Raw genomic sequence first — 72089 nt, 5'->3', positions numbered from 1 at the left:
CTTTGTCCACCTTAACTTTCCCTGATTGAATATCAAGTGTTAGATTCTCCAATTCGGCTAGTGTTAGGCATTTGTTGGCATCTTTATCAGTCTCTAGGAATAATCTGAAAAAGAATAATCAGTCTTATTAGCTTCATTGCATTTGAAGGGAGCCTTGGCGTAACTGATAAAGTTACTGCCATGTGACCAAGAGGTCACGGGTTCGAGCCGTGGAAACAACCTCTTGCAGAAATACAGCGTAAGACTGCGTACAATAGGCCCTTGTGGTCCGGCCCTTCCGATCCTCGGACCCCGCGCATAGCGGGAGCTTGGTACACCGGGCTACCCTTTTTAGTCTTATTAGCTTCATTGCAAAGAGACATCTTTAATTTTTTTTTTTTCTTTCAAGGATCTATCATTACCTTTTGATGACATCAATATCAGGTTGCCCTTCTTCATTAATGAGCTTCCCTCTTGCATGCTTCTGTACATGATGCAGAAATCCTGCTAGCAAATTCTCATATTTGGAATATTCTAAACTTCTTTCTTGCATCCAAGGATCAAAAATCTGGGGAAAAAACACAAATTAAGAGCAATACAAGAATCCTGATTAGGTCTTCAAGACTTCAACTAGGATATATGCATGAGTATGAAATTCGTTCAATACGACATGTGAACAAAGGTGGATCCAGCATTTTGCAATAGGTGTGACCTAATCTCCAACTCGAACCATATATGTAGTTTCCGGTGAAAAAAATAAACTAGTGTACATAATGACATAACTTCCGATCTAAACCTACTAACTCTAAATCCAGTATCCAACTCTGCATATGAAACGTTTTTTCTCAAAAAGATGCCATTGTTTTCAAAGTTTTACAATATGTTTTTATATTCTACGTAATTAATGTAAGTATCAACAGATGATAGAATATTAGTACCAATTAGCAGAAAATTTTGATTACCTGATAAAGAAAGTATGACAGCAAAAGCATGACTGATACCAAAAGCGTGATGAAAATTAGAATACGCCTCGCAAAGAATGAGTTGAAAGCAGTGACTGGCTGAACTAGTGCAAATGGGATCAAGGAAAGGAGCATGATTCCAGCTGTTTTACTTGTTTTTGGGTCAATTGTAACCCCAGTTTCTGTAAAGTATAAATTTCAGCATAGACTCCAATAAAAATTTCTCACATACGATCGAATTCAGTAACTTAAATTCAAGAAAGAAATACCACTTAGGCCCTTGAAACTTTTGGAAGGTGAAGAAGATTCTGCAGCTGATTTTTCTGTCATGTCTTTAGTGCCAAATATCACACATATTCCCCACATTAAAGTAAGATTGAAGACTGTGGCTCCAACTGTAGTGCTAATTCCTGAAGATATTTGATTCTGAGCTTTCTCTTTACTTGCTGAAACTCCAGATGCTACAAAAAGAAAGTACCATTTGGATCAGTCCATTTTGTTCAGGTATGTTGCTTTCTATTTCCATTTCCATGTAAACGATTCTCCAACTGATGTTTTTTCAGTTTTGGATGTGAAGGCTTGCTTTTTCTTAACCTTCTTCTTTAGCACTGGCTTACTCACAGAAGCTGGTCTAACATAGCACTCTTAGTTAGACTAGTACTAGTTAGGAGGACTTATCCAAAAGACTGTCGAATATTCTTTATCTTGCAAACAACTCGATTTTGTTGATTCACTGACTATTTGTCCTTAAACTGAATTAATGTTCAACGACTTTAACAGCTTTTCCTGTCTTTGAAGGAGAGGGAACTAACCAACTCTACCGAGGATACCTATGTGTCTTAAGTAGCTGATTGGATCTATGTTTATTCTGATAGGAAATAAGATATTCAAAAATAATAAGTGTATTGTACATGATCTCTATTCATCTATTGCATGCAGATTGAGAAAGCAAGCTAAACTTTGTGCTAAACTTGGTACTATAGGACCTATGAAACTAGACAACTGAACCAAAATTCAAACTCCAGGTTTGTTAATATCTTAAAGCAGTTAAATTAAAGGGAGACAGAAAGGTTGAAAGTTACCAATGACCATTACAATCCTGGGAAAAGTCTTCAAGATTTGAAAAATAGTGGCACCAAAAATGCCAGTGCGAAGAATATTGAAGAGTGCCTTGCTTCCTCTTGAGACCAGTCTTTCTCCTGTAATCAGTAAGTACTGGTATACTACTATCAAGAAAATGTAACCTCCTATGCTGTTTGCACATGGAAAAATACCATACAACTGCTGACATATTTTGCCTGAAGAAAGCAAGTGTTGTCCATATTCTTGATTGTTAAGTCGATCATCAATTCCATCTGAGATCAATTGGTTGGAAGAATTTATCCTTAGAAGTCTTCCTTGGACCTTTCCAAGTAGAAAAATAATTGTGATAAAGCATAATGAAAGGCTTGGCATGATCAAAGTTATATATCTACTAGTATATGAGTTCTGAGGATTGAATTCCAAATTAAGACAAGGCTACTTTTATTGATGAAGCTTATCAAATAAAGACAAGGGCACTTTTAATAGTGAAAGTTTGCACAAAAGATTAGTGAGAGTTCTGAAATAACCCCACATCAGAAAGCTAACCAGATGGAACGGTCATCTATCATGCACAACATGAAGTAAAGGCTACTTATTAATTAAGAAAGAACTTTCTCTTGTTTTTAGTTCAGGAAATAGTTTCTTTAATCCTTCTTTAACAAGATTGGCATTTATTTGAAGCTGGCATTGGTATGAATCTTATTCTGATGTTTGATAAAAACATGTGTTATGGAATCCTATTCTTCAACATTTGGAATTTAAACACCATAAAATGAAGTTGAAGGTTGTGGCTAAAATAATTTTGCATTAGATTCCATATAGATATCACTAGAATGACTTTAGGATGCTAACGTCATGGAATTCACATCATCAGTATTTAGGAACTCAAAATTTCTAGGGAATAATTTCTATTGAAGTGATCTAGATAATTTACTAGAGACTTCCCTTTGTCATCTCTTCACAAAGTTGACTGAGTGGCCATTATCTTTTTGTCAAGCTATGAAACACATAGTTATAAATTAAAAATAAGAAAACTGACTACAATTAGGTAAACACACTGCTTTTGTATTTTCGTTTAATCTTTTTTTTTTCTTTTTAATAAAAAACTTACCAAGTACGTTTAGCCGTTTAGGAATAGAGAAAAGTTGCACTTTTTATACTCTTAATAAATGCTAGTTCATGAAACTGCAATTGGAATTCTCACACTCCCGCAAAAAAAAAAAAGACAAACTAATTAATTATGAATATGTTTATTTCTTTCTTTAAACAGCAAAGAATTCATCTTGACCTTATGAAAATACCCCAAATTCCCTTCAGAAAAGATAAGATGATCAACTTACGATGGGTTTGGGGGCAGGATCTCCGTGAAGGGGTTCAAGAAGAAGGGGTTCAAGAAAAAAAAGATCATAACTAGTGGGAATTGAACATATGACCTTTCAAAGATTTTGAACCTCCTTGATCACTAAGCTACACTTTTGGGCTATGTCAAAGAAGTTCAAAATTTAATATATAGCGGTAAAAAATAGATTTTATCTTATATATACAGTGTAATTTTTCGATTCCGCCCCTAAATCTGTCCATGGGTTTGAGTTATGGAATGTTATTCGTGAAAACATGGAATACCAACGGCATAAGATAAAGTTGAAAGGACATACAATTTTTTTGCATGAGATTGACATTCTTATTTGTTATGATAAAGACACTCGAATTTGACTCCATTAAGAACCTTCGTTGAGAACTTGTTCGAATACACTTACCCTTTGCCTATCGGGAAATATAGTCTATCTGAATTGTACAAGTTTCATATCCAAAATGTTATTTTTAAATTTAATAATTAATTCTGTGCTTTAAGACCTCGAAAAGCACTATTTATCATTCCTCGATTTGCGTGCGCACCTTACAATTTTCCGAAAAGTTTTCGTGTAAAAAATGGAATAAAATATGAAATAGAGCTTTAAAACTCAACTGAGTTGACTTTGGTCAACCTGTCCACAATGACCCAAACTGCGTCAAATTTTCTCTGCGTCTGTGGGAGTCAACAACAAAATCCATAGTGATACGCTCCCACTTCCACTCAGAAATTTCTAACTTCTGAAGCAAACCACTAGATCTCTGATGCTTGTACTTAACTTGCTGACAATTCAGACACCGAGCTACATATGCAACTATATCCTTTTTTATTCTCCTCCAACAATAATGTTGTCGCAAATCTTGATATATTTTGGCGGTACCTGGATGAATAGAATACCTGGAACTGTGTGCCTCTTCAAGAATTAATTCACGAATCCCGTCAACATTAGGCACACAAATACGACCCTGCATTCGTAGAACTCCATCTTCCCCCACAGCAACCTGTTTGGCATCATCGTGCCGCACTGTGTTCTTAAGGACTAGTAAATGAGGATCATCATACTGTCTCTTTCTGATGCGCTCATATAAAGAAGACCGAGCGACTGTGCAAGCTAGAACCCGACTGGGTTCTGAAACATCTAACCTCACGAACTGATTAGCCAAAGTATGAACATCTGCAGCTAATGGCCTCTCACCAACTGGAATATATGCAAGACTGCCCATACTCACAGCCTTTTTACTCAAAGCATCGGCCACCACATTGGCCTTTCCGGGGTGATACAAAATGGTGATATCATAATCTTTCAACAACTCCAACAATCTTCTTTACCTCAAATTAAGATCTTTTTGTTTGAACAGATACTGAAGGCTACGATGATCAGTAAATACCTTACACGAGACACAGTAGAGGTAATGCCTCCAAATCTTCAGCGCATGAACAATGACTGCCAGTTCTAAGTCATGAACAAGGTAATTCTTCTCGTGAACTTTCAACTGTCGTGACGCATATGCAATCACCTTGCCATCTTGCATTAATACTGCACCAAGCCCAATGTGAAATGCGTCACAATATACCGTATACGATCCTAAACCTGTGAGTAATACTAACACTGGCGTCGTAGTCAAAGTAGTCTTGAGCTTCTGAAAGCTCAACTCACACTCGTCTAATCATCTGAATGGGACACCCTTTTGGGTCAGTCTGGTCAATGGGCTTGCTATAGATGAAAACCCTTCCACGAACTGACGATAATAACCTGCCAAACCTAGGAAACTCTAGATTTCTGTAATTGAAGTAGGTCTAGGCCAATTCTGAACAGCCTCAATCTTCTTAGGATCCACCTTTATGCCTTCTGCCGATACAACATGCCCCAAAAAGGCAACTGAGCCTAACCAAAACTCATATTTTGAAAATTTGGTATATAACTGATTATTCTTCAAAGTATGAAGTACACTCCGAAGATGCTGCTCATGCTCCTCTCGATTGCTAGAGTAAATCAAGATATCATCAATGAATACAACCACAAAAGAATCCAAATAGGGCTTGAACACCCGATTCATCAAATCCATAAATGTTGTTGGGGCATTTGTCAACCCAAATGACATCACTAGGAATTCGTAATGCCCATACCGAGTCCGAAAAGCTGTCTTAGGGACATCAGATAACCTGATCTTCAACTGATGGTAACCAGACCTCAAATCGATCTTCGAAAATACCTTGGCACCCTGAAGCTGATAAATACGTCATCAATTCTTGGCAGTGGATATTTGTTTTTGATAGTGGCCTTATTCAACTGCCGATAATCTATACACATCCGTATAGAACCATCTTTCTTCTTTACAAATAATACTGGTGCACCCCAGGGTGAAACACTAGGTCTAATGAATCTCTGATCAAGCAAGCCTTGTAACTGCTCCTTCAATTCTTTCAATTCCGGCGGGGCCATACATTATAGTGGAATAGAAATGGGCTGAGTGCCCGGAGCCAAATCAATACAGAAGTCAATATCTCTGTCGGGTGGCATCCCCGGCAAATCTGCAGGAAATACTTCTAGAAATTCACGAACAACTGGTGCTGAGTCCATATAAGGAACATCTATACTGGGATCGCGAATATAAGCCAAATATGCTAGACACCCTTTCTCTACTATACGCCGAGCTTTCATATAAGAAATAACCCTGCTGAAAGAATGATCAGGAGTTCATTTCCACTCTAACCGAGGTAACCCCGGCATGGCTAGGGTCACTATCTTGGCATGACAATCCAATATAGCATGATAAGAGGACAGTCAATCCATACCCAAGATGACATCAAAATCTATCATATCAAGAAGTAGAAGATCCACACTAGTCTTAAGACTACCAATAGTAATCACACACGAACAATAGACATGATCTACTATGACAGCGTCTCCCACCGGTGTAGATACACATACAGAAGCACTCAGAGAATCACAAGACACAACCAAATATGAAGCAAAATAGGAAGACACATAGGAATAAGTAGATCCTGGGTCAAACAGAACTGAAGCATCTCTATGGAAAATTGGTATAATACCTGTGATCACAGCATCAGATGACTCGACCTCGGGCCTAGCTGAAAAAGCATAAAATCGGGGCTGAGCCCCACCACTCTGAACTGCTTCCCTGGGACGGCCTCTAACTGGCTGGCCTCCATCTCTAATGGTCTGACCTCCACCTCTAATGGCCTGACCTCCACCTCTAATAGCCTGACCTCCACCTCTAATAGCCTGACCTCCACCTCTAGCTACATGACCCCTACCTCTAGCTGGCTGAGCAGGCGGCGAAGCAACCGGTGCCGGTATGATGGCACGAGAATCCTGCCGATATCTGTTACTCGCCAACCTAGGGAAATACCTCCTGATATGACCAATGTTCCCACACTCATAGCACCTATCCTGATGTCGTGGCTGCTGAAACCAACCCGAACGGGCCAGATAACCATTGTAGTAACTCTGGAGTGGTGGTGCACTGATAGTAGCTGAATGTGCACTAAATGTTGGCTGCACATAGTAAGGCATAATAGGACCGTGACTCCCTGAAGTACTGTGGGATGCATGAAGTGCTGAATGAAACGGTCTGGGAGGATGACCCCTACCAAAATTGCCCCTGCCTCCAGACGAGGCACCATTAAAACCACCGAACTGACGAGGCCTCTTATCATACCTCTTCCCTCTCTCTTGTGCAAGAACCATCTCGATCCTCCTCGCGACATTAGCAGCCGCCTGAAAAGAAATCTCACTTCCTGTCTCCTTAGCCATATGAAGCCTGATAGGGTGAGTGAGTCCCTCAATAAACCTCCTCACTCTCTCTCCCTCAGTAGGTAGTAAAATGAGAGCATAACGGGCCAAATCCACAAAACGGGACTCATACTGAGTAACAGTCATACTGCCCTGCTTTAGACGTTCAAATTTCTTGTGAAAATCCTCTTTCAGTGTGATAGGAAGGAACTTCTCCAGAAATAGTTGAGAGAACTGCTCCCAGGTAAGCGCAGGCAATCCAACTGGTCTGGTTAATGTATAATCTCTCCACCACCTCTTGGCGGAACCCGTCATCTGAAATACAGTAAAATCAACTCTATTAGTCTCAACTATACCCATGTTCCGCAGCACCTCATGGCAACGGTCAAGATAATCATGTGGGTCCTCAGGAGGTGTACCACTGAAGTGAACTGGAAAGAGCTTAGTAAACTTATCCAGTCTTAATAAGGCCTCAAAAGACATGGCGGGCCTATCACCGGTCTGTGCTGCAATAACTGACTGAACTACCCCAACTGGCGGGGCTGCTGGAGCCTGATTCTGGGGAGCCATCTGCTCTGGAGTGGGAGTAGTGGGAGTTTGTGCTCCTCCCCCAGCCTGTGAGACGGCTGGTGCCACTGAAAATGTACCATTCTGGGTCACGCCCTCCATAAGACTTACCAAACGGACTAGAGCGTCCTGAAGCACTAGAGTAGCTATGAATCCTTCCGGAACCTGAACTGGAACCTCCTCCTGAAGATCCACCTGAGGTTCTACAACAGGTGCAACTGCTCGAGCTCCGGACTGAGCTCTACATCTGCCTCTGCCTCGGCCTCTAACACGACATCGGCTTCGACCTCTACCCCTGGCCATAGTTGCCACCGAGGGCACTGGTCCCTGTCCATCGGTAGATGTATTACGTGTTCTCACCATCTGTGAGAGAATAAGAGTAGAATGGTTCAATCATCGATGATAAAATAAATTCGAACGACAGAGTAAGAAAAAAGTGATATTGTTCTTAAACTTCATAGCCTCTAAGAGATAAAGTACAGACGTCTCTGTACCGATCCTTCAGACTCTACTAAACTTGCTAGTGACTCGTGAGACCTATGTAACCTAGTGCTCTGATACCAACTATCACGACCCGAAATTCCCACCTTCGGACCGTGATGGCGCCTAACATTTCACTGGCTAGGCAAGCCAACGTTAGAATAATATTATCCATTTTAAAACAATTTTAAATTTATTAATAACAAAGAAACAAATGCGAAAGCAAGTCTAAAATGTAATGAATAATCCATAAAAATAATAGTGTCTAAATATCATCCCAGAATTGGTGTCCCAAATGCATGAGCTTCTAGAATAAAACAAATAAAGGTCTGAATAAAATAAAGCTGTCGAAAAATAAATACACACCTGAAATAAGATAGACGGGGACTTCAGAACTGCGGACGGTGTGCAGTTATACCTCAAGTCTCCTATGAGTAGCTGAAATCCGAGCAAGTCTATGGTACGCCGTTGGGGCCAACTCCGAAATCTGCACAAGAAGTATAGAGTATAGTATCAGTACAACCGACCCTATATACTAGTAAGTGCTGAGCCTAACCTCGACGAAGTAGTGATGAGGCTAAGGCAAGTCACTCACTTTAACCTGTACGCAATAATAGTAACAACAACGGTATTGAAAATAAATCAGGTAACTCATTTTTAATAGTTGAAACCAACTCAGCAGTCATAGCCAATTATAATTTTAACAAATTTCTGTTGCAGCGTGCAACCTGTTCCCACAATATATTCATTTTCAACCCTCTAATATATATATTTTAATCAAGTATATATATAGAATTTTAAATAAGTTTGTTGCGGCGTACAACCCGATCCCCCAATATGAACTTTTAATAAGTCTGTTGCGGCGTATAACCCGATCCCCCAATATAGACTTTTTAATAAGTCTGTTGCGGCGTGCAACCCAATCCCCCAATATATTCATTTCAATCAATTATGTGGCGGCGTGCAACCCGCTCCTCTAATATATCTATTTACCAATTCTTATAGAAGAAATTTCCCCAATAAATGCAACAATTAATATAAGATTTTTAAGACAACAAGCATGCAATAATTATGATTTAATTATTATGAAACAAATAATGACAAATATCAATTTATTATGAAAATCAGGAAGAAAATAGGCAGTTTACTATTTAATATGCTAAATATCAAGTAGCAATTAATGCACATAAATCAAATCAGCATGTAGCAATTATTGCAGGAATTCAAGAATTAATATTTGACAAAGAATAGGAGAGAAACAATTATCATAACAATTAATCCGTGTATTAAAATAAATTTAGGATTTTTAAATAATTATGCAAATAATTAATTTGACGACGTATAGACACTCGTCACCTCTCCTATACGTCGTTCACATGCATTTCACATAGCAAATAATTTAAGGGATCTATTCTCTCAAGTCAAGATTAACCACGACACTTACCTCGCTTTGCAAATTCCAATAAATTATTCGACCACAGCTTTTCCTTTTGAATTTGTCTACAAAAGTGTCAAATCTATTCACAATCAATTCGATATACGCAATACGAATCATAGGAATTAATTCCATATGAATTTACTAATTTTCCGGATAAATATTCGAAATTCGTTTAAATATTCGACAATAGGACCCACGTCTCAAATCCCAAAAAAACTCGCAAAATTCGAACACATGTTCCGCTACGAGTTCAACCATACAAAAATTATCTAATTTCGAGGTCAAATGTACCTTCAAATCTTAAATTTTCGTTTTTGGAAGATGTTATAAAAATCTAATTTTTCTTCCATAAATTCACGGATTCATAATGTAAATGAATATGGAATCATGAAATATAATCAATATAGGATAAAGAACACTTACCCCAATATTTTTCTGTGAAAATCGCCCAAGAATCGCCTTACCCGAGCTCAAAAATGAAAAATGGTTGAAAATGGGACGAATCCCATTTTTCAGAACTTAAGTTCTGTTTCTCGGACTTTTACCCTGCGCGAACGCGGTCAGTACCTCGCGTCTGCGAAGCACAAATTTGTGCTGTCCAATTTACTCTTCGCGAACGCAAGGGCTACCTCGCGAATGCAATGCTTGCCTGGCTTGGCCTTCGCGAACGCGAGACGCCCTTCGCGAACGCGAAGGCAATTTTCCTGGCCAGCCTCTTTCCCTTCGCGAACGCGAAGCTTTGCACCTCGACCCTTCGTGAACGCATTCCCTCTGTCGCGAACGCGAAGCACAAAATGTGCCAGCCCAATTTGCTCTTCGTGTTCACGAGAGTAACTTCGCAAACTCGAAGAAGAACACACCAGAAGCCTGAAGTCTGCAGCAAACCAGATTTTTCTAAGTCTGAAATCATCTCGTAGCCTATCCGAAACTCACCCGATCCCTCGGGGCTCCAAACCAAACATGCACCCACGTCCTAATACATTATACAAACTTGCTTGCACGATCAAATCGCCAAAATAACACCTAGAACTATGAATTGAATCCCAAATCGAATGAAATTTTCAAGAAAACTTTAAAACTTATATTTTCATAACTGGACGTCCGAATCACGTCAAATCAACTCCGATTATCACAAAATTTGGCAGACAAGTCATAAATATTATAATGGACCTATACCGGGTTCCGAAACCAAAATATGGACCCGGTGTCAATAAATCCAACATCAGTAAATTCTTAATAATTATTAAGCTTTCAAACTTTTAATTTTCCATCAAAATTCCATATCTCGGGCTAGGGACCTCGGAATTCGATTTCGGGTATACGACCAAGTCTCAAATCATGATACGGACCTACCAGAACTGTCAGAACACTGATCCGAGTTCGTTTTCTAAAAATGTTGACCAAAGTCAACTCAGTTGAGTTTCAAAGCTATATTTCATATGTTAATCTATTTTTCACACGAAAACTTTTCGAAAAATTATACGGACTACGCACGTAAGTCGAGAAATGATAAATAGTGTCTTTTGAGGTTTAGAGCATAGAATTAATTATTAAATTTAAAGATAACATTTTGGGTCATTAAAAAGTTTATATTGGAGGATCGGGTTGTACACCGCAACAGACTTATTAAAAAGTCCATATTGGGGGATCGGGTTGCACGCCGTAACAGACTTGTTTAAAAGTTCATATTGGGGGATCGGGTTGCACGCCGCAACAGACTTATTTAAAAGTCTATATATATACTTGATTAAAATAAATATGTTAGAGGGTTGAAAATGAATATATTGTGGGAGCGGGTTGCACGCTGCAACAGAAATTGGTTAAAACAATAATTGGTTATGACTGCTGAGTTGGCTTTAACTATTAAAAAAATGAGTTATCTGATTTAATTCTATTATTGTGGTTATTACTATTATTGCGTACAGGTTAATATAAGTTACTTTCCTTAGCCTCGTCACTACTTCGTCGAGTTTAGACTCAGCACTTACCAGTACATGGGGTTGGTTGTATTGATACTACACTCTGCACTTCTTGTGCAGGTTTCGGAGTTGGTCGCAGCGACGTAATGTAGATTTGCCCGGATACCAACTGTCACGACCTGAAATTCCCACCTTCGGAGCCGTAGTTTACCTCACACTTCTGGAGGGCTGTACAATGTGAGTTAGGCACGCGGGTTGAGTTGAGTACAACATTTCATCCACAGACAGACGGACAGTCGGAGCGCACCATTTAGATATTGGAAGATATGCTTTGTGATTGTATTATAGACTTTGGAGGTTCATGGGATCAATTCTTGCCACTTGCCGAGTTTGCTTATAATAATAGCTACCGGTCGAGTATTTAGATGGCTCCATATGAGGAATTATACGGAAGGCGATGCCGATCGCCAGTTGGTTGGTTTGAACCGGGAGAGGCTCGTTTGTTGGGTACCGATTTGGTATAGGATGCTTTAGATAAGGTCAAAGTTATTCAGGATCGACTTCGTACAGCTCAGTCTAGGCAAAAGAGTTATGCCAACTGTAAGTTCGTGATATTGCATTCATGGTTAGAGAAAGAATATTACTCCGGGTTTCACCTACGAAAGGTGTAATGAGGTTCGGAACGAAGGGCAAGTTGAGCCCTAGGTATATTGGACCCTTTAAAATTCTTGAAAGGGTGGGTGAACTAGCCTACATGCTTGTATTACCACCTAGTTTATCAGCAGGTATCCGGTGTTCCATGTGTCTATGCTCCGAAAATATCATGATGATCTGTTCCATGTGTTAGATTTCAGCTCAGTCCAATTGGACAAAGATTTGACTTACGAGGAAGAGCCGGTGGCTATTCTAGCCCGGCAGGTTCGACAGTTGAGGTCTAAGAGTTATCTTTCAATTCGAGTGTAATGGAGAGGTCAGCCGGTACAGGCATCTACCTGGGAGTCCGAGTCAGACATGCAGAGTAAATATTCACACTTAGAGGTGGAGAATGTGATGACCCAAAATGTCATCTTTAAATTTAATAATTAATTCTGTGCTCTAAGACCTTGAAAAGCACTATTTATCATTTCTCGACTTGTGCGCGCAGTCCGTATAATTTTTCGAAAAATTTTCGTGTGAAAAATGGATTAATATGTGAAATAGAGCGTTAAAACTCAACTGAGTTGACTTTGGTTAATATTTTTAGCAAACAGACTCGGATCAGTATTTTGATAGTTCCGGTAGGTCCGTATCATAATTTGGGACTTGGGCGTATGCCCGGAATCAAATTTCGAGGTCCCTAGCCCGAGATATGGAATTTTGATGAAAAATTAAAAGTTTGAAAGATTAATGATTTTTAAGAATTTACTGATGTTGGATTTATTGACACCGTATCCGTATTTTGGTTTCGGAACTCGGTATAGGTCCACTATAATATTTATGACTTGTACGCCGAATTTTGTGAGAATCAGAGTTGATTTGACGTGATTCGGACGTCCGGTTGTGAAAATATAAGTTTTAAAGTTTTCTTGAAAATTTTATTCGATTTGGGGTTCAATTCGTAGTTTTAAGTGTTATTTTGGTGATTTGATCATGTGAGCAAGTTTGTATGATATTTTAGGACTTGGGTGCATGTTTGGTTTGGAGCACCGAGGACTTGGGTGAGTTTCGGATAGGCTACGGGATGATTTTGGACTTAGAAAAATCTGGTTTGTTGCAGACTTCAGGCTTCTGGTGTGTTCTTCTTCGCGTTCACGAAGGTACTCTCGTGAACACAAAGAGCAAATTGGGCTGGCACATTTTGTGCTTCGTGTTCGCGACAGAGGGAACGCGTTCGCGAAGGGTCGAGGTGCAAAGCTTCGCGCTCGCGATTGAAGCCTCGTGTTCGCGAAGGGAAAGAGGCTGGCCAGGAAAATTGCCTTCGCGTTCGCGAAGGGCAACTCGCGTTCGTGAAGGCCAAGCCAGGCAAGCATTGCGTTCGCGAGGTAGCCCTTGCATTCGTGAAGAATAAAATTGGACAGCACAAATTTGTGCTTCGCGAACGCGAGGCACTGACCACGTTCGCGAAGGGTAAAAGTCCGAGAAACAGAACTTAAGTTTTGGAAAATGGGATTCGTCCCATTTTCAACCATTTTTCATTTTTAAGCTCGGGTAAGGCGATTCTTGGGCGATTTTTACTGGAAAATATTGGGGTAAGTGTTTGTTATCCTATATTGATTATATTTCATGATTCCATACTTATTTACATCATGAATCCGTGAATTTATGGAAGAAAAATCAGATTTTTATAAAATCTTCCAAAAATAAAAATTTAAGATTTGAAGGTCCATTTGACTTTTCGGAATTGGATAATTTTTGTATGGTTGAACTCGTAGCGGAATGGGTGTTCGAATTTCGTGAGTTTTTCCGGAATTTGAGACGCGGGTCCCACTGTCGAATATTTAAACGAATTTCAGTTTTTTATAAGAAAAATTAGTAAATTCATATGGAATTAATTCCTATGATTTGTATTGCGTATATCGAATTGTTTGTGAATAGATTTGACGCTTTTGGAGAAAACTTCAAAAGGAAAAGCTATGGTCGAATAATTTATTGGAATTTGCAAAGCGAGTTAAGTGTCGTGGTTAACCTTGACTTGAGGGAATAGATCCCTTAAATTATTTATTTTGTAAAATGCATGTGAACGACGTATAGGCGAGGTGACGAGTGTCTATACGTCGTCAAATTAATTGTTTGCATAATTATTTAAAAATTCTAAATTTGTTTTAATACACGAATTAATTGTTATGATAATTGTTTCTCTCCTATTCTTATTCAAATATTAATTCTTGAATTCCTGCAATAATTGCTACATGCTAATTTGATTTATGTGCATTAATTGCTATTTGATATTTAGCATATTAAATAGTAAACTGCCTATTTTCTTCATGATTTTCATAATAAATTGATATTTGTCATTGTTTGTTTCATAATAATTAAATCATAATTATTGCATGCTTGTTGTCTTAAAAATCTTATATTAATTGTTGCATTTATTGGGGCAATTTCTTCTATAAGAATTGGTAAATGGATATATTGGAAGAGCGGGTTGCACGCCGCAACAGAATTGATTGAAATGAATATATTGTGGGATCGGGTTGCACGCCGCAACAGACCTATTAAAAAGTCTATATTGGGAGATCGGGTTGCACGCCGCAACAGACTTATTAAAATTTTATATTGGGGGATCGGGTTGTACGCCGCAACAGACTTATTTAAAAGTCTATATATATACTTGATTAAAATAAATATATTAGAGGGTTGAAAATGAATATATTGTGGGAATGAGTTGTACGCTGCAACGGAAATTTGTTGAAATTATAATTGGCTATGACTGCTGAGTTGGCTTCAACTATTAAAAATGAGTTACCTGATTTATTTTCAATACCGTTGTTGTTACTATTATTGCGTACAGGTTAATGTGAGTGACTTGCCTTAGCCTCGTCACTACTTCATCGAGATTAGGCTCAGCACTTACCAGTACATAGGGTCGGTTGTACTGATACTACACTCTGCACTCTTGTACAGATTTCGGAGTTGGTCCCAGCGGCGTATCATAGACTTGCTCGGATTTCAGCTACTCGGAGGAGACTTGAGGTATAACTGTACATCGTCCGCAGTTTTGAAGTCCCCGTCTATCTTATTTCAGCTGTGTATTTGTTTTTAGACAATTTTATTTTATTCAGACCTTTATTTGTATTATTCTAGAAGCTCGTGCACTTGTTACACTAATTCTGGGATGGTATTTAGACACCGTTATTTTTATGGATTATTCACTACGTTTCAGACTTACTTCCGCATTTGTTTCTTTGTTATTAATAAATTTAAAAATTATTTTAAAATAGATAATATTATTCTAACGTTGGCTTGCCTAGCAAGTAAAATATTAGGCGCCATCACGATCCGAAGATGGGAATTTCGGGTCGTGACACATATCGAGGTACTTCGATACATTTGAATGATGGTTGTTGCATGGTGAAAAGTGCAGCCTAATGTTTTTTTTTTTGGTAACAATGTAAATATTACCATTAACAACAAACTCCATTACACCTAAAGAGCACCTAAATCCAGAGGCGGATCCAGGATTTAGAGGTTATGGGTGCCAACTAATCGATTTGATCAACTCGGGCATCAGTTCGGGTTATTTATACTAGTATCTATGAACGTGCGTTGCACGTTAATAATAACACGTGTTGATTTAAACATTTATTTATATGAAGGAACAATAAAATTTAATTAATAAAAAAAGTTTTATGTATAATAATACAACAATCATCAAAATGCCGAAAACTATTATTACATTAGCATAATACATGAATTTAAAATAAAATTACATCATCAAAACATACACAAATGATCAATTTTGTCATGGTAGTTAGATAGTTATGTATTATACTTTAAAGTATTTAATGTGATAGTATCTTAACGAACATTTCTTTGTGGATAATATTTTTTTCTATATTTTCCCTCCTAATGCTTTGGTTGATCTGTTTTAACCGGAACTCTTGTTATCGATCTTGATATCCCTCTTGAAAGTGCAACATACAGTTGTTCGTGCAAGAGAATATATTGCGGTAAATATAGTCGAATATTTAGGATGTTTGTCCTTGTGCTTTATTTATTATATTTGCAAATCATAAATATACTAAAAATTATTTTCAGACAAATTTAAAAGGATATTCCTTAGTTTCGGAAGACGAAAGTTGAATTCATGGATAAGAATATACTTAGAAGCACATTGACCAGTATCATAATTTTTGCATGTATGCCGTTATTATCAAAACTTCTATATACTATATGTGTGCTACTACATAAGCTATTCGGCGTATAAGAAATAATAAACTTGACAACAAACATGTATGATAGAAGATCGTTTGGTATTTAAGTATTTAAGTATTCTTCTTAGTAGCAATTATTGGCATAATTTTCTGCTGAGTCAAAAATTATTGGATGCTCTTATTCATTTCCGACACGACGCAAGAAGACACTGAATATTGGATATATTCTTACTTTATATTTCCAGTCAGTTGAATCTTTTTCATTTGAGGTAAGAAGTATAACTTCGGCAAACTAGCTTTTACAATCTCTGCTTTTGTCGATTTTGGAACTACTAGTAGTACTTGACATAAAATATCTCCCAAACCATTAATTTTTTACCAAACAGTTCATTAATATCCGTTATATCTCTAGAACCCCGTTTGATACTTAGCCATAAGTGCTTCATCCCATATCATTAATTTTGCTTTTCTTATAAATTTAGCACCATTGCTCTGCTTTGATATATTTGTGATGGTTATTTAAGTTGTTTGAAGAGGTATATCAAATCTAAAGTGGGTGGCCTCACAATAAAATCGTTGTTGGTACACCACTTGCTATTATTGCTAATAGTGTCATGCCTCTCGATCTAATATTTGTAAGTAATGCATGACATAAAAATATTATTTCGATTTCGCCGGAGGCATCTACAAAGAATAATCTGGTTATAGCAGAGTCGACTCTTTATAATTTAATTTTGAAAGTTTGTTCTTGTTTTGGATTTAGCTTTGATTGTGTTTCCTCGGACACTTGTATAATATTTTGATTCTTAATAATATATTAGCCTTCATACTTTTATTCTAACGCTCTTTTTATGGAATAAATTTATGTACCCTATAATAAATTTAAAGGTATATTAACTTGAATAAGAATTTTAATCATATGATGAATTTAAACAATAATTGAATTGGATTCTCTTGCTAAATAATTAATTAAAAGGTTTAATTATTTGATTTTAACATAAAAATAATTTATTCTATGTTGATTCAGATCTTAATATTAGTTCATATCTTGTTTCGAATATTTAATTTTAATTACTTATCCACCATAAATTTTATTTTCAAAGAATATAAGATTGATATGACATTTCACTTTTAGATTTTTATGTTTGTAGAATCATTAGTGATATTGACTCTTACCAATCAATTTTTTTCCCTATCTCACAAATTTATATTCTTAAATATTTTCTTAGTTGTTGTTTAATAATTAGATATTTTTTTAATATTACACGAAAAATAGATTAAAAATATTATTTGAGTAAGAAAATAGTTTAAATATAATATAAAAATATAGAATTGTGTGTTGTGTAGTGTACCTAATCTCCTTAAATTGCAACTGAATGCAAGCCAAAATATTATTTGCTCCCGCTTAGATTCGAACCCTTGCCCTGCTGAAGGAAAAGGTAGACCTTTGCCACTGACACCTTTGCCACTTTTTTTTCTATGGGTGGCACTTTAAATATATATCATATTTCTTATACATATTTACATATATATATATTGAGTTTCGCCGAAACTTGCGGGTGGCGTACCATCCCGAACCGTGTACATAGATCCGTCCCTGCCTAAATCCCATAGCCACCTTCCATGAAGGGTACTATGTAATGTAGGCCTCCAACATAGATAGCTATACAAGAATTTCCTGAATCAATCTCCTACAGCAGTGTGCTTTCTTGGGCATCCTAATTTATTCTATTCTATCTAAACTCCTTCTTAATCTGTACTACTATCATGTCTATATTAACAGTGTGTCCCCTAAACAATTTTCAATTCCTAGCTTTCCAAGTATGGTATATTCTTGCCCTCCATATAGCTGCTACTATCTCTTTTTTGAATTGCTTCCAGTGTCGATTCTTTATTCTGTCAAAAGTCCGATTCACATCACCTACAGGGATTTGGATTCCTGTCCAACATGTTAATTCTGCTTTAAGTTTTCTTATCCAGCTACAGTCTGCAAAGAGATGTCGAGATGATTCCTCCAATATTTGATCACATAGACAACATTGATCATATTCAACAAGAATCTGTAATCTCTTCAATCTTTCTTTCATTAATAATCTGTCCTGCACAGCTAACCAGGTTATAAACCTGTGTTTTGGTTGTGAAATGGAGCTCCATATTAGTTCAGCATTCCTCATTCTGCTTAGTGGCCCTAACAGCTTATTATAACTGCTAGATATAGAGTAAGTCCCTTGATACCCTAGGATGTAGCTCCTTTGCTGGTACCAATCTTGCATCACCATTTTTAAGGAGGTGATCTTCTTCCAATACCAACTACAATCATTAGGAGATTGGTGACTCCAAATATCAGTATTATTCCTCATATAAATTCCATTCTCCCATTTCACCCACAATGAATCTCTTTTATTTTCTAGTTTCCAGAATAATTTCCCAACATAAGCAATATTCCACAGCCTACTCCCTTTGATATTCAACCCACCAAACTTCTTTGGACAACAAATTTTTCCCCAAGCTACAGGTGATATCTTCCTCTTACCTTCAGTATTGCCCCACAAGTACTCCCTATATTTCTTGTCTACCTCCTTTAGCACACTTTGTGGAAGTATGAAAGCTGCTCTCCAAAAGCTGTGCAGTGAGAATAAGACTGATGTAATTACCTGTAGCCTCCCAGCATAGGACAATTGCTTGGAGTAAACTGTATTGATTCTTCTTGTTATCTTCTCAATAAGTTGGTGACATCCCATCTTGTTCCACTTCCTTGATGATAGATGTAAGCCCAAATATCTTATAGAAAATGCACCTAACATGAGTCCAGTTTGTTTCACTAGATCTTGCTTCATTTGATCATCCACTCCAGCTAGAAAAATACTGGACTTATCCAAATTTGCCACCAGCCCTGTAACCTTACTAAAATGAGATAAAGCTTTCATTACTCTTGCTATTGGTGCAGGAGCTCCTTTACAAAAGACCATCAGGTCGTCTGCAAATATCGGGTGTGTCAGCTTTAGTTGTTTGCACATAGGATGGAATTTGAAGTCTGGCAATTCACTCATGTATTTCAGTATTCTAGAGAGATACTCCATGGCTAGTACAAATAACAAGGGGGACATTGGATCCCCATGTCTTAGCCCTCTCTTTCCATCAAAGAATCCATAACCTTCACCATTAACTCTCATTGTATACTTAGGAGATGTAACACAAATCATAATCAGACTTATGAACTTGGCATGAAACATATACCCTTTGAGTGCTTCTTCAACAAAATCCCAACTAACCATATCATAAGCTAGATGTAACACAAATCATAATCAGACTTATGAACTTGGCATGAAACATATACCCTTTGAGTGATTCTTCAACAAAATCCCAACTAACCATATCATAAGCTTTCCTTAGGTCAATTTTCATCAAACATCTAGGTGATGTCTGTCTATTATAGTTCCTCAACAAATCATTGCATATAAGCACATTATGAACCATAGATCTCCTTTGCACAAATGCTGATTGATTCTCTGCCACAATTGCATTGACAACAACCTTCAATCTACTACAGAGTAATTTAGAAATACATTTGTACAGAACATTGCAACAGGAAATGGGTCTGTACTGCCTGGCACTTTCAGGAACCTTTATCTTTGGGATCAATGCAATATTAGTAGTGTTGATTTGCCTCAACAACCTTCCATTGTTGAGGAATATCAATACTACCTTTGTGATGTCCTTCCCTACAATGTTCCATGCTGATTTGAAAAAGCCATTTCCATAGCCATCTGGCCCCACGCTTTTATTGCTATCAATTTTGAACATAACTTGCTTCACTTCCATTTCAGAGTACGGCTTAATTAGATCAATTTGTTGTCCTGCTGATAATGTTGGCCCATTGTTGAGAATGCCAGTAGAAGTTTTCAATCTATCAGACTGCTTCCTTCCTAATAGATCATTGTAATACTCCACAAATATATTAGCAATAGTTTCTTGTTCAGTCTGCCAGTTTCCATATTGATCCTTCATCTGAGTTATTGCCTACTGGAGCTTCCTATGTTTTATAACTGAGAAAAAATAATTAGTGTTATCATCTCCAAGCTTTATCCAAGTAGCTTTACTTTTTTATTGCAAGAACATCTCTGCTAAGTATGAAGATTGCTTAAACTTTTAGAATTTAATCTACTCATCCTCCTGGAGTTGTGCATTTAAAGGATCAAGTTGCAATAGTGTCTGAGCTTTCTTCGGTAATACTTTATCATCATCTGCTTCCTTCACTATGTTACTGAATTGATGCTTATTCAACTATTTCAACTTCCTTTTCAACTGTTTCAATTTCTGCACTACTTGATACATTCTGCAACCATCAATTTGTGCATCCCATACTTCCTTAACCTTAGAAAGAAATAAGGGGTGTTGTGCCAAACATTGCTATAATTGAATGCTCTCCTCCTTCTGAAGTTGCTCTTATTTAACATCACTTTAGCTGGGCAATGATCACTGATGCCTTCAGGTAGGAAGGTTGCTCTACATGCATGCATAGTGTTTAGCCAAACTTCATTAATGAACATCCAATCTATTTTTGAGAATATTCTATGATCACCACTTTTATCATTCCAGGTATATTTTTGTCCTTGTTGAGGAAGCTCAATTAGACCACATATGTCCACACAATGCTGAAAATCCACAACTTCTGCCCAAGATATTGGATTCTCCCCATTCTATCTTCAACATTCAGAACAAAATTGAAATCTCCTAATATTAGCCAAGGTTGCTGACATGTTGAGCTTTGTTACTCTAGTACCTCCCATAGCTCCTTCCTCTCCTCTCTAGTATTATGTGCATACACTACTAATAACATAAACCTCAATTGCATAGGAATGTATGTTACCTCACATGTAACTACTTGAGTTGTGCTCATTTTAAGCTGAATATTATAGTAGTCTGGCCTCCAACTTATCCATATTTTGCCATTGTAATGGTCTCCCAAGTTATTTATGTTATTCCATCCACTGAACATACTGCTAGTTATTTTCTCGAACTTGTTACTTTTTATTTTTGTCTCCAACATTCCTACTAGATTAACTTTTTTTTACATTGCAAAGGGACTTGACCTCCCTTTGCTTATTTGGGGAATTGAGCCCCCTAATATTCCAGCATAGCATATTAACCATTCCCTGATTGAGGAATGGTTTGGCCTCCCACATTATCTCCAACATTAGCTATAACACTACAATCTAATTTGGTCCTGTGGAGAACCCAAAAGGTGTTATTACTTGTCACATGTTGCGTCTGCTTGTTTTGGATCCTTCCTGCATGCTTATCCATACAGAGTTTGTCTGTTCTTGTATTTTCTCTTTCAGGGGGAGTTCCTTTTGTCCTTCACCACTTTTTTGAAACTGTTGCTTCTCCTTTGGATCTTCAGAGTTTGGTTTGTCAGTCCTTATTCCGTATTGTGCTATTTTTTCTTTTGGCTCGTCTGTTTTTGCCTTTCTTCTTTCTGCATTCTGCTTCTGAATGACCATATTTGTTACAGAATTTACATAAAGTTGGGTTCCATTCATAGATCACTTTTTGATCTATCACTTATCCTTTTTCATTTCTAAACAGAATACAATCTGGTAATACTGTATCAATTCTCACCTCTACGAGTAATCGAGCACAATTGAGCCATATCTTCTTCTCTATATTTTAGTCTACCATCAATGGCTTTCCAATCAGACTACCTATCTTACTTAGGCCTTTTGGACTCCAATACTTGAAATCCAGTCCAGGCAACTTTATCCAAATCGGCACAATGTATAATTCTTCTCTCGTAAACTCCATGTTTGGGAACCAAGCTTTAACAATGAATGTCTTATTGTCAAAGTGATAGATTCCTCCCTGAATTGCTTCATTTTTTCCCAATTCTGTATCAAACCTCACTAGTACAATCCCCTTTTTTTAGCATTAAAATTTTATTGATCCCATGTTTAGCCTAGATCCTCTGTATATACCCATTGGGTACTGAAAATGAGGGATGAGCTCCCAACACATAGCATATCACGATATTCTTCCAATATTCAATTTTAGAAGCAATATCTTCTAATTCAATAACTACAATTGATGACTCACCTTGCACTTTAGGAGCTACATACTCAAGTTTGAATCCAGCATTCGATAGTTTTGAGATATCAAAATTCTCCCAAATTGAGCTCTGTTTGGTTGGTTGCTCAAGTTCCTCCTCCACCTGATCCGCCCAGGACTTATTCCCGCTACTCAAAGTACTTTGCTGCTTGTTACCTGACTGTACTATCTCATTCCATTGTTGAATTGCTTTCAATTTGCCTGCCTTCTCTGATTCTCCTTTCGAAATTAATGTTACATTGCTTTCTTGTTCACCTAGGGTTTCTGTCAATTGGCTGCTTTGAGCTCGTTGTCCTCGATTTTGATTGTACTTAGCTGTTGTTTCCTTCGCCATTAGAGACTTCCGAGATGGAACCCACGCCCTCTTCCCCATGGCCAGCGCACGTTAGTTAAAGTGCACCGAGAGAAAAACGAGCCATCGTCAGAAAATTTCTTATGTGCTTCAGTCTAATTTTGTTACTCCCCATTTTTTAGTAAGTAACTTTTATAAAGTCCCCTTAAACGATAAATTACAAGTAATCCATGATAGGTGGAAACAACTACCTGCGAAACAAGACATGCGACAAAAGGTTAAAACAAAATACACTAATTGTGTAAATAAATAATGCACTTAGTGAATATATAAGTTGGTCCTGTAGGCACGTAAAATTTATTGAATTCAAATTCAATAAAAAATTTGGATTATATTTTAAATATACTAGTCCAAATAAATTATGGGATAATATTATTTGATTAATTATTTAAGTCCAATAAATATTGACCGGGCTAGCCCATTTAATTTGGTTGCAAGTGATGAGCCCATTTCATTAGGCCCAAGATGTCATCTTCCTAGAGGCCCAGTTTGGTGCCACATGTCAAAATGGTGTGGCACGCCAACTCAAACGGAAGAGCCAATAGGATCATGCCACATGTCAAAATGACAAGGCATGCCAAGTCAAATTAAATGGCCAATCAAACTGCGCTACATGTGCAAGTGACATGTTATGGCCAATCAAGTACGGCCTTATCACGCTTCAATCTAATTGGTTGGAGAGAGTTTATTCTAATCACATCTCTTCCCTTCCACAACTATAAATATGGGTGTGCATAACTCATAAAGGACACCAGAAGTTATAACAAGAAGCAAGAGAGAGCTCGCCGCAATATTTCTACAAATTTCAAGCTTCAAACAAGCACGTTCAAGTTCAAGAAATCAAGTTCAAGCTCAAGAACAAAGAACAAAGTACGAGTTCAAATCAAAGTTCGTGCTAGTTGAATTCAAGATCATCGTTCGTGGCAACAAATATATATTCAAAATCAAGCTCAAAGGCCCTTGAATAACGAGTTCAAATCAAAGTTCGTGCTAGTTGAATTCAAGATCATCATTCGTGGCAATAAATATAGATTCAAGATCAAGACCCTTGAATTTATTTACTGCTGGAAAGAATCAGAGGAATCATAGAGATTGTAATACTCAAATTATTTGAAATAAAATACTACGATTGTTGTAATATTTTTCAGTCTCGATTATTTTCTTGACGCCATTTGTTGTCTACTGGTCATTTTTCAATTTATTTTGGCAACAAACAGGGAACAAGTTACTGGCTAAATGTAAAGCAAGACCTTAGATTAGACAACTTTAGATGAGCACTCGAAGCTTCAGGTATATATAGTGAACTAAGGCTGGAGATATGCTATCATATTTCACATCATAAAGAGACTTTGGGCTTACTACCTCCTTTCTAAGAGAAAAATGGAGTAGACTTTTTTGGAACGTTCCTCCTGTTCAGCAGTACATAAAATAGTTCATATAGAGATTCTTGATTAATAGCCCTGAATAAACTCCCACAACAGATTTGACACACCCAGATTGGGATTCATTATCGAATTTCATTGTGAATCAGTAACTTATGAACTGCTTTTTACAGTCTCAAAATTGTCATGACAAATTTCTTACTATGGTTCAGAACAAGGGAGTTTCGAGTGTAGTCTGTACCCTGTAGACTTACATTATGCTCAACTCTGCCTCTAGCAAAATGGCTTTCAAGAGCACGCAGAGAAACCAAATACAGTTGCGTAAAAATTTGATAACATTACTGATTCAGTAACTAAATACATCTGCATTAAATTTTGAGAATATTAAGCCAATATATCATTCCTGTTACAGCTGAGGGCAACTTCCTACAAAAACCTCTGCTGCAAATAAAATGTACAAGACTTTTTGTGCACGAAAAAACAGGTTTTACAGTGATTTCAATCAGTTCCAACCCAGAAATGACAATACACCTCTTTCCACCTTTTTCCAATGCAGAGCAGCAATTAGTCCGTCAGAACATCTTACTCTAGAGCACTAACAATGCAACATTAGTTAAACAATTTGACAGGAAAGACAGAAGATAACAAACGCCTAAAGGTTAACTTGCTGAGTGGGCAGCCACCTGCATCTTCTGCCAAGTTCTCTCTCCTTTCAACAGCATCCTTCAAGCGACAACTACAGTTGATCACAAAGCAGACTGGCAGTGCTGAGATGAGATCTGGTGCATTCACATAATGACCACTCTCTGCAAGGATATTTGTGGTACCTGAGCCTGATATCAAGAACTTCCACAAGATCCCATTTGCCTACTTAGCCTGTTGTACTTTGGGATAACATTTATAGAAATTATAGCTAGTTCATCATGAAGTATCAAGATCTCCTGATCATTCAATTGCATTCCATCCATATCGAGTTCAAAGTAGATTTTCAAATCACAAAGCTTGAATGTGGCCCCCATATCCGTAGTTCTTGAGGAGACCTTCATTTTGCCTCCAGTTCTCTTTCACCTTCACCTCAACCTGTTTGAACAAAAAATTTAACATGAGAATCACCTTTTCCAGTTGTACCTAGGCAAAAGTTGTGTTAGCAGGAAGTAGGAGGAAGAAGCTGCAGCATGTTAGTTCGAAGTATCACGATGTATGAGTATCCCAATGTCTTTGCAATCCATCCTACACACAGATTATCATGACACTTACCTCCAGAAAAACTTTCTTTTGCAAGAAATCTTCTATGTCAAGCCTTGCAGCGGTAGCAAGAAGCTTCAAAGCTTTTCCTTCCTGAAACAAATCAAGAGACATGTAAGTTTGTAACACAAGAACACATATAATCATGTTTAGGGAAAGCCTAATCAAGGACCTAATTGATCATGCTAGATCATATTAGGGAGTCTAACCCAGGACCTAGAGTCCTAGGATCTTGGTCTTTCCACTACTCATTGGAAAATGTGATTAAGAGAAGAGAATCTGCAACTGTTGCTGATTACTTTAGCATCTGAGTGCGAAATATGTCTGAAATTGGTCAATGATCAGAGTTTATGAATATAAACATTAAATACACGATATAGGACTCTATATATCTAAACACTCTCCTGCAAGTGTAACCTGTTTTTGGGGTTAACACGTGGACCTACAAGTGTGGGGAAGGGCTTGCCAAAACTTAACTCTAATACATATGTGAAAGAATCTAGCATCCAACATTAAGACAATGGGTGGAGTAGTACAAGACCTTTATAAACTCTCTGGATGATCTTTCATACCTATATGTGGGATGCTGTATGACTCAACAATATATAAGTGCAAACTCTAGATTAAGTTGTAGTCTAGCACGATAGATAAGGCAGGGAGAACGGCTAAGGAGAGGGTGAGGGTGGGGGACACTGCTTATTTGTATTATTCAAGGTAGCAGCCGCAATTACAGGATACATAGTTTCCAAAAGATGTAATGCCAACTGCCCCTATAAAAGAAGGATGACTCTAATATAGCATAACCGGAAAGGATGATTTTTTTTGGTTAAAAAGCTTATCTCAAACAACAAACACCAATGACACACAAAAACTGACTGATGAATATTACCTTCCCAATAAGGATGATCTTTTGAGTGTTCTTCTCCACTATAACTTCGACTTGAATGAAGTCTTTCGCATTTGGTCTAGTCTTGTAGCTAACTACATTAACCTGCGGCGAGTATGGGCATATTTAGAGGAAAACTGGAAACTGGTCATGTAAATTCCTACAGAAAGGAAAAATAGAAGCAAATATTATTTACCAATCAACTTGAGGGTTTCAAACAAATTTTTACCTGACACGCATAAGGAACTTCATTTCGGTATTGCAAAAATATCTTCTCTCTGACAATTTCAGCTACAAAAAATCTTTCGGGATGCTCACTAGCAATGTCCTGAAAGTAAGATGATGGGCTTGTTAATTGACCTTGGCAACTACTATACATTATTATAGGTGGATAAAGACTAAATTGCTACAAAACTTTTGTGCATTAAGCAATGTCATTTTAATATAGCATAGCACATGCAAGTAATGGGAAAAAGAGCAGTTACTTGTAAACATCATGCTGCATGCATATGAGGACACAGATAACCTTATTCCCAGGTTGAAGACCTGGAGTTCCCCACCCCACCCTGAGAACAAAGAAAAGCTCCACACCTTCCATATCTCTTAGTAAAACATAGAAAGGAGGATGAAAGCAGAGAAAAAGAAACTTCTATGGAAAATCAAATCCAAGACAATGACCACTAATACTAACAAAGATCAATATCAGGTATATACTGGTAACTGCTGGCTTGCTATACTTGCATACTCATTCTTTCTCAGTGTTCATGCTACACCATTCAGACATCCCACAGACCAAAGGGAAGATTCTTCTGGAAGGTATAGACAAACCATTCTTTTTTTTGTTTTTGTTGAGACATTACACCAATCAACTTTGATTCTACTTTGTTGCAACTCCTGCAGGTTTCATTTTCATACAGTTACACAAACTGAATAAGATAGTCCTTTCCCCTTTTGCTACCCTACTCTGACCTCCCCCCACTCGACCTATTCAAAGAAACGATTCTCCTTGATTGGATATAAACAACAGATTCACAAATGCACATTGTTTGAATGTATTTTAAGGTGTACTTCAAATGTGCATCAAGGCTGATTTTGAATTTTTATAGATTGAGGTACAAAATTATTGGAATTGTATCAGTTGTATAATATTGAGGAAGAAAAGAAGACTCACTCCATTTTAATGCCATCACTTTCAGATGGCATACAGATCATAGTATTTGATTTAAAAAGCAGAGTTCAAAAGAAATAGATAAAAACACCAGATGGAATCAAATTTACATATAGAAGTTTTGGCAGTATTCACAAGCATAGTTGCATGGAGAGATGAGGAATGCAATCTACCCACATTTTGAGAAGAAATTATCTTGCGAAATATAGATGTCATTTGTCTAAGGCTCAAATTGAGTGGTTGATTCCCAAAAAGATCTCTACAAGCTTAAATGCCACCAAAAATCATAAAGATTAAAGTTGAAGATGATTCCAAAGTCATGAATTTTTCCTCAACTTAAAGAAAGAAGTCAATGAAAAGAGGTGATGGGAACATAGACACAGTATATTTACACCTTGGGATAATAAGCAGGCCCAAGAGGAAGCTTAGATAATATCCAGTCCTTGATATCTTCTACTCCATGACCATACTTTGCACTTACAGGTATCACCTCGTCAACGTCCGTAAATTTCTCATACCACTGAAAGGAATAAAACATAACATCAGAAAATGCCAGAAGATTTAAACTACTTGACTAGTTGGTCTAAGTTCGTTAAAAGAATATCCAATCTATACAAGTTCAATTACAACTCTTCTCATATGTCTCAAATTCATAATTTGTCATCTGGCTTAAATCCATGTTCTACGTGACCTTTACAGCTATAAGAATATGTCCACCTTTAGACTTCCACACCAATATACTGCTAATTCAAAAATGGTTACTCCAAAATGCGAAATTTTCTTTCTTTTCTTTTGGATAAGGTAATCAAATAGCAAAATTTTGGTTAAATTCCAATGATAATAGCCACTGCCATGTAGTTGATGAATTCTACAAAGAAATCGCATAAGATGACTCAAATTGCTTATACTTTGTCTGACTAGAATAAGTAATGCATCTTTGCAACACTTAATGCAATGAATGATCTCATCATCAACAGGTACCTTACCTCAAGTTTCTTTGCAATTTCACCAGGCTTGATCAGGTCCTTCTTATTCAAGACTAACAATGTCGGTACTTTATATTTTAGGTCTCCAACACCCTCTTCCAACACTTCATCTATCTGAAAGCAGCAAATCTAGAAAAAGTTAGAAAGCGGTCATATTTTCCAGATGGCTATTTACAGCAAAGAACCATACCTTTTCAGGAGCCTTACATGCGTCTACAACAACAACCACACAGTCTGCATTAACTGCTGCACTCCGGACATTCTTCATCATCATTGAATCTAACTTGTGCATTTTCTTCTCTATGACACCGGGAGTGTCATAAAGTATCATCTGTATGGGAACACCCAGAAATGATCATGAGCCTGAGACAGGGGATTACAAAATGTCTGGAACAAATTGAAATCTATGGAACAGATATAGGAAGGCATATTGCAACAGCTAAAGTGCATATTGATAACATATGATAATCTCCAGACTGCATGAAAGAATCAAGCATGCTTAAGTAACAAGGATTAACAAAACAATCGACCACAGCTGTGCAGGCAGAGCGAGGCAAAAGTAAAAGACCAAAAAAGAGGTTTCTTCTAATTTCTGACAATAGTAAAATTTAAAAGAAACAAAAACCACCTGCTTGCCACCCATTTCACGGCTACAGGCAAAAGAGAAAAATTATCCAAAGGAGACCTACAGCGCGGTTGATAGATAAGGTGAGCAAGCCATCACTCTCAAATCTTTTTTTTCGAGAAAACTAGGTATAACTACACAAAACAACTTTCCGTTGCAATCAATAATAAGTAGCACAAAGCAATGTATAAGCACCATATTTTCACATGAATGAGCAGCCAAAGATAAATAATCTCAGACATGTTGCAGCTCAGCAGAAACATAGTACTCCCTCTATTCCCTTTTACTAGTCCACTATTGACTTGATACTCCCTTTAAGAAATCACTTATTAAGAGTTTCTTTTTACCAAATCACCCTATTAAAATTCTATCAACAAAGCAATGATTGACAAGTGTGAATGGTAGCATTGGAGGAAAAAAATAAATCTTACTTAATTTGCTAAAGCGAGCAAGTAAAAGGGAAAATTTATTTTTAATATAGTGAACTAGTAAAAGGAAACGGAGGGAATAGTAGTAGTAGAACAATCCAAACCTGATACTCTGGGCCAGAACAAATACCAAGAACTCGATGACGCGTGGTTTGAGGTTTATCAGTAACAATGGACAGTTTCTGGCCAACCATTTGATTGGAAAGTGTACTTTTCCCTACATTCGGCTTCCCAACCACTGCCACATATCCTACATATAAGAGCAACTTGGACTACATTAATTCAATTTTTCAAAAAAAAAAAATTAAATAAAGGGAAGGAGAAAAAGCAAACCACTGCGATGATTGGGATCAAGAGGAACGAAATCGAGCTCCTCCAATTCGTAATCATCAAGTAAAGCCATGTTTCGGTCTGGTTTGACACTCAGTGACAGCACCATCGGCGAATCCTCTTCCTCTTCCCCTTCTTCTTCTTCTTCTTCTGCTTCATTTGTGTCTATCACACCTTTAGACCTCCTCATGCTCATAATAATATTGTCCTTTTCTTCTGCTTCAACTTCTTCTTCTTCTTCTTTGTCATCGAGAAAAGGCTCCGACTTGCGGCGACTATTGGTGGCGCGTAGCCGGAAACGGCCATTATTGCCGGGAAGAGAAGGTGAAAAGCAGTTACAGTGGGAATGGATAAGAGAAATGTAATTTCTTCTAGGAAGAAGAGTTGCTGGGAATAAAGAAAGGTTCAGACATAGCGCTCTCATTTTTGGATTATGAGTCACTCTACTCCTAGTACTAATTTAACCGGCCTTGTATTTCTACCAATTTTCTATTTTTCTATTTTTCTCTGTTCTCGATTTTCTTTTTTGCCATGGCAATATGTGCATTATAATGTTGTACTTTATGCCATTTCGTTGGTACACTTCTCTTGTTGCATTAAATTTGCAACCCCAATACCAAAAACCTTTGAGGTAAAATAAAAAACACTAACCAAATACCTTTACTCTAAGTCATACTTATTCCTCCATTCCAAATTAAATGCCTGTTAAGTTATCTTAAAAAATTATACTCCATATATTTCAATTTATATACAGTAATTTGATTGACCACGGAATATGTGGAACGGTAATTTTTTTTGTAAAAGCAAATTAATATCTTCTTTACTACTCGTATAATATATACTCCATCTCTTAAAAGTATATTTACATAAAAGTATTACTACCTCCGTTCCAGTTTATTTGAACTTATTTCCTTTTTGGTCCGTTTTAAAAAAAAATGACCCCTAAATTTGGAAACAATTTTGCTTTAAGTTACAATTCTACCCTTAATGAGAAGTTTTTATAACCACACAAATATTCTGGGGCCCTTTTTGAATTGTTTAGGACCACAAATTCCAAAAGTCTTATTTTTTTTCTTAAATTTTGTGTCAAGTCAAACAGGTTCACATAAATTGGAACCGAGGGAGTATCATTTATAAAGAAATGCCTAAAAAACAAGTAGCACTAAAAGTTAATGGCGAAGAGGGAAATAGGTCCATTATGTGGAAGTAAATTGTAGGAGTAATAATCTGAAATTGAAAAGGTAAGTTAAATGGGAAATACCAACGGATTTTGGAGTTAGTTAATAGAAAAAAAATAACTAAAAGACTAGCAATCCTTTTTGTACTTCAAATGCTTAATTACAAACAGTGGTTAAGCAGAAATCGGATTAAACGTCCAACATTGATGACTTCGAATGGTGAACCTCACATATTTTCATAGCCCCCCGCGCGCAATAACAACAACAACCTAGTATAATGCCACTAGTTGGGTCTGGGAGGGTAGTTTGTACGCAGACCTTATCCTATCCTGGGTAAAGAGGAAGCTGTTTCCGATAGACCCTCGTCTCCCTCTCTCCAAAAACTTCCCACCTTGCCCTCTCGCGCGCGCACACACAAAAACATTGAATTTCTTCTTTTATTGGATTCCCTTGATTTTCCTTCGGAAACGGAGAATCGTGTTTAAGAAAACCGGACAACAAGAACAATAACTGCATAAGAAGAAAAAAGAAATCAAGTTTAGCATTTTTTCTGTTTTACTTTCTTTAATTTATTTATCATGAATTAATTTTAAGAATGCTAAATTATAAATGCAAGGAAAATCTGTTGTTTAATTTATTTATCCAATTGAGGAAAAACCCAGCTAATTAAGTTCTTAAATTTGGTTTCTACTAAACTATCGCAAGGACCACTTAATTCTTCCAGAATGAAGTACGTGACATCTTAGCTACAGTGTAAGTTCATTCCTTGACCTTATACATTTCATAGTTCAAACAATTGTTTCGACGAGAATTCCCAAGGCTGACAAATGAGTCTATTTCTCATCTTTGTACGAGTCCACACGAATCACTTAACGTGGTGCCAAAGTATATATGAGTGTATGACCATCCTTCTACTTTTCAAATTAAACCACAAGACATAGTCAACTCAACTGTATAACTGAAAAAACCATTTGACTAGTACATAGAAATAAGATTATATATAGTGGTTAACTGTTTTAAGGCAAGAGTAGAAAAAAGCATGAGTTCGAAGCCATTCCCTATGTTAATCTTCATCCTCAAAACCTGTATTATAATCTCCCTTTTAACTCTCAAGGCAGCTGCAAAAGAAACCATAGAAATAGGTGCAATTGTTGACTTCAATTCCCGTATTGGGAAGGAACAGAAAACAGCCATAGCTATAGCAGTTGAGAATTATAATCATGACAGTAGAAATCACAAGCTTATGTATGTTCATTTTAGGAACACCAGCAAAGATGCAATTCAGGACCTTTTCACAGGTTTGATACTTGACTTTCTTAACATTTATCAACTTGTTGTGTCTATATATGGTCTAGGACATAATTCTATAGATATTTAAGTTATATATTTGACAGTCCAAAGATTTCTTTCGTTGATATAGTAGGTTAGTTACCATTTTTGTTACATTTTCAATTAGTGGTTATCATAGTGATTTACTTGTTATTATATTTAAAATGAACTTATTTACACGATCAGCGCATAGAACTTAAACTCATTTCAAAATTATTATTTTTGTCTTAATAATTGTTGTGCAGCTGAAGATCTTGTTGACAAAAACAATGTCAAGATGATAGTTGTAGGCATGCAGACTTGGGAAGAAACAGCTTTAGTTGCTGATATTGGGAAAAGGCATCAAGTTCCAATTATCTCTTTTGTTACAGCTTCCTTCACACCAGAGTTGGTGCAGCTAAAATGGCCTTTCTTGGTGCAAATGAGTTCAAGTAGCTTGGAACAAATTAATTGTATATCTGCTATTGTTCGTTCGTACCAATGGAGGAGAATCATAATAATTTATGAAGATGACATGTATAGTGATTCTAGTATGCTTGCAGTTTTATCTGAAACACTAAAAGGTGATGGTGCAGAAATAGAGCATCAAGTAATTCTTCCACAAACCTCTTCTCTATCTGATCCAAGGGAAGTTGTTCGACGAGAGGTTGTGAAGTTACTAAGGAAACAATCAAGGGTGTTTGTCGTTCTTCGCTCATCAGTATCCACTGCAAGTCATTTGTTTAAAGAAGCCAAGGAGATTGGACTTATGGGAAGAGACTCAGCTTGGATACTTGCAGACTCTCTCGCTGATCTCTTGGATTCTGTTGACAGCCCCTTTATTTCATCTATCCAAGGAGCTTTAGGAATCAACAATCACTATGCAGAAGCCACGAAGTCTTTCCAAGATTTTAAAGGACAATTCCAAAAGATTTTCCGGTCTGACTATTCCATGGAAGATCACTCAGAGCCTGGAATTCATGCTCTAAAAGCATATGACAGTATCACAGCTTTTGCTAAAGCTGTGAACAATTTGGGTACAAAGAGTTCCAATGACTCAAAGTTGCTGAAAAACAAAATTCTTTCCAGCAATTTCACAGGTTTGAGTGGCCAAGTTAGCTTTGTTGATGGAGCATTGTCACACCCTTCAACGTTTAGGATTGTAAACGTCGTAGGAAAGAGGTATAAAAGACTTGGCTTTTGGTCATCAAAGGTTGGGTTCTCGGAAGTTGTTGAAGCTGAAAACGGGGAGAGAATCCAAGTTAATGGTTCCCATACCATGAAGTCTAGTGAGGTAAAGTGGCCAGGAGAATTGAACCGTGTCCCAAAAGGGTGGGCAATGCCTACTGATTCAAAACCATTAATCATTGGTGTTCCAGGGAGAACCTCTTTTGAGAAATTTGTAAAGGTTAAAAAGGTGGCAAATTCAAATGAAAGGAAGTATAGTGGTTTCTGTATTGATCTTTTCAAAGTAGTACTTAAAATTTTGGAGCAAAATTATACACTACCGTATGAATTTGAACCATATGATGGCTCATATCCTGACCTGGTTCAGCAAGTTATTAATAGGGTAAGCATTTTGTCTGATATATCCTAAATATACTATCCAGTTTTCTTATTGTCACCTATTTTTCCTATATCACAGTTCTTTGCTTTGGACTCATAAAATAATGGGGTATGTTATTTTTTTCTCCTTCTGTCAGAGGTTTGATGCTATTGTTGGAGACATGACGATATTAGCTGAAAGGATAAAATACGTGGAGTTCACACAGCCATTTGCAGAATCAGGGTTGACCATGGTGGTTCCAGTGAAATTTGATGGATCGGAGAAGGCATGGATGTTCTTGAAGCCTTTTACTATAAGCATGTGGATAGTAACAGGTTCTATCTTAGTTTACACAATGCTTGTAGTTTGGTTCATGGAGCATCAGTCGAATCCTGAATTTAGAGGCCGGTGGAAAGATCAACTTGGAACTGCAATGTGGTTTACATTCTCTTCACTGTTTTTTGCTCACCGTAAGTATTGCTATCCATCAATAATGATTCAAAATCAAACAACTTGTCATTTGTAATGTTAAATGAAGTGTCCTTGAAATGTTGATTTTTTCGTTAAGGTTATATTTAGCTTATTAGCTTTGTTTAAATAGTATAAGTCGCAAGGAGATAACATTTTTATGTTGGCTGATAATCAGGGGAAAAAATCAAGAGCAACTACACGAAGATTGTAGTCGTAGTTTGGCTTTTCCTGGTCTTTGTGCTGACCTCGAGTTATACAGCTTCTTTGACTTCAATGCTGACTGTTCCAAGACTGGAACCAAGTGTGAAAGACATAAATTGGATAAAGAGAACAAACACAACAGTTGGATGTGATGGCGATTCCTTTGTTAAGGATTATTTGAGGCAAGTCCTGGAGCTTCAAAACATCAAAAACATTAGTAATCAGGAAGATTATCCAAAGGAATTCGAAAGTGGAAACATCAAAGCAGCCTTTCTTGAAATCCCATATCAGAAGGTTTTCCTTAGAGAGCATTGCAACCAGTACGTTGTAGCTGGTCCTAATTATAGATTTGGCGGTCTAGCCTTTGTAAGTAGACAATGCTTCTATTAGATAATAACTATGCCATTTGCTCTTTTTACTATCATGAATATAATAGTCCCTTCGTTATTTCTATAGTCTGTATCTTCGACTCATTTGCATAATTTGGCTAATGCAAACAGGTATTCCAGAAAGGCTCTCCGCTAGCTCGTGATGTGTCTGAAGCCATACTGACTCTAACACAAGATGGTACACTTAACAATTTGGAAGAACGTTGGTTTTCTTTATCAAGGAATTGTGACAATGTTGATGCTAGTAATGAAACGGAAAGTCTCACCCTTGGGAGCTTCTGGGGCTTATATCTAGTGTCTGGTGCAACATCTACTGTCTGTTTGCTATTTTTCGTCTGGCGTTTATGCAGAAAATCCCGGCAACAGAGTCAAGCATATTATGACAGTGTAGTTCATCCATCAACTAATCAAAGTTTCTGGACAAAGACAGCTAGAATTATACAGTATTACCAAAATGACAAGCCTGCAGTATCTTTAAGGAGAGTAACATCTGGTCGGGTAGCAGGGCTCGGGGTAGATGAGAAAGGGTCTTCGTCAAAGTGGCACTTGGTGAGTCCTTCAGACGCTGCACAGGTTTTTGATGGCTCTTCCCAACATCCTCCTCAATCTTCCCTAGAAATGGGGAATTTAAGGTCAGAGTGAAGTATAATTATTCAGATTGTATCAAAATGTCAAATATCAACTAGACTCACCTGTAGGTTGGTATACTTATTTCTCGTAGGTATATAATGATTCCTGAACCATCCATATAAAGATTTTGACAGAATTATAAATTGTAGACTAGTGTATTCCTTGGTTAGGTTTTAGTAACACTGTCAGAAAGCTAATTTTAAGCACAGTAGTTTAAGGTCATCTATTTCTGGTATTACAAGTAATAAGAGAGTGCATTTAACATTTTGACTCTGCATCTTTTAGTCACTGAATGATAGTTTTTTAAGGATCACACTGATGTCGCATCTGAGCAAACGATATACCCTTCCCCTTTCATGTGCACCCTTTCCCCTGCCTCTACCCCTTGAACTTCCTCCTCCATATGCAAGACCTTCAAAATACCCTAATAACAAACTGATTGCACATACTATTACCTCAACAACCAGTCTTTCAGACAACATTGCTGGAAACATTGACAGCACAGACAAACAAGTTTGACAAAACGCAGTGTTACGAGGTCCAACATAAAAGCAAATACAATCAGATGTACATCCAAAATTCTGAATCAGCTACAGCCAGCAGGTTGTTTTATTCTGAAAGGAACTAGGCAAAATTAGATAATGTGAGAAAGCATATGTAAGAGTAACTCGATACCTATCCTAAGAGAACTTAAAGCAGTGCTATCAAAGTTGTTGGGTGTGTAAGTCCAAATTGGTAGCCGAAAAGATTGGAATCCTAGATATAAAGTGTTTGGATTTCATAACAGTGTGAGGGCTTTTGCGAAAAACTAGTGGTTTGGCTCAAAGCGGAAATACTTGCATTACAGGTCATAAAAAGATATTTAGACATAATATATGGGCAATAAGATGAGAATGCTCCTTTACCTTTGCCTATGTCATAAATCTTCTGCACTTTTATCATTGAAATAGCTCTAGAGCAACAAAAAAATTAACATCGAACCAAGTGTTTTCAGATTCTTGGACTATTCAAGTGCACATGTTATCTTTAAATGGACAGTTCGAAGCTTAGTTTTCTCTATCGAATTAACACTTCAATACCTTCTACTACTACTATTACCAATATAACACATAATGAAATTAATCTTAAATTTCAAATCCAATCAAAAGTAAGCTCAGAATTAGTGAATTTGACACAACGTGGGTGTTTAACCAAAAAATAGTTTTTTGGTTATTGAAATAAATCGCGTTTCTAATAACCAAGTTTACTTCGCACTTTCCCAAATATAGAAGAATAAAAGGTAATAGAAATTAGATATTCAATAAACAAAGGAAAGAAAATCTTATTGATTATTGTAGCTTTCTTCCAAGAATTGCGAGTAAGAATCTTCAATCAAGCAGAGACGTAAAAGTAAAAGACTTATTAGATATATTCGTGAATTCTTTGATGATCGTATAAATTATGGTAAGGAGAGTTCATATAAGGATATAATATGTAATTATTTTTTCCACCTAATTTTTGTCTGTTACTAACATTAACTACATTAATTGCCCGTTACTTAAATTATTCGTAATGGTTATGGCAATAATAGACAATCGCGTATAATCAGGGATTATGCTGATTCCCTTTCCATATTCGTATCTGTCAATGAATCTTTCTCTTTTGTAGTCTCCATGCATTCCGTGCCTTTCTTTTTTTTCCAGTTGTCAAATACAGTATCTTTTGTAAACAATCTCGTGAGTGTTTTAACCGCGCCCCATCATTCTATGTTGAATTTGCAGTTAGAATGGAAATCAGTAGCTAGGATAGAACATGCAGAGTGTTACAGCTTATACTCACGTGCCTAACATGTGAGTTCTAACTAACTCATCTTAACCGACTAACAATGATCTTTTAATACTCCCTGTCACGACTCAAAATCCATTAAAAGTCGTGATGGCATCTAACACCGCTGTCAGGCAAGCCAGTCATAATTAATTAACTTAATTACTCATTTTAGTATTTTTGAATCGAAATTTCTTCAATTAAATAGTAAAGATAGATCTCATAGAGTAAGTGATAAATATGTTAGCAACTAAATTACTAAACAACCCATAACCACTCCAAAAACCCTGTGTCACAAGTGCATGAGCATTCACTAGGGAGTAAAATAAAATATAGCATATGTCCGGAATATAAATTAGATAGAAAAAATATAAATAACTCTGAAGGAGACTCTGTTGGCTGCGAATCGTAATATAGAATGCATCTCTCCTAAGTCCCCGCATTTTTTAACCATGCATCTGCGCCTACAAGGCCGCTAGACATATCCGTACCTGCACAAAAATATGCAGCAAGTGTAACATGAGTACGAAAACAACGTTTACCCAGTAAGTATCAAGCCTAATCTCGAAGAAGTAGTGACGAGAGGTCGACTTTAACACTCACTAAGAGTCAATAATATTAAAAATAAAAATATTTGAATCAACATGATTTATAGGAATAACAATAATTTTTCTTTAACCAGCAGAAATAATTAACTCATTCAATTAAAATAATTTCCAATTTATCAATTAACTTCACAAACTGCAATAAAATATCAAGGTATCGTGTAATTATTATTATTAGGCACGATTTCCGCTGTGGCCGTACGGCCCGATTCAGAGTGTCGTGTACACTGTCAAGGGACGTGCGTCATGATCCATAGATGCATCTATATTGCCGAGGCGTTCGGCCCGCTCCACAAGAAAGAAGGACATATTCTTATGAACCTCCGGAATGAGAATATATATATACATTTTTGAGATTAATGCAGGAGGATGTATAAATTTCTACAACAGTTAAATATTCTGAACAAAATTTCAAGTATGTGAGATTTCAATCTTTTACCATTTTCTCTAACAATTTGCAATATAATTCTATTGCTTTAATTAAATAAGGATACAATTATCACAAGTAATTCATAATTTGAGTCCTAAACTACCCGTACTTTAAAAATATTAGTATCTACGCACGGACTCTCATCACCTCATGCATACGTAGCCCCCACAATTAGCAAAAATTATTAATTTAAATCACATATGGGGTAAATTCCCTCTTACAAGTTTAGACAAGAGACTTACCTTGTCTCAAAGCCCACTTCCGATCACGATGTCGCGTAAAAATCCCAACTCGGTGCCGAAAAATCCTAAATTATCCAAATATTATATAAAATAATTAATACGTGTTCGAAAATTCGAAATTAGACTATTAAATAAATTACCTTATCCAAAATGGTAAATTCCTAAAATTTACCCCGGGTCTACGTGCCCGGATTCCGAAAATATTTGGAGAAAAACGTTACCCATAATCTTAAGAACTCAAATATACAATTTCCATCCAATTTCATAATTATTTTCGTGGTTAAAATCTCATTTTTGTCAAAACCTAGGCTTTTTATCTAAACCCTTGATTTCCAAGATTTACAGGTTATAATCTACCCATAATCTATGTATTTAACTCAAAGTGTGTAGAATTAACTTACCTTCAAGTTTCTAGTTAAAATCCTCTCTCAAAAAGCTCCAAAATCGCCCAAAAATGGAGGAAATACGGGCTAAAAATGATTGAGCCTCGCTCCCTTTAAACCATTCTGCCCAACAGCATTTTCGCACCTGCGGAGGGCTAGCCGCACCTGCGCTCCGCACCTGCGGAAAAAGCCTCACAGGTGCGAGTTTCCCTCGCATGGCCAAGCTCTGCATCTGCGGCCTCAGGACCGTTTCCGCGAGTCTACTTCTGTGACTTGGGCCTTCGCATCTACGACCATTTCTGCTTCTGCGCGCCAAGCTTCGCACCTGCGCACTCGCAGGTGCGCCCAATATTCCGCTTTTGCGGCGTGTGCCAGCCTCCTCTTTCTTCGCTTCTGCGGCTTGGGACTCGCTTCTGCGAGCTCGCACCTGCGGCTGCCTATGCGCAGATGCGGTTGCAACAGAAGCCTGGTGCAACAGCTGCTCTTCAAAAATCCAACCTTGGTCCGAGCCTCTTCCGGTTAATACCCTCCCCCTCCCCTCCCGAACATACCAACAAGTTTGAAATCATAAAACGGACTCACCCAAACCCTCGGAACGTGTAAAACAACATCAAAATTAGAATCATACCTCAAACCAAATTGATTCAACTTAAAATTTTCAAATTCTTCAAACTTACTCCGAACGCGCCGAAACATACTTAAACTACTCGGAATGACACAAAATTTTGCGTGCAAGTCTTAAATCACCATACGTAGCTATTCCCAGGCTCGGAATTTCAAATGGACCTCAATTACTCAAAAACCTACTCCAAACCAAATTTAAAGAACCTTAAACCTTTAAATAGTTGACTTTCACTATTAAGCGTCGAAATGCTCCCGAATTGTCCAAAATCCTATTCGAACATACGCCCAAATCCAAAATATCATATGAACCCATTGGAACCGTAAAATCCCAATTCCGGGGTCATTTTCTAAAAATATTGACCGAAGTCAAACTTGCCCCTTTTAAAGCCAAACGAAGGAACTGAGAAAACCTACTCCAAATCAAATTTAAAGAACCTTAAACCTTTAAATAGTTGACTTTCACTATTAAGCGTCGAAACGCTCCCGAATTATCCAAAATCCTATTCGAACATACGCCCAAATCCAAAATCATCATATGAACCCATTGGAACCGTAAAATCTCGATTCCGGGGTCGTTTTCTAAAAATGTTGACCGAAGTCAAACTTGCCCCCTTTTAAAGCCAAACGAAGGAACTGAGTGTTTCGATTTCAACTCGAACACTTCCAAATCCAGAACCAAACATCCCCGCAAGTCATAAATTAGTAAAAGTACATACGAAGAGTTTTATTTAGGGAAACGGGGTTCTAACAGTCAAAACGACTGGTTGGGTCATTACATTCTCTCCCACTTAAATATACGTTCGTCCTCGAACGTGCTAAGAACTGCTACGGAGTTTGCTGAAATCATTGTTTAGCCCCTCGTGCACCTACCCGTTCTACCACAACTCAAATGAGAACATTAGCCCGAGCAAATCTGAAGATCCTCCCCTTTGTTTAGACAAATAAGCCTTAGAGCCAAATTCCAACATCCAAAATTTTCTACTAGGCCTGCTTCCAACATACGAACATCGTTTCAATCACTACACGATGTACCACTACATGATTGTATACTCTCACTGAATTCACATCATGCACCGTATTATTCACATCACCATAATAACATCCTCTGACAACAATAGCCGAAATTTCACGAATTTGATTGTCACGACCCAATTTCACATGTAGGTCGTGATGGCGCCCAACACTACAGCTAGGCAAGCCAACTAATAAATTAAGCATACATTGATTAAACTTTTATTCCAAGAAAATAATAAAATACCAACTTCTACCAATGTGTGTGCTAAGACCCGGTGTCACAAGTGAATGAGCATCTAGTAGATTATACAAAACTCCAAATACTGTCTGAAATAAAATAGACAGAATATAAATATCAGAAGAGACACTGGTAGCTGCAGAACGGCTCAGAAAGGCAGCTCACCACTATGCCTCTGGATGACGTGGGTATGTGATGATAGATCCTCCACTAGTACCTGTCTCAGATCCTGCACAAAAAGTGCAGCAAGTGTAGTATGAGTACGTAAACAACGTGTACCCAGTAAGTATCAAGCCTAATCTCAAAGTGGTAGAGACGAGATGGCCGACTTTGATACTCACTATAGGTCAATAACAATTGAAATAAAACTAGAATATTTAAATCAATGTGATTTACAGAATTTATTTAATCAGCGGAAATAATCAAATTCCTTCAAATGTATCAATTTTCAATATATTAATTAAATTCCTTTAATTCAGATAAATTCCAATTTATCAATTAAATCTCATTTACAGGAGTAACAATTAATTCCTTAACAAGCAAGAATAATAATTCATTAAATTCCAAAAATTTTCCAATTTACTAATTAGCTTTACAAGCTAAAATAAATTATTAAAGCATCGTGTAATTATTATTATTGTTAAGCACGATTTTCTGCCAAGGACGTACGGCCCGATCCAGAGTGTCGTGTACACTACCGAGGGACGTGCGGCGCGATCCATAGATGCATCTATCTTACCGAGGCGTTCGGCCCGCTCCACAAGAAAGGAGGACATTTTCTTATGTGCCTCCGGAAGGACAGTATGTTTATTATAAGATAAATTTGGGAGGAGAACAATTTCTTTTGACAATTAATTGATTTAAATAAAAATCAAGCCTATGAGATTTCCATCCTTTAATATCTTTATCAAAAAATTCACAATATATTCATATATATCAATTAATATTAATTAATCAAAGAATACAATTTACACAAGTAATACATGCTTTGAGTCCTAAATTACCCGGACTTTAGCATTAATAGTAGCTACGCACGGACTCTCGTCACCTCGTGCGTACGTAGCCCCCCATAATTAGCAACAATTATTTAATCTTAATCACCTATGAGGTAATTTCCCCCTCACAAGATTAGACAAGAGACTTACCTCCTCTTGCTCCAATTTAATCCTCTATAAGGCCTTTTCCACGATTATCCAACTCTGTCTGGCTCGAATCTAGCCAAAATAATTTGATACAATCACTAAATATTATAGGAATCAATTCTATAAAAAAATACTACATTTTAAAGAAAAGATTCGAAATTAATTAAAAATTCGCCCGCGGGGCCCACATCTCGGAATCTGGCGAAAGTTATGAAATCCGACAACCCATTCAATTACGAGTCCAACCATACCAGTTTCACTCAAATCGACTCCGAATCGATACCGAAATCTCAAAATTTTGTTTCTATGAGATTTCTAAACTTTTCCAAATTTCAATCTCAAAACACTAATTAAATCGTGAAAACAATGATATATTCTTGTATATTGATCAAATCCGAGTTAGAATCACTTACCCCAATGTTTTTCCCTTGAAAATCTGCCAAAAGTCGCCTCTGCTCAAGCTCAAGTTCGCCAAAAATGGCAAATGGGACGAATGTCCTCTGTTTTTATAACTGCCCAGCAGTTCGGAGCAGGGCCTCGATCGCGGCATCGAACATTTTCCTTCGATCAGGGCATCGAGGATTGGGCCTCGATCCTAGCCCTCGAGCCATACCTTCGATCATGCCATCGAGCCTTACCTTCGATCGTGACTTCGATCACAGGCTCGAGCCTGGACCTCGGTCATGGCCTCGATCAGGGTATCGAGGTTGGGCCTTCGATCACAGCCTCAATCATAGCATCGAACTTGAGCCTTCGATCAGGGCATCGAGCATGGGTCTCGATCCTAGCCCCCGAGCCTTATCTTCGATCATGCCCTCGAGCCTTGCCTTCGATCGAGGCTTCGATACTGAGCCTTGTCCCTGGCTTCGACTCAGGCCTCGATCGTGGGCTCGATATCTGGGGCTCGATCTGAGGCTCGATATCTGGGGCTCGATCTGAGGCTCGATATCTGGGGCTCGATCTGAGGCTCGATATCTGGGGCTCGATCTGAGGCTCGATATCTGAGGCTCGATCTGAGGCTCGATCACAGCCCAGAATATGCAGCAGAAGAGAAAATTGCAGCAGCATTTTAAGTCCAACTTTTGATCCGTTAACCATCCGAAACTCACCCGAGGTCCTCGGGACCTCAACCAAATATACCAACAAGTCCTAAAACATCATACGAACTTAGTCGAACCTCTAAATCACATCAAACAACGCTAAAACCATGAATCATACCCCAATTCAAGCTTAATGAAACTAAGAGTTTTCAACTTCTACGTTCAATGTCGGAACCTATCAAATCAACTCCGATTGACCTCAAATTTTACACACAAGTCATAAATTACATAACGGAGCTATGAAAATTTTCGAAATTGGATTCCGACTCCGATATCAAAAATTCAACCCTCCGGTCAAACTTTCAAACTTTAAATTCCTATTTTAGCCATTTCAAGCCTAATTTCACTACGGACTTCCAAATAAAATTCCGATCACGCTCCTAAGTCCAAAATCACCATACGGAGCTGTTGGAATCATAAAAATTCTATTCCGGGGTCGTTTTCTCAAAATGTTGACCGAAGTCAAACTTAGCACTTTAAGGCCAACTTAAGGAACCAAGTATTCCGGTTTCACCTCAAACACTTTCAAATCCCGAACCAACCATCCCCGCAAGTCATAAATCATTACAAGCACCTACGAAAAGTTTTATTTTAGGGAACGGGGTTCTAAAAGTTAAAATGACCGGTTGGGTCATTACATTCTCGACCTCGTAAACAAACGTTCGTCCTCGAACGGGTTTAGAATTGTACCTGGAGTGCTGAATAAGTGGGGATATCTGCTCCGCATGTCTTCCCCGGCCTCCCAAGTCGCTTCCTCGACTGGTTGGCCTCTCCACTGGACTTTTATTGCAGAAATCCTCTTGGACCTCAACTGGCGAACCTGTTTATCAACAATGGCAATTGGCTCCTCTTCATAACCCAAGCTATCATCTAGCTGAACTGTGCCGAAGTCTAACACATGTGATAGGTCGGCATAATACTTCCGGAGCATAGATACGTGAAAAATTGGATGAACTCCCGATAGGCTGGGAGGCAAGGCAAGCTCATAAGCAACCTTTCCAACTCGTTTCAACACCTCAAATGGGCCTATAAACCTTGGGCTCAATTTGCCCTTCTTCCCGAATCTCATAATCCCCTTCATCGGCAAAACCTTCAAGAGAACTTTTTCACCTACCATAAATGATATATCACGCGCTTTCTGATCCGCGTAACTCTTTTGTCTGGACTGTGCTGTACGAAGTCGCTCCTGAATCAACTTTACCTTTTCTAAGGCATCCCTTACCAAATCAGTACCATATAACTTAGCCTCACCTGGCTCAAACCATCCGATAGGTGAACGACATTGCCGACCATATAAAGCCTCAAATGGAGCCATCTCGATGCTGGATTGGTAACTGTTATTATAAGCAAACTTGGCCAAAGGCAGGAAATGATCCCACTGACCTCCAAAGTCAATCACACATGCCCTGAGCATATCCTCCAAAATCTGAATTGTCCTCTCTGACTGTCCATCGGTCTGCGGATGAAAGGCTGTGCTGAGCTCTACACGGGTCCCCAACTCACTCTGTACTGCTCTCCAGAAATGTGAAGTAAACTGAGGGTCTCTATCTGATATGATGGAAATTGGCACACCGTACAACCGAACTATCTCCTGAATATAAATCTGGGCCAACCTCTCTGAAGTATACGTAGTCACAACAGGAATAAAATGTGCCGACTTGGTCAATCTGTCAACAATCACCCAAACTGCATCAAACTTCCTCAAGGTCCGCGGCAACCCAACTTCAAAATCCATAGTAATTCGTTCCCATTTCCACTCTGGTATGGTCATCTGCTGGAGTAGGCCACCTGGCCTCTGATGCTCATATTTAACTTGCTGGCAATTTAGACACCGAGCTACATACTCAACTATGTCCTTTTTCATTCGTCGCCACCAATAATGCTACCTCAAGTCACGATACATCTTCGTAGCACCTGGATGAATAGAATATCGAGAACTGTGTGCCTCCTCCAGGATCTTTTTCCTCAGTTCATCCATATTAGGAACACACAGACGATCCTGGAGTCGTAGAACACCATCTTCACCAATAGTGACTTCCTTGGTACCACCCCGTAGTACCGTTTCACGAAGAACCACCAGGTGTGGGTCATCATACTAGCGAGCCTTGATTTGTTCAAATAGTGAAGACCGGGCCACAACACATGCAAGAACTCGGCTGGGCTCTGAAATATCCAGCCTCACAAGTCTGTTAGACAAAGATTGAATATCTGAGGCTAATGGTCTTTCCTCTGCTGAAATGAAAGCCAAAATACCCATACTCTCCGCCTTTCTGCTCAAGGCATCTGCAACCACATTTGCTTTGCCCGGATGATACAAGAAATTAATATCATAATCTTTTAGTAACTCCAGCCATCTGCGCTGCCTCAAATTTAGATCCCTCTGCTTGAACAAATGCTGCAAACTACGATGATCACTGTAAACTTCGCAAGACACCCCATAAAGATAATGCCTCCAAATCTTAAGAGCGTGAACAATCGCAGCTAACTCCAAATCATGTACCGGATAATTCTTTTCATGGGGCTTCAGCTGACGTGAAGCATATGCAATAACTTGCCCTTCCTGCATCAATACACAACCCAAGCCAATACGCGAAGCGTCACAATACACTGTATACATCCCCGAACCAGAAGGCAACACTAACACTGGTGTTGTAGTCAATGATGTCTTGAGCTTCTGAAAGCTCACCTCACAATCATCGGACCATCGAAATGGAGCACCCTTCTGGGTTAATTTGGTCAAAGGTGCTGCAATAGATGAAAAACCTTCCACGAACCGACGATAATAACCTGCCAAACCCAGAAAACTCCTGATCTCCGTCACCGAAGTGGGACGATGCCAATTCTGAACTGCCTCAATCTTTTTGGGATCAACTTTAATACCTTCGCCCGATACGATATGTCCCAAAAATGCTACAGACTCTAGCCAAAACTCACATTTAGAGAACTTAGCATATAACTTTTGTTCCCGCAATGTCTGAAGCACTACTCTCATATGCTGCTCATGCTCCTCCTTACTACGAGAGTAGATCAAAATGCCATCAATGAAGACAATGACAAATGAGTCAATATATGGCCTGAATACCCTGTTCATCAGATCCATAAATGCTGCCGGTGCATTAGTTAAACCAAAAGACATTACCAGAAACTCATAATGACCATATCTAGTACGAAAAGCAGTCTTCGGAACATCCGAACCCCGAATCTTCAACTGATGGTACCCCGACCTCAAGTCGATCTTAGAGAATACCCTAGCACCCTGCAACTGGTCAAATAGATCATCAATACGCGGCAACAGGTACTTGTTCTTAATAGTGACTTTGTTCAATTGGCGATAATCAATACACATCCGCATTGTTCCATCCTTCTTTTTCACAAACAATACTGGTGCACCCCAAGGCGATATACTCGGTCTGACAAACCCTTTGGCTAGTAACTCTTCAAGCTGTTCTTTCAACTCTTTCAATTCTTTTGGAGCCATGCGATACGGTGGGATAGATATAGGCTGGGTATCTGAAGCCAAGTCAATACAGAAATCAATATCACGATCAGGTGGCATATCTGGAAGATCTGACGGAAATACATCGGGAAACTCCCGAACTACAGGCACTGAATCAATAGCAGAAGTCTCTGCAGTAGTATCCCGAACATAGGCTAGATAAGGCAAACAATCCTTCTCAACCATGTGTTGAGCCTTTATAAAAGAAATAACTCGATTAAATGAACTAACAGGCGAACCCTTCCACTCCAGCTTAGCAATGCTGGAATAGCCAAGGTAACAGTCTTGGCATGACAATCTAGAATAGCATGATATGGAGATAACCAGTCCATATCCAGAATAATTTCAAAATCGGTCATCTCAAGCAATAGCAGATTTGCTCTAGTTTCATAACCACAGAATGTAATAATATAGGACTAGTAGATCCGGTTCACCACAACAGAATCGCCCACATGAGTGGACACATAAACAGGAGTACTCAAGGACTCACGAGAAACATACAGGAATAGAGCAAATAGAGATGACACATATGAATACGTAGATCCTGGATCAAATAATACTGAGGCATCTTTGCCACAAACAGAAATAATACCTGTAATCACGGCATCTGAGGCCTCTGCATCTGGTCTAGCCGGAAAAGCATAGAACCGAGCTGGAGCACCAACTGGCTGGCCTCCGCCTGGCTGACCTCCACCTCTAGGATGGCCCCTACCCACCTATCCTCCACCTCTGGGTGTTCGGGCTACTGGTGGAGCAACTGGTCCGGTAAGCATAGGCTGCTGACCCTGCTGTACTGGTCTACCCCGAAGCCTGGGGCAAAACCTCCGCATGTGATTGGGATCCCCGCACTCATAACAACTCTTCGGTGCGATAGGCTGCTGACTAAGTGTCTGGCCCTGGGGACCTGAATACCTACTGGGAGGACCCTGAATAGCTGGTGGGCGGTAAGAACTCTCTGGGATAGCACTGAGATAGGGTCGCACTGGAGCACCTCGAGGAGGTGGTGGTGCTGGATATGGGGGTCTGCTGGACTGTCCTCTCACGAACTGACCTCTACCCCCCGGACGGAGCACCTCTGAACTCTCCAGAGTACCTGAACCGCTTATCTCTCATAATCTGCTCTCGGCTCCGCTGACGTACACCCTCAATCCTCCAGGCTATCTCCACAGCTCGCTCATAAGAAGTACCCATCTCAACCTCTCGAGCCATAGTAGCCTGAATACCAGTATGTAAACCGGCTACAAACCTTTGCACTCTCTCCGCCTCAGTAAGGAGTATCATTAGTGCATGGCGAGATAATTTAGAAAACCTCGCCTCATAATCGGTCACTGACATCTGACCCTGCTGGAGCTGCTCAAACTGAAACCGCAACTCTTCCCTCTGGGAGGGTGGAATATACATGTCCAAGAAGATACGGGTGAACCTGTCCCAAGTCATGGGAGGAGAATCTGCTGGTCTGCCAAGAGCATAAGACGGCCACCATCTACGGGCTCTACCCTGTAGCTGAAAAGTAGCGAAATCAACCCCATGGGATTCCAATATCCTCATGTTGTACAGTCTATCCTTGCAACGATCAATGAAATCCTGTGGATCCTCATGTCGCTCACCCCTGAAGACAAGAGGATGTAGTCTAGTCCATCTGTCCAATAGTTTCTGAGGATCGGCGGCTACAGCCGGCCTGGGCTCAGGTGTAGCTGCTGCCACTGGCTGGACTCCACCCACGGGTAATGCACCCTGGGTCTGATATACAGCAGATGCCTGTCTATGAGCCTGCGCAGTAGGGGTCTGTGCTCCCCCGCCCGCCTGAGATGTGGCTGGGTCTGCCGGAAATAAACCGGCCTGAGTCATATTATCCATGAATCGCAGTATACGACCCATAACATCCTGAAATCCCGGTGCAGATGTGAAGTCCACCGGAGCTGGCTCTGCCACAGGCACCTCACCCTGCTCCTCAATAATGGGATTCTCTACTGGATCCACTGGCGGCATAATCGAAATAGTCCTAGGACGTCCTCGCCCTCTACCACGGGCTGGAGCCCTCCCTCGGCCTCTAGCAACTAGGGAAGTAGCTCGTCCCTGGTCTGGAATATCATTAGAGCGTGTTCTCACCATCTTTGAGAGAATAAGAGAAGGATATTTAGTACTACATCAATTGCACGATAGAATATGAAGAAAGGTAGCTTCCTAACACCATATAGCCTCTCGAAGATAAGTACAGACGTCTCTGTACCGATCCGCAAGACTCTATTAGGTCTGCTCATAACTTGTGAGACCTACGTGAACCTAGTGCTCTGATACCATGTTGTCACGACCCAATTTCACCTGTAGGTCGTGATGGCGCCCAACACTACAGCTAGGCAAGCCAACTAATAAATTAAGCATATACATTGATTAAACTTTTATTCCAAGAAAATAATAAAATACCAACTTCTAACCAATGTGTGTGCCAAGACCCGGTGTCACAAGTGAATGAACATCTAGTAGATTATACAAAACTCCAAATACTGTCTGAAATAAAATAGACAAAATATAAATATCAGAAGAGACACTGGTAGCTGCAGAACGGCTCAGAAAGGCAGCTCACCACTATGCCTCTGGATGACGTGGGTATGTGATGATAGGTCCTCCACTAGTACCTGTCTCAGATCCTGCACAAAAAGTGCAGCAAGTGTAGTATGAGTACGTAAACAACGTGTACCCAGTAAGTATCAAGCCTAATCTCAAAGTGGTAGAGACGAGATGGCCGACTTTGACACTCACTATAGGTAAATAACAATTGAAATAAAACTAGGATATTTAAATCAATGTGATTTACAGAATTTATTTAATCAACGGAAATAATCAAATTCCTTCAAATGTATTAATTTTCAATATATTAATTAAATTCCTTTAATTCAGATAAATTCCAATTTATCAATTAAATCTCATTTACAGGAGTAACAGTTAATTCCTTAACAAGCAAGAATAATAATTCATTAAATTCCAAAGATTTTCCAATTTACTAATTAACTCTACAAGCTGAAATAAATTATTAAAGCATCGTGTAATTATTATTATTATTAAGCACGATTTCTGCCGAGGACGTACGGCCCGATCCAGAGTGTCGTGTACACTGCCGAGGGACGTGCGGCGCGATCCATAGATGCATATATCTTGCCGAGGCGTTCGGCCCGCTCCACAAGAAAGGAGGACATTTTTTTATGTGCCTCCGGAAGGACAGTATGTTTATTATAAGATAAATTTGGGAGGAGAACAATTTCTTTTGACAATTAATTGATTTAAATAGAAATCAAGCCTATGAGATTTCCATCCTTTAATATCTTTATCAAACAATTCACAATATATTCATATATATCAATTAATATTAATTAATCAAAGAATACAATTTACACAAGTAATACATGCTTTGAGTCCTAAATTACCCGGACTTTAGCATTAATAGTAGCTACGCATGGACTCTCGTCACCTCGTGCGTACGTAGCCCCCCATAATTAGCAACAATTATTTAATCTTAATCACCTATGAGGTAATTTCCCCCTCACAAGATTAGACAAGAGACTTACCTCCTCTTGCTCCAATTTAATCCTCTATAAGGCCTTTTCCACGATTATCCAACTCTGTCTGGCTCGAATCTAGCCAAAATAATTCGATACAATCACTAAATATTATAGGAATCAATTCTATAAAAAATACTATATTTTAAAGAAAAGATCCAAAATTAATTAAAAATTTGCCCATGGGGCCCACATCTCGGAATCCGGCGAAAGTTATGAAATCCGACAACCCATTCAATTACGAGTCCAACCATACCAGTTTCACTCAAATCCGACTCCGAATCGATACCGAAATCTCAAAATTTCGTTTCTATGAGATTTCTAAACTTTTCCAAATTTCAATCTCAAAACACTAATTAAATCGTGAAAACAATGATATATTCTTGTATATTGATCAAATCCGAGTTAGAATCACTTACCCCAATGTTTTTCCCTTGAAAATCTGCCAAAAGTCGCCTCTGCTCAAGCTCAAGTTCGCCGAAAATGGCAAATGGGACGAATGTCCTCTGTTTTTATAACTGCCCAGCAGTTCGGAACTGGGCCTCGAACAGGGCCTCGATCGCGGCATCGAACATGTGCCTTCGATCAGGGCATCGAGGATTGGGCCTCGATCCTAGCCCTCGATCCATACCTTCGATCATGCCATCAAGCCTTACCTTCGATTCAGGCCTCGATCGTGGGCTCGATATCTGGGGCTCGATCTGAGGCTCGATCACAGCCCAGAATATGCAGCAGAAGAGAAAATTGCAGCAGCTTTTTAAGTCCAACTTTTGATCCGTTAACCATCTGAAACTCACTCGAGGTCCTCGGGACCTCAACCAAATATACCACCTAAAACATCATACGAACTTAGTCGAACCTCTAAATCATATCAAACAACGCTAAAACCATGAATCATACCCCAATTCAAGCTTAATGAAACTAAGAGTTTTCAACTTCTACGTTCAATGTCGGAACCTATCAAATCAACTCCGATTGACCTCAAATTTTACACACAAGTCATAAATTACATAACAGAGCTATGAAAATTTTCGGAATTGGATTCCGACTCCGATATCAAAAATTCAACCCCCCCGGTCAAACTTTCAAACTTTAAATTCCTATTTTAGCCATTTCAAGCCTAATTTCACTACGAACTTCCAAATAAAATTCTGATCACGCTCCTAAGTCCAAAATCACCATACGGAGCTGTTGGAATCATAAAAATTCTATTCCGGTGTCGTTTTCTCAAAATGTTGACCGAAGTCAAACTTAGCATTTTAAGGCCAACTTAAGGAACCAAGTGTTCCGGTTTCACCTCAAACACTTCCAAATCCCGAACCAACCATCCCCGCAAGTCATAAATCATTACAAGCACCTACGAAAAGTTTTATTTTAGGGAACGGAGTTCTAAAAGTTAAAATGACCGGTTGGGTCATTACATTGATGCTCACAACACACCTCATGACACATATAAGTCCTGTTCCAACTCTTTCAGTACTGCCACGACAGAAGAGATGTGTAGAAATTCATAACCAACCGCACAGTCAACAAATCATTTAGTCCCTTCTCCTAACATAAACCATTACCTCATTATGAACCAAATAACGATATTTGCTCTTTAACATGCCTCATATAAATCCGTTCGCACTGATCCCAGGTCCAAAAATCTTGCCTCACCCAGTACAAGTTGTTCCGGTAATAAGTCACCACAATCACTACCAAAAGTCTCATATGATGCCACCATGTGCCAAATAGCCACAAACTCGAATGTGATACATAAGGAAAAACGAACTCTGGAAAGAACTACTCAACCCACGTAGCAATTTAAACAACCGAAAAGGTGTTATGAACTTTTCTCGGAATATGAGAAATAAGACATGCAAGAAGAGATATGGGGAACTGTACTCAACATCATACTATTGCGGCGTGCACCCCAATCCACACATGATACCGTTGCGGCATGCAACCCGATCCAAACAACATACCTGTAGCGGCGTGCCACCCGATCCACACATGACAATAAATAGGGAAGTACCCATCAAGCCAAAACGCTTACACCTATGAAGTACCCGAATGTCAACCACAAGCACGCCAAGTGCACAATACCATCAGATAGCGCTATACGCTACAAAACTCAAGCACGACTAAGGTGCAATAAATGACTTGTATCTCGATAGCCATCCTCCTCATATAACACCGCAAACTATACGGGATCTCAATACGAGTGAGAATAATCAAACCGCCTCACAATCCACATGGCACAATAGAGACCACACGGAAGGGCCAACAACAGAAATAACATCCAAGGTCTGAAGACCTTTACGAAAATAACGTTATGCTGAAATGAACACATCCAGCATGATATAGAGCCCACATTCATATTTAGATCCATCCACGGACCTCAAGCCGATTATGATCGTACCGCACTAGGCTAATAACCTTTTAAGGATCCACAATAACCTTTTTTTCCATGACACACAAGAACAACTGCCAAATCTGAAACAAACTTCCACATTCCAAAAACAAATAAATCGAGCGCCCTTCAGGCATAAATTCTCACATTAGCGATAGTACCACAATCTCCATACTTGGTTTTAAATCTTTAATCAATCAAGTGACTACATGTCACACTTATACAATCTCCCCGTGGGGTACGCTCCCATGACCTTCCGCACCAGATAGCAAAGTCTGCACATCCAGAACACCAGTCATACAGTGTTGTAAAGCGAATCGAAAGTTCGCAAATCAGTACACAAAGCCTCTTACACATGACACCGATCTCAGTGACGCTAAAGACAATACCAGCTTACTCTAAACATTTGAATCATTCCCTGCTCGTCCGAGCTCGTGGCATCCCTGTCAACACCGAACTGCAACCTTGATCCTCAACTTTCAAATTCCATGCCGCTCACCGCACCTATCTCACCAACATGCGAAAACTCAAGAATTTCATCATAACTCCTGAACCACTAATAGGATACACACCTCATCATATAGAAACCTTTCACTTTACTCGTTTCAGGAGAACCATTGCAATACGTGACTGAATTCCCATAATCACAGAAAAATACAAACCTCAAGTCGTGATCTAAGCCCCCATAACTCTTCCAGGATCCATTTACACGACAAAGCCATTCGAATCAAATACCTCCTAAATCAACCAAGTGGTAGTGGCGCTCAAGCCCAAGTGTACAACCCTAAACTACATGTATAACTTCACGCTAACGAAACTGATCACTGCCATAATCATGCTGATTCGACCATTACTAACCGACCCCGCTTCTTCCAATTTATTCCCTACTTATCTTAGAAATAATAATAATAATAATAATAATAATAATAATAATAATAATAATAATAATAATAATAATAATAATAATAATAATAATAATAATAATAATAATAATAATAGCTCCGTCCAAATGTAACGAATCAAATCCGCACTCATCCTGAGTGACCCCATTTCACAAGACCACATTGTCTCAAAACCCACGAACCATCTCATACCCTCCTTGTGTGCATATTTGCATCTTCAACTGGTACACCCATTCCGATAATTCCTTTACGAATTCGAAGGTATTTTCTCCCATTCCTCCAATGCTACACCGCAGACCAAAGATAACATAGAACACTCCACGCCCCTTTCATAATCTACTGCAAAAGTTCGATACTTAACCATACCACAGACTCGAAATCCTTAGGCATCGCACTTTAATTTTTGAATCCACTAAGACCATTGTTGAGAGTCACCCACTCTGACTTGTTCCCAAATATGATCAAACTCCAAGGCTCTGCTAGCACATGAACGCCCTCTCAAAGAAACACCCGACTGAATCACCTTCCTTGTACATCACATCTACACGAAGCATAAATTCTGAGTCTTCCCAAAGCCTGAACATGAATCGATAAGGCCAATTGTAGAACACATTCCTCAAATGCTTGGCTCAAATCACCTCTGATGTTCTCCCACTTAGCTTGAAGCTACAATTTCATAAGCCTGGAACCTACCAAGATTCCTTCTTCTTCATTGACATGACCTCGCACAATCGACCTGCCAAATTCCTCGAAATCTTCTTGTTAACCATTTCATGAATACTCTGAATCACTAGCAACATTCACATGCTTGACCTCTTACCGGATAGCTAGTAAAATTCTTCGTAGAAGCTTCGTCAACCACGTGAACGCTAACCAGCTCACAGGAGATAACCCACCTATGGAAATTACATGCCGACATTCTTCCAACATCGATGCACTGGGTGCAATTACTATAAATCAGTAATCCATCCTGAGCCCGTGCTCATTCACTAGTTGTACAAGTTCGTTCACTCCTCACGGACATCAACTAAAGGTGCGATAATACATTCCAATCCAAAGTCATGTTGTATCCTTCTTCATATCGAGCAACTCCTTTCTGTTGCATCCAATCCTCCGCCGTATAATAGCCAATATTCTAAATTAAGTTCGTAGACGCAGTCACTGTCCACCATAAATCCCAAATCACTCTAAACTTTTCTCAAGGCGTATAGTCATCCTACCACATAACCCATATACTACTCCACCACTCTCCCACTTTGGTCAAACTCACTCCTTTAAGCAATTACTCGACTCCTGTTTCTCACACTTGGCCGTCTAGAAGTTTAACCACCGTGAGACACCTCCCACATGTCCTTCCTCATCCTTCGCTGCCCAGTTGTTGCCTTAAATCAATATCTATCTCTGTAGCACTTGAACTAATATATCGCCACCAACTTTAAACCTCCCTGAAGATCATATTCCTTGAGCAATCAACATTAGGATCACCGATTCTATTCTGAACCACAACACACTGCGACCCCTAACAGTCGCTTCGCTGACACCATTCACAATACTCTGCCCCAAAGGCGAATTGAAGAAGACCATAACACCGACGAACTTAACACATTCCATCAAGGACGACATCACTACATCACAGATGAAAATCCCACCACGCTCGAAAATACCAAATCTTGTTACCCTATCGACCCAAACCTGAGCATTCGTAGTCCGATTGCCTTTCCTCCGCCTGAAATAAAATACTGAATCTCTGAATCATGCACTGAGTAAAACCTCATTTCAAGTCATTCACTGCTCCGACGCATAGACAAGCATCCTACCATTACACAACACTGTGCGATAGCAACGCACGAATCATCTTAACAATCAATGCCCAATCTCAAAACCTTAAGTAATACTGATACTGAGCTAAAACGATATAGCGGCCTTCCGCAAGGCGACAACAATAGCCTAATCAAATACGCAGAGAGAAACATCCTGCACCACATCTGTAGTACCATTAAACTTCCTCGATTCCCAATTTATAACAAGCATTTCACGTCGCATAAGATTGAATAGGAAGGAAACAAAGGCATAAGCCTCAAAGGAATCAATTCGCACGATGAGGAATCAAGAAGAGAAGTGCTCCTAACAGTCCTGTAGCCTCTCGAAGATAAGTACAAACGTCTCCATACCGATCTGCAAGACTTTACAAGATTCGCTCATGACCCGTGAGACCTAAGTGAACCTAGGGCTCTGATACCATGTTGTCACGACCCAAAATCCATTAAAAGTCATGATGGTGCCTAACACCGTTATCAAGCAAGCCAGTCATAATTAATTAACTTAATTACTCATTTTAGTATTTTTGAATCGAAATTTCTTCAATTAAATAGTAAAGATCGATCTCATAGAGTAAGTGATAAATATTTTAGCAACTAAATTACTAAATAACCCATAACCACTCCCAAAAACTGGTGTCACAAGTGCATGAGCATTCACTATGGAGTAAAATAAAATACAACATCTCTCTGGAATACAAATTAGACAGAAAAAATATAAATAACTCTAAAGGAGACTCTGTTGGCTGCAGATCGTAATATAGAATGTAGCTCTCCTAAGTCCCCGTATTTTTTAACCACACATCTGCGCCTACAAGGCCGCTAGAAATATTTGTACCTACACAAAAATGTGCAGCAAGTGTAGCATGAGTATGAAAACAATGTGTACCTAGTAAGTATCAAGCCTAATCTTGAAGAAGTAGTGATGAGAGGTCGACTTTAACACTTACTAAGGGTCAATAATATTAAAAATAGAAATATTTATATCAACATGATTTATAGGAATAACAATAATGTTTCTTTAACTAACCGAAATAATTAACTCATTCAATTCCAATAATTTTTAATTTATCAATTAACTTCACAAGCTGTAATAAAATATTAAGGTATCGTGTAATTATTATTATTAGGCACGATTTCTGCCGTGGTCGTAAGGCCCGATCCAGAGTGTCATGTACATTGTCGAGGGACGTGCGGCATGATCCATAGATGTATCTATACTGCGAGGCGTTCGGCCCGCTTCACAAGAAAGGATGACATTTTCTTATGAACCTCCGGAATGAGAATATATATATATATATACATTTTTGAGATTAACGCAGGAGGATGTACAAATTTCTACAACAGTTAAATATTCTGAATAAAATTTCAAGTATGTGAGATTTCAATCTTTTACTATTTCCTCTAACAATTTGCAACATAATTCTATTGCTTTTATTAAATAAGGATACAATTATCACAAGTAATTCATGATTTGAGTCCTAAACTACCCGGACTTTAGCAATATTTGTAGTTACGCACGGACTCTCGTCACCTCGTGCGTACGTAGCCCGCACAATTAGCAACAATTATTAATTTAAATCACATATGGGGTAAATTTCCTCTTACAAGGTTAGACAAGAGACTTACATTGTCTCAAAGCCCACGTCCAATCACGATGTCGCGTAAAAATCCTAATTCGGTGCCGAAAAATCCGAAACTATCCAAATATTATATAAAATAATTAATACATGTCCGAAAATTCTAAATTAGACTATTAAATAAATTGCCCTATCCAAAATGATAAATTCCTAAAATTAACCTCGGGCCCACGTGCCCGGATTCCGGAAATTTTCGGAGGAATACGTTACCCATAATCTCAAGAACTCAAATATACACTTTTCATCCAATTCCATAACCATTTTCGTGGTTAAAATCTCGTTTTTGTCAAAACCTAGGTTTTTCATCTAAACCATTGATTTCCAAGATTTACAGGTTATAATCTATCCATAATCTATGTATTTAACTCAAAGTGTGTAGAATTAACTTACATTCAAGTTGCTAGTTGAAATCCTCTCTCAAAAAGCTCCAAAATTGCCCAAAAATAGAGGAAATATGGGCTAAAAATGACTCAGCCTCGCTCCCTTTAAACGATTCTGCCCAGCAGCATTTTCGCACCTGCGGAGGGCTAGCCGCGCCTACGCTCCACACCTGCGAAAAAAGCCTCGCAGGTGCGAGATTCCCTCACCTGGACAAGCTCCGCATCTGCAGCCTCAGGACCGCTTCCGCGAGTCCGCTTCTGCGACTTGGGCCTTCGCTCTGCGCCCATTTCAGCTTCTGCGCGCTCACAGGTGCGCCCAAAATTTCGCTTTTGCGGCGTATGCCAGCCTCCCCTTTCTTCGCTTCTGCGGCTTGGGACTCGCTTCTGCGATCTCGCACCTGCGGCTGCCTATGCACAGGTGCAGTTGTAGCAGAAGCCTGGTGCAACAACTGCTCTTCAAAAATCCAACCTTGGTCCGAGCCTCTTCCGGTTAACATCCGAGCCCCCCCTCCTCCCGAACATACCAACAAGTTTGAAATCATAAAACGGACTCGCCTGAACCCTCGGAACGTGTAAAACAACATCAAAACTAAGAATCATACCTCAAACTAAATTGATTCAACTTAATGACGGGTTCTGCCAAGAGGTGGTGGAGAGATTATACATTGACCCGACTAGTCGGATCACCTGCACTTACCTGGGAGCAGTTCTCTCAGCTATTTCTGGAGAAGTTCCTCCCTATCACACTGAGAGAGCAATTCCGCAAATAATTTGAGCGTCTACAGCAGGGCAGTATGACTGTTACTCAGTATGAGTCCCGTTTTGTGGATTTGGCCCGTCATGCTCTCCTTTTACTACCTACGGAGGGAGAGAGAGTAAGGAGGTTTATTGAAGGACTCACTCACCCTATCAGACTTCAGATGGCCAAGGAAACCGGAAGTGAGATTTCTTTTCAGAAGGCTGCTAATGTCGCCAGGAGGATCGAGATGGTTCTTGAACAGAAGAGAGGGCGGAGGTCTGATAAGAGGCCTCGTCAGTTCGGTGGTTTCAGTGGTGCCTCATCTAGAGGCAGGGGTAATTTTGGTAGGGGTCATCCTCCCAGACCGTTTCATTCAGCACTTCATGTATCTCCCGGTGCTTCAGGGAGTCACGGTCATATTATGCCTTACTCTGGGCAGACAGTATTCAGTGCACATTCAGCTCCTATCAGTGCACCACCACTCCAGAGTTACTACAGTGGTTATCCGGCCCATCTGGGTCAACTTCAGCTTCAGCAGCCACGACATCAGGATGGTGGGTGTTATGAGTGTGGGAACATTGGTCACATCAAGAGGTATTGCCCTAGATTGGCGAGTAACAGATCTCGGCAAGATTCTCGTGCCATCATACCGGCACCGGTTGCTTCACCGCCTGCTTAGCCAGCTAGAGGTAGGGGTCAGACAGCTAGAGGTGGAGGTCAAGCCATTAGAGGTGGAGGTCAGGCCATTAGAGGTGGAGGTCAGACCGTTAGAGGTGGAGGCCAGCCAGTTAGAGGCCGTCCCAGAGATACAATTCAGAGTGGTGGGGCCCAGCCCTGATTTTATGCTTTTTCAGCTAGGCCTGAGGCCGAGTCATCTCATGCTGTGATCACAGGTATTATTCCAGTTTGCCATAGAGATGCTTCAGTTCTATTTGATCCAGGATCTACTTATTCCTATGTGTCCTCCTATTTTGCTTCATATTTGGTTGTGCCTTGTGATTCTCTGAGTGCTTCTGTATGTGTATCTACACCGGTGGGAGACTCTGTTATAGTAGATCATGTCTATCGTTTGTGTGTGGTTACTATAGGTAATCTTGAGACTAGTGTGGATCTTCTACTTCTTGATATGGTAGATTTTGATGTCATCTTGGGTATGGATTGGTTGTCTCCTTATCATGCTATATTGGACTATCATGCCAAGATAGTGACCCTAGCTATGCCGGGGTTACCTCGGTTAGAGTGGAAAGGAACTCCTGGCCATTCTTCCAGCAGGGTTATTTCTTATATGAAAGCTCGGCGTATGGTAGAGAAAGGGTGTCTAGCCTATTTGGCTTATATTCGCGATCCTAGTGCGGATGTCCCTTCTATGGACTCAGTACCAGTTGTTCGTGAATTTTCAGAAGTATTTCCTGCAGATCTGCCGGGGATGCCACCCGACAGAGATATTGACTTCTGTATTGATTTGGCTCCGGGCACTCAGCCCATTTCTATTCCACCATACCGTATGGCCCCACCAGAGTTGAAAGAATTGAAAGAGCAGTTACAAGACTTGCTTTATCTGGGATTCATTAGACCTAGTGTATCGCCCTGGGGTGCACCAGTATTATTTGTAAAGAAGAAAGATGGCTTGATGCCGATGTGTATAGACTATCGGCAGTTGAACAAGGACACTATCAAAAATAAATATCCACTGCCAAGAATTTATGACTTATTTGATCAGCTTCAGGGTGCCAAGGTATTTTCGAAGATTGATTTGAGATCTGGTTACCATCAGTTGAAGATTAGGGCATCTGATGTCCCTAAGACAGCTTTTCGAACTCGGTATGGGCATTACGAGTTCCTACTGATGTCATTTGGGTTGACAAATGCTCCAGCAGCATTTATGGATTTGATGAATCGGGTGTTCAAGCCTTATTTGGATTCTTTTATGGTTGTATTCATTGATGATATCTTGATTTACTCCAGTAGTCGAGAGGAGCATGAGCAGCATCTTCAAAGTGTGCTTCACACCTTGAAGAATAATCACTTATATGCCAAATTTTCAAAATGCGAGTTTTGGTTAGACTCAGTTGCATTTTTGGGGCATGTTGTATCGGCAGAAGGCATAAAGGTGGATCCTAAGAAGATTGAGGTTGTTCAGAATTGACCTATCCTACTTCAGTTACAGAGATCTGGAATTTCCTGGGTTTAGCAGGTTATTATCGTCGGTTCGTGGAGAGGTTTTCATCTATAGCAAGCCCATTGACCAGACTAACCCAGAAGGGTGTCCCATTCAGATGGTCAGAAGAATGTGAGTTGAGCTTTCAGAAGCTCAAGACCACTTTGACTACGACGCCAGTGTTGGTATTACCCACAAGTTCAAGATCATATACGGTATATTGTGACGCATCTCACATTGGGCTTGGTGCAGTATTAATGCAAGATGGCAAGGTAATTGCATATGCGTCGCGGCAGTTGAAAGTTCACGAGAAGAATTATCCTGATCATGACTTAGAATTGGCTGCCATTGTTCATGCGCTGAAGATTTGGAGGCATTACCTCTACGGTGTCTCGTGTGAGGTATTTACTGATCATTGTAGCCTTAAGTATCTGTTCAAACAAAAGGATCTTAATTTGAGGCAGAGAAGATGGTTGGAGTTGTTGAAAGACTATGATATCACTATTTTGTATCACCTCAGAAAGGCCAATGTGGTGGCCAATGCTTTAAATAGAAAGGCTGTGAGTATGGACAGTCTTGCGTATATTTCGGTTAGTGAGAGGCCATTAGCAGCAGATGTTCAGACTTTGGCTAATCAGTTCGTGAGGTTAGATGTTTCAGAACCCAGTCGGATTCTAGCTTGTACAGTCGCTCGGTATTCTTTATATGAGCGCATCAAAGAGAGGCATTATGATGATCCTCACTTACTTGTCCTTAAGGAAACGGTGCGGCACGGTGATGCCAAACATGTTGCTGTGGGGGAAGATAGGGTTCTGCGAATGCAGGATCGTATTTGTGTGCCTAATGTGGATGGGCTTCGTAAGTTAATTCTTGAAGAAGCACACAGTTCCAGGTATTCTATTTATCCAGGTACCGCCAAAATGTATCAAGATTTGCGGCAACATTATTGGTGGAGGAGAATGAAAAAGGATATAGTTGCATATGTAGCTCGGTGTCTGAATTGTCAGCAAGTTAAGTACGAGCATCAGAGACCTGGTGGTTTGCTTCAGAAGTTAGAAATTCCTGAGTGGAAGTGGGAGCGTATCACTATGGATTTTGTTGTTGGGCTCCCATGGACTCAGAGAAAATTTGACACAGTTTGGGTCATTGTGGACAGGTTGACCAAGTCAGCACATTTCATTCCAGTAGCAGTTACCTATTCTTCAGAGAGGTTAGCTGAAATTTACATTCGTGAGATTGTTCGCCTTCACGGTGTGCCCATGTCTATTATTTCAGATCGAGGTACGCAGTTTACCTCACATTTCTGGAGGGCAGTACAGCGTGAGTTAGGCACGCGGGTGGAGTTGAGTACATCATTTCATCCACAGACAGACGGACAGTCAGAGCGCACTATTCAGATATTGGAAGATATGCTCCGTGCTTGTGTTATATACTTTGGAGGTTCGGGATCATTTCTTGCCACTTGCGAAGTTTACTTATAATAATAGCTACCAGTCAAGCATTCAGATGGCTCCATATGAGCCATTATACGGAAGGCGATGCCAATCGCCAGTTGATTGGTTTGAACCGGGAGAGGCTCGGTTGTTGGGTACCGTTTTGGTACAGGATGCCTTGGATAAGGTCAAGATTATTCAGGATCGACTTCGCACAGCTCAGTCTAGGCAAAAAAATTATGTCAACCGTAAAGTTTGTGAAATTGCATTCATGGTTAGAGAAAGAATATTGCTCCGGGTTTCACCTATGAAAGGTCTAATGAGGTTCGGAAAGAAGGGCAAGTTGAGCCCTAGATATATCGGGCCCTTTGAAATTCTTGAAAGGGTGGGTGAAGTAGCCTACAGGCTTGCATTACCACCTAGTTTATCAGCGGTTCATCCGGTGTTCCATATGTCTATACTCCGAAAATATCATGGTGATCCGTCCCATATGTTAGATTTCAGCTCAGTCCAATTGGACAAAGATTTGACTTATGAGGAGGAGCCGGTGGCTATTCTAGCCCGGCATGTCCGACAGTTGAGGTCAAAGAGTTATCCTTCAGTTTGGGTGCAATGGAGAGGTCAGCCGGTAGAGGCATCTACCTAGGAGTCCGAGTCGGACATGCAGAGTAAATATCCACACCTTTTCTCCAGCTCGGGTACTTTTTCTAACTCCGTTCGAGGACGAACGTTTGTTTTAGAGGTGGAGAATGTGATGACCCAAAATTTTATCTTTAAATTTAATAAGTAATTCTGTGTTCTAAGACCTCGAAAAGCACCATTTATCATTCCTCGACTTGAAGTGTGCAGTCCGTACAATTCTCCGGAAAGTTTTTATGTGAAAAATGGATTAAAATGTGAAATAGAGCTTTAAAACTCAACTAATTGACTTTGGTCAACATTTTGAGCAAACAGACCCAAATCAGTGTTTTGACAATTCCAGTAGGTCTGTATCGTTATTTGGGAAAAATCGTTATTTGATGAAAAATTAAATACTTGAAAGCTTAATGATTTCCAAGAAATTACTGATATTGGATTTATTGACCTCGGGTCCTTATTTTGGTTCCGTAGCCCGGTATAGGTCCACTATAATATTTATGACTTGTCTGCCGAATTTGGTGAGAATCGGAGTTAATTTGACGTGATTCGGACGTCCGGTTGTAAAAATATATGTTTTAAAGTTTTCTTGAAAACTTCCTTTGATTTGGTGTCCGATTCGTAGTACTAGGTGTTATTTTGGCGATTTGATCGCGTGAGAAAGTTCGTATGATGTTTTAGGACTTGTGTGCATGTTTGGTTTGGAGCCCCGAGGGCTCGGGTGAGTTTCGGATAGGCTACGGGATGTTTTGGACTATGCAAATCTGGTATTTTGCTGCAGTAGGTATTCTGGCATGTCCTTCTTCGCGTTCGCGAAGGTACTCTCGCGAACGCGAAGAGTAAATGGGCAGCTGAAGCTTTCTTCTTCGCTAACGCAAAGGCTTGATCGAGAATGCAAAGCGATAGGGGCATTACCCTTCGCGAACTCGACCAGCTCCACGCGAACGCGTAGTGTTAGGCACACCTGGGGAGGGTTGATCATTCCTTCATAGCGAACGCGAGCAATTCCTCGCGAACGCAAAGGCCGGGGGGGAAAGCCTTCGCGAACGCGAAAGCCACGGGCTGCTACTCATCGCGAACGCGAAGAAGGCCTGACCCCTGTGACTTAAAGCAAAACCAAAATGGGATTTTCCCATTTTTCACAAACCCTCAATTATAACTCGGCTTAGGGGCGATTTCAAAGGATTGTTTCACAATTTCGAACTAGGTAAGTGTTCTTTATCATATAGTGATTGTATTTCATAAATCTAAGCCTATATTCATCATTTATTTCGGATTTAGATGGAAGAAATTGGAATTTTTGTAAAACTTTCCAAAAACAAAAAATTATGATTTGAATGTCCATTTGACATCAAAATTGGATAAATTTTGTATGGTTGAACTCGTATCGGAGCGGGTGTTCGGATTTCGCGATTTTTCCCGGGATTTGAGACGTGGGTCCCATTGCCAAATATTTTAATGAATTTTGGATTTTTATCCGGAAAATTTATAAATTCATATGGAATTAATTCCTATGATTCGTATTGAATATATCGAATTATTTATGAATAGATTTGAAGCTTTCGGAGGCAAATTTAAAAGGAAAAGATGTGGCTGAATAATTGATTGGAATTTTCAAAGCGAGGTAAGTGTCGTGGTTAACCTTGACTTGAGGGAATAGAACCTTTAAATAATTTGTTATGTGAAATGCATGTGAACGACGTATAGGCGGGGTGACGAGTGTCTATACGTCGTCAAATTGACTGTTTGCCTACTTACTTGAAAAATAATAAATTATTTTAAATCATGAATTAATTATTATAATAATTGTTTCTCTCCTATTCTTTGTCAAACATTAATCCTTGAATTCTTGCATTATTTGTTACATGCTATTTGAATTATGTGTCTTAATTGTTATTTGACATTCAGCATATTAAATATTAAACTGCCTATTTTTTCCCTGATTTCCATAATAATTTGTTATTCGTCATTGTTTGTTTCATAATTAAATCATAATTATTGTATGCTTGTTGTCTTATAGTTTTATATTAATTGTTACATTTATCGGGAAATTTTCTTCTATAACAATTGGTAAATGAATATGTTGGAGCAGCGGGTTGCACGCCGCAACAGAATTGATTGAAATGGATATATATATTGGAGGATCGGGTTGCACGCCGCTACAGACTTATTAAAAAGTCAATATTGGAGGATCGGGTTGCATGCCGCAACAAACTTATTAAAAAGTCAATATTAGAGGATCGGGTTGTACACCGCAACAGACTTATTAAAAAGTCAATATTGGAGGATCGGGTTGCACGCCGCAAAAGACTTATTAAAAAGTCAATATTGGGGGATCGGATTGCACGGTGCAACAGACTTATTTAAAAGCCTATATATATACGCCGCAACAGACTTAGTTAAAAGTCTATATATATACTTGATTGAAATAAATACATGACAGACTTGATTAAAAGGAATATATTAGGAGAGCGGGTTGCACGCTGCAACAGAATTGAATGTGAATATATTGTGAGAGCGGGTTGCGTGCTGCAACAGAATTGGTTGAAATAATAATGGATTATGACTGCTGAGTTGGCTTCAATTATTATAAATGAGTTACCTGATTTATTTCTATTATTTGTTGTTATTATCAATATTGCGTACAGGTTAATATAAGTGAACCACCTTAGCCTCGTCACTATTTCGTCGAGGTTAGGCTCAGCACTTACCAGTACATGGGATCGGTTGTACTGATACTACACTCTGCACTTCTTGTGCAGATTTTAGAGTTGGTCCCAGCGGTGTACCATAGACTTTCTCGGATTTCAGCTACCAGAGGAGACTTGAGGTATAACTGCATGGCGTCCGCAGTTTTGAAGTCCCTGTCTATTTTACTTTAGCTGTGTGTTTATTTTCATACAACTTTATTTTATTCAGACCTTTATTTGTATTTATTCTAGAAGCTCATGCACCTGTGACACCAATTTAGGGATGGTATTTAGACACCGTTATTTTTAAGGCTTATTTCACTATATTTCAAACTTTGCTTCCGCTTTTGTTTCCTTGATTATTAATAATTTAAATATTGTTTAAAAATTAGTTAATATTATTCTAACATTGGCTTGCCTAGCAAGTGAAATGTTAGGCGCCATCACGGTCCGAAGGTGGGAATTTCGGGTCGTGACACTTGTCTTTACTTTACAGTCTTTATTTTATAACACATTATCAGCACGAGACTCTGCCATCTCGAGCAAATACTTTTAAAGTATCAGAGGTACGAACTTTCTTTTTCTAAATAATATCAAATCTTTCTAAACTTGAATTTGTAGCCCTGGATATATCGGGCAAAAGCTACATGTCATGGCCCAAAATCCATTAAAGGTCGTGATGGCGCCGGACACCGCTGTCAGGCAAGCCTAATATAAATACTTAATTTGGTTCTCATTTTAATATTTCTGAAATCATATTTCCTTCAATTAAATATTAAAAGATGGAATTTACAAAATAAATAATAATATTTTTAACAATTTCAATATAGGACAACCCATAACCACCCCAAAACCCGGTGTCACAAGTGCATGAGGCTCAACTAGGAATGTAAAATAAAATATAACATCTGTCCGGAATACAAATTCGGACAGGAGAAATATAAATACTCTGAAGAAGACTCTGCTGGCTGCGAACTCGTAACGTGGAATGCTGCTCACTTAAATCCCCGCAATAATCGTGCCTCTACGCCCACACGGCCACTAGACATATATGCACCTACACAAAAATATACAGCAAGTATAGTATGAGTACGTAAATCAATGTGTACCCAGTAAGTAACCCGCCTAACCTCGAAGAAGTAGTGACAAGGGATCGACTTCGACACTTACTATGGGCTATAAATAAAATATCAATGATATAATTAAGCATGGATTACGTAGGACGGCTGTAAGCTCGATTATCATGAAATAAGTAAACAATTCTTTTGTTCATAAGAAATTTCCAAATTTATTGTCGTCATTTAACATTTTTGTATCTCACGCCAATGAAAGCAATATCAATTATTATCAATTCAAAAAATATATATCATGCGCAAATCATACCAAGGTCGTACGGCCCGCTCCAATATAAATATTTAAACTATGCACTGTCGAGGGTCGAATGGCACCGACCATAGATGCATCTGTTTAACCTACCGAGGCGTTCGGCCCGCTCCACAAAGAGAAAATATAATTTAAAACAACCAAATTCAAGATTTATTAAGGCAACTATTCAAGAAATACAAATTCTCATTTACGGTCAAGAAGAATGGAGTTTAAACTTTTAAAGTTCCTTTATCGAGTTTCTAAATGTTTTAAACAATTAAATTAATAAGTAGGGCACAAACATCGCAAGTACAACATGATATGGGTCCTAGACTACCCGGACATAAGCATATTAGTAGCTACGTACGGACTCTCGTCACCTCGTGCGTACGTAGCCCCCACAAATAGAAGCACATATTGAATTATTTCATCTATGGGGTTAATTCCCTCTTACAAGGTTAGAAAGGAGACTTACCTAGCCCCGAAGTTCCATAGCCGGCTCCAAAGCTTTTCAAACAACTCAAATCGACGCCCAACGCTCCAAAACTAGTCAATAAATGAGCATTTCCATAAATATATACTCTAATACTTATTATAATCCTAGTTACAAGAATTTTCAACTCCGTTCGAAAAGTCGATTAAAATCACCCTCGGGCCCACGTGCCCGGATTCCAAAAAATTTCGAAGATAAACTTCACCCATAACCCCACGAACTCAAATATGTAATTTATTTCGAATTCCATGCCCAAATTCGTGGTCAAAATCCAAAAATACCAAATTTCTAGGTTTTTCTTCAAAATTCCGAATTTCCACAAATTTGCAAGTCTAAATCCTTATATAATTCAAGTATTTAACTTGCAGTAGGTTCGAATCACTTACCTTGACATAGATAATGAAAATCTCCCTTCCAAGAGCTCCAAAAATCGCCCAACCAAATGAAAAATGGGTAAAATGAACCCAAACCCCGCTTTTAAAACATTCTGCCCAGCCCGACCTTCGCATATGCGGTCAAATGCCACTTCTGCGGCTCCGCACCTGCGGAAATTCCATCGCAGGTGCGGCTCTAGCTCGGCCTAACAATCCCCGCATCTATGCCCCATGTAGCGCATCTGCGCGTCCACTTCTGCGGCTCTTCATGCGTAGGTGTGGTCCCGCTTATGCGGAACTTGACCGCATCTGCGGTCCTAGCCTTCCCCAGCCAGAACCGCTTTTGCGACCCTCTTGGCCACTTCTGCGTCTCCGCACCTACGGCCAAAACCTCGCAGGTGCGGTTACACCAGATACCAGCTGCCTTAGTATTTATTCCAAGTCCAAACTCGATCCGTTAACCATCCGGAATCCACCTGAGGCCCTCGGGACCTCAACCAAATATAGCAACACGTCCCAAAACATATTACGAACTTAGTCGAGCCTTTAAATCACATCAAACAACGCTAAAAACACGAATCACCCTCCAATTCATACTTAATGAACTTTAAAACTTCAAACTTCTACAATCGATGCCGAAACCTATCAAATCACGTCCGATTGACCTCAAATTTCGTACACAAGTCACATTCAACACTACGGACCTATTCCAACTTCCAAAATTGGAATCCGACCCCGATATCAAAAAATCCACTCCCGGTCAAACTTCTTAAAACCTTCGAATTTCTAACTTTCGCCAAATGACCCCAAAATGACTTATGGACCTCCAAATCCACTTCCGGACTTGCTCCTAAGACCGGAATCATCATACGGAGCTATTCCTAGACTCGGAATCCCAATCGAATATCGATAACATTGAAATGCACTTCAACCCAAATTTATGAAATTCTTCCAAAACACCAACCTTCCACAATAGGCGCTGAAATGCTCCCGGGTCATCCAAAACCCTATCCGGACATATGACCAAGTCCAAAATTATCATACGAACTTGTTGGAACCTTCAAATCCCGATTCCGAGGTTGTTTACTCAAAAATCAAACCTTAGTCAATTCTTCCAACATAAAGCTTCCGAAATTAGAATTTTCTTTCCAAATCAACTCTGAACTTCCCGAAATTAAATTCTGCCCATGCGTACATGTCATAATACCTGAAGTGAAGCTGTTAGGGGTCTCAAACCATTGAATGACGTGTTAGAGCTCAAAACGACCGGTCGGATCGTTACACTACATGTCTTGGGTGCTTGATGCTGAAATTCATCTTGATGCGATGGGTCTACAGACACCATCAAGGACAAAAATCAAGCATCAAACCAAGAACGTGCCAAAGCAATGATATTACTATGCCATCACCTTGATGAAGGCTTGAAAATGGAATATCTCACTATTAAAGATCCATTAATACTGTGGAATAACATGAAAGATAGATATAACCAACTGAAGATGGTCGTTCTTCCACAGGCACGTTATGATTGGACTCATCTAAGGCTACAAAATTTTAAATCTATCAGTGAGTATAATTTTACTATGTTCAGAATTATTTTCCAGTTGAAATTATGTGGTGATAATATTACTGATCATGATATGGTGGAGAAAATATTCACCACTTTTCATGCCTCGAATATGCTCCAGCAATAGCAATATTGAGAGATGTGATTCAAAAAATATTCTGAACTTATCTCACATATTCTTGTAGAGCAACATAATGGGCTATTAATGAAAAGCCATGAAAGTCGACTAATAAGTAGGGATTTTGACCGCTTATTTGCTCTCTTTTACTTGCGTTTTACCTAAAAAATACTTAAAGGTATTCCCGAAAACTAATGAAATGTGCTTTTGTATAGGAACATTGGGAAACGAGCCAAAGGAGTCAAAATCAACTCATAAAGGAGTCAAAAGTGGATAAGGACCAAAACAAGGCAAAAGGACCATAGTGCGGACCGCACAATACTGTGTGCGGCCGCAAAACAAAGGAAGAGCCATGTCAATTCTTCTTCAGAGTATGCGGACCGCACAAATATTGTGCGGCCGTAGAAGAGGAGATTTAGAGAGCTGGTTTTGGGCAAGCTGAAGGAGTGCGGACCGCACCATAATTGTGCAGCCACAGAATGTTAAGTGCGGCCTTACTCAATATTATGCCATCCGCAGAAGACAAAGATCAGAGAGATGGGATTTCAAGTTCAAAAAGTAATGCGGACCGCACCATTTTTGTGCGGCCGCATAATCAAGAGTGCGGCCGCACTCATTTTTATGCGATCCACAGAAGTCTCACTCAGCCAGAGCCTAAGATCAAGGAGTGCGGATTGCACTATAATTGTGTGGCCACAGAAGCAAGAGTGTGGCCACACTCACAAATATGTGGTCCGCAGTAGTTGAAGGAGTGCGGCCGCAATCCAGAATTGTGCGGCTGCAGAATTGGAACCTGTCAAGCCAAGTCTCGTTGTGCGGACCGCACACATAATTATGGGGTCACACAACCTTCGCAGGGTCATTTTTGTCAGTTATTTTCAGCTTAGTATAAATAGAATATTTTGTCATTTTTAGGGTAAGTTAAGTTTTGGGAGAGTACCTGAGCCATTGTTCTTTATTGTTTTGAGTAATATTGTACTAGATTAGCTTCTAAACATTAGATTTTCTTTCCCTAATCAATTATTATGCATTCTATCTTAACTTCTTCTTGTATTTTTTCATTTTTCATGAGTAGCTAAATCTCTAGCTAGGTTTGTGGCCCAACCTTAGTATAGGTACTTAATGGGTGTTTGATTTAGGACTTGTTTGCGATTGGATTAGTGATATTTAGCCTAGTTCTTGCTTAAATTCAAAGATTGGGTAATTGCGTGTGATTGCTACATTACAACCCCGACCAATCAAACTTGCCCTAGAGTTTACAACCCATTAGGTAATCACCTAAGTGGAAGTAACGACCCTAGATCTTTTATCATTTGAAAAAAAAAACAAAAACCAAAAATATTGTCTCCTAGTTTTATAATTGCAATCAATAGTTTAAGGTAGAAGTAGAAACAACAAACAAGAATGTGTAGTGTAATCTAAGGCATATTGTACAATTACACTAAATATATACCTAATCCCAATTCTAACTCCCTGAGGATTCGACCCCGACTTGCGTTGGATTTTATTATTGCTTCAACCGCCTCACTACCTATATTTGTCGTATGAGTTTGGGCGACATCAATTTTTGGCACCATTGCCGAAGAGTTAAACGGATTTAGCTATATATCTAGGTTTTTGTGTGATTTGTCTTCTTTTCCTTCTGAGTCACTAATTTTGTTTTTGAATTGATTATTGGTACGATAGTGGCTCTCAACAACGAGCCCATTGGTAATTTGCCATGGTTAAAGAGTGTCCAAATAATGATATTACCGAGGCCATAATCCAACAAACCCTCTACAGGAGGATCAACACAACAAATCAATGTATGGTAAATCAACTCGCCGGCGGGAACTTCATGAACACACCTTATACCGAAGTTTGTGAAATTTTGGATGAGATGGCGGATACCTCATCGGCATGGCAAAGTAGGGCCAATGTTCCGCAAGGTGACCCAATGCCATTCACCTACACAAGGAACTACATGATCATGGGCAAGATATCGTAGAGTTAACAACCACAATGAATTAATTGGCCAAAGCTCAGCTGCAATAAATTCAAGGGCCGAAACAAGTGAATACGATGGAAGGTGTAAATATGGTGATGAACAAGAGATGGCAAAAAGGTCAACAAGGGCAAAGCTGTCCAGAACAATTCATGCAAGATGATAGTGGGTATGACCAAGGTGATTCGTATAATGAGCTAGAAGAAGAAGTGCAATACGTCAACAATTATCAAGGTCAAAGAAACAATGCTCAAAATCAACAACAATGGAGATTACAAGGAAATCAAGGAAACTGGAACAACCAAGGCCACCAAGGCAATTAGAGTGGTGGCAACAACAATCAAAGTAATTGGAATAATCAAGGAAACCAAGGCAATTGGGGTGGCAACAATCAAAGTAATTGGGGAGGTAATCAAGGAGGGTGGGACAACAACAACAACTGGGGGTCGGGTTTTCAAAGGTCCCCGATGTTCCAACAACCGAGCAATCCACCCCTAACCTTCTCAAGGCTCGAGCCCGAACTCTTCTAATAATGAGATGGGACGGATTGAAAGTATGTTCAAATAAATGATGGAGAAAAATGCCGACTCCGATGCTCAATTAGCCTCCCACAACACTTCAATCTGCAATTTAGAGGTTCAACTTGGCCAAATCTCACAAACATTTAACACTCGTCCTAAGGGGGCACTACAAAGTGATACGGTGGTAAACCCAAAGGGGGAGAATAATACGGGGCATGCTATGGCCGTGACTACGAGAAGTGGAAAAGGTGGAGATACAACCACCTTAAATCAAAGAAGAATTGTGGATGATGATGTTGTAGTTCAAGAAGATGAAATTCCAAGCAATGTGGTTCAAGCTAATGACGAAGTGAGAATTGATATTGATGAAAATGTGGAAGAGACGCAAGAAGAGGTAAACCTGTCTAGGAAGCACATGATTGACATACCAGAACTGGTAGTGCTAAAGGATAAGGCACCAATGCCAAGGCCTCCTCCTCCATACCCTCAAAGGCTTGCAAAGCAAAATAGTGAGAACCAATTCAAAAAGTTTATTGACATGATGAAGAGTTTGTCTATCAATGTACCATTGGTTGAGGCATTGGAACAAATGCCGGGTTATGCATAGTTCATTAAGGACTTGGTCAC

At 39.1% G+C, this 72089-nt stretch overlaps 3 protein-coding genes across 3 annotated transcripts in view; 1 reads left to right on the top strand and 2 right to left on the bottom strand.

The window, feature by feature from the left end:
* The window catches only part of LOC104099939 (sodium/calcium exchanger NCL-like), a 4410-nt gene extending 1883 nt beyond the window's left edge, over positions 1–2527 (bottom strand). The window contains exons 1-5 of the mRNA XM_009607076.4: positions 2024–2527; positions 1211–1402; positions 942–1123; positions 402–547; positions 1–104 (exon numbers count right to left, since the gene is read on the bottom strand). The exon at positions 1–104 is cut by the window's left edge and continues 155 nt beyond it. Coding sequence (XP_009605371.1) covers positions 1–104; positions 402–547; positions 942–1123; positions 1211–1402; positions 2024–2396 — 997 coding nt within the window. The 5' untranslated portion in view covers positions 2397–2527. The remainder of the gene's footprint in view (positions 105–401; positions 548–941; positions 1124–1210; positions 1403–2023) is intronic.
* Positions 2528–24573: 22046 nt separating this feature from the next.
* Positions 24574–30342, bottom strand: LOC104089917 (GTPase ERA-like, chloroplastic). The gene is made up of 9 exons (XM_009594934.4): positions 29900–30342; positions 29671–29816; positions 28704–28844; positions 28514–28627; positions 27922–28047; positions 26589–26687; positions 26363–26464; positions 25486–25566; positions 24574–25308 (listed from the first exon to the last, which is right to left on the bottom strand). Exons 1-9 carry the CDS (start codon positions 30318–30320, stop codon positions 25222–25224), a joined length of 1317 nt encoding a protein of 438 aa, XP_009593229.1. The 5' UTR covers positions 30321–30342; the 3' UTR covers positions 24574–25221.
* A 1763-nt stretch (positions 30343–32105) lies between these two features.
* On the top strand, positions 32106–35886 carry LOC104089916 (glutamate receptor 2.7-like). Its single transcript, XM_009594933.4, has 5 exons — positions 32106–32372; positions 32649–33952; positions 34086–34398; positions 34575–34966; positions 35101–35886. Exons 1-5 carry the CDS (start codon positions 32114–32116, stop codon positions 35629–35631), a joined length of 2799 nt encoding a protein of 932 aa, XP_009593228.1. The 5' UTR covers positions 32106–32113; the 3' UTR covers positions 35632–35886.
* Positions 35887–72089: the final 36203 nt, after the last annotated feature.

This window comes from Nicotiana tomentosiformis, chromosome 2 (assembly GCF_000390325.3).
Source record: "Nicotiana tomentosiformis chromosome 2, ASM39032v3, whole genome shotgun sequence".
Taxonomy (NCBI): domain Eukaryota; kingdom Viridiplantae; phylum Streptophyta; class Magnoliopsida; order Solanales; family Solanaceae; genus Nicotiana; species Nicotiana tomentosiformis.
Note: the sequence above shows the minus strand (reverse complement) of the source record. Positions and strands in the feature narration are given on the sequence as shown.

Excerpts from the sequence above, each read along its gene's own strand:
- LOC104089917 (XM_009594934.4), bottom strand. The coding sequence starts at position 30,320 with ATGAGAGCGCTATGTCTGAACCTTTCTTTATTCCCAGCAACTCTTCTT. Across the intron at positions 29,817-29,899 it reads TGATCCCAATCATCGCAGTG|GATATGTGGCAGTGGTTGGG; the intron begins GTTTGCTTTTTC and ends TCTTATATGTAG. Across the intron at positions 25,567-26,362 it reads AGATCATCCTTATTGGGAAG|GAAGGAAAAGCTTTGAAGCT; the intron begins GTAATATTCATC and ends GATTTGTTTCAG.
- LOC104089916 (XM_009594933.4), top strand. The coding sequence starts at position 32,114 with ATGAGTTCGAAGCCATTCCCTATGTTAATCTTCATCCTCAAAACCTGT. Across the intron at positions 32,373-32,648 it reads AATTCAGGACCTTTTCACAG|CTGAAGATCTTGTTGACAAA; the intron begins GTTTGATACTTG and ends ATTGTTGTGCAG. Across the intron at positions 34,967-35,100 it reads GATTTGGCGGTCTAGCCTTT|GTATTCCAGAAAGGCTCTCC; the intron begins GTAAGTAGACAA and ends TAATGCAAACAG.